General features: G+C 40.6%; 4 protein-coding genes across 4 annotated transcripts; 2 read left to right on the top strand and 2 right to left on the bottom strand.

Annotated features, from left to right (window-relative positions):
• Positions 1-1,464: 1,464 nt before the first annotated feature.
• Positions 1,465-4,300, top strand: LOC125501871. The gene is made up of 5 exons (XM_048658985.1): positions 1,465-2,599; positions 3,388-3,565; positions 3,738-3,860; positions 3,974-4,136; positions 4,255-4,300. Exons 1-5 carry the CDS (start codon positions 1,475-1,477, stop codon positions 4,298-4,300), a joined length of 1,635 nt encoding a protein of 544 aa, XP_048514942.1. The 5' UTR covers positions 1,465-1,474.
• Positions 4,301-6,388: 2,088 nt separating this feature from the next.
• Positions 6,389-8,247, top strand: LOC125501870. The gene is made up of 5 exons (XM_048658984.1): positions 6,389-6,413; positions 6,512-6,735; positions 6,809-6,815; positions 7,010-7,147; positions 7,257-8,247. Exons 1-5 carry the CDS (start codon positions 6,389-6,391, stop codon positions 7,376-7,378), a joined length of 516 nt encoding a protein of 171 aa, XP_048514941.1. The 3' UTR covers positions 7,379-8,247.
• Positions 8,248-30,243: 21,996 nt separating this feature from the next.
• On the bottom strand, positions 30,244-46,054 carry LOC125501695. The gene is made up of 3 exons (XM_048658089.1): positions 45,810-46,054; positions 45,488-45,650; positions 30,244-30,304 (listed from the first exon to the last, which is right to left on the bottom strand). Exons 1-3 carry the CDS (start codon positions 45,908-45,910, stop codon positions 30,266-30,268), a joined length of 303 nt encoding a protein of 100 aa, XP_048514046.1. The 5' UTR covers positions 45,911-46,054; the 3' UTR covers positions 30,244-30,265.
• LOC125501694 lies at positions 34,479-38,382 on the bottom strand. The gene is made up of 2 exons (XM_048658088.1): positions 37,319-38,382; positions 34,479-34,833 (listed from the first exon to the last, which is right to left on the bottom strand). Exons 1-2 carry the CDS (start codon positions 38,199-38,201, stop codon positions 34,484-34,486), a joined length of 1,233 nt encoding a protein of 410 aa, XP_048514045.1. The 5' UTR covers positions 38,202-38,382; the 3' UTR covers positions 34,479-34,483.
• Positions 46,055-60,948: the final 14,894 nt, after the last annotated feature.

Raw genomic sequence — 60,948 nt, 5'->3', positions numbered from 1 at the left:
AGTTATATAACTTTGTGATCTACGTGTTACGAAACGCCTGAATCATCACGGCAATGCGTACTTTACATCGAATTTACGACTCACAAATGTATAACAGCGCGATCCTGGAATCACGCAGCAGTTATATAACTTTGTGATCTACGTGTTACGAAACGCCTGAATCATCACGGCAATGCGTACTTTACATCGAATTTACGACTCACAAATGTATAACAGCGCGATCCTGGAATCACGCAGCAGTTATATAACTTTGTGATCTACGTGTTACGAAACGCCTGAATCATCACGGCAATGCGTACTTTACATCGAATTTACGGCTCACAAATATATAATAGCGCGATCCTGGAATCACGCAGCAGTTCTATAACCTGATGTGCAGCTAGCTCAGAAGTAATAATATCAATACTTTTACAAAATATCAGTACTTTTTGAATATCCGCGCGAGGAACATTTTTAAGGTTAAAACCCTACATATTATTTATTTCTCATGTATCAGTTTTTGATAAACCATGAAGCGAGTTTATTCGTTAAAATCGACATTGATTGAACGAAATACTTTATTACTTTCCGTATATGAGCAATTCCACCAATTATCAACGAATGTTTGGGCCCAAAAAAATCGATTCGCCTCAATTTTTTTTTATTGCATTCTGTGAACCAAGATCAGTAGATTCACTAAGTTTCAGCGCAATAGAACGTACCGTTCACGAGGAATACGATATTCAATTTTTGGGACAAAATTTTTAAGCGCATTTTTAACGTATCTCTATCGTCTTAATAAAAATTCGGAAAAATGCGTTTTCTTTGTGCAAAACTCTCAGCTTTCCGAATAAATTTTTCATTTTTTGTCAACTGTGCTGAAACCCCCTCAAAAACACGTTTTTTGACAAAAGAAACAGCGATTTCTCCTTGTCCTCAATATTTCATCATTCTTCTGCATTTTTATTCTGAAAGCTGAGATTTTTTCAGTAAGAAACCCAAATTTCCAGAGTGGGACGGCAACGGGGTCACGCGTGAACTACGATCGATTATTAACTTCATTTTATTTTATTAATTTTTTATTTTATTTTTATTTTACTTTATTCTCTTGCATTTTTTGATAAAAATTTTGTCCTAAAAATTAAATATCGTATTTCTCGTGAACGGTACGTCCTATCGCGCTAAAACTTGGTGAATCCACTATATAGTCTTGGTTTACAGAATGCGCGAGGAAAAAAATTGAGGCAAATCGATTTTTTGGGGCCCAAACATTCGTTGATAATTGGTGGAATTGCTCATATGTATACAGTTTAAAGTGGTCCTGCGAGAGTATTAATTGACAAGATTTTTGACCTTCTATCCCCTAATTTGACTACGCAAATATATTTAAAATATATATATAAAATCCCCTCGAATTTTTTATTCATTTATCAACAGTCGGGTGTCCGTTATTTCCCAAGTTGGTTACATTTTTGCATCGTCAAGCATAATTCAAATGGCTAACGGTCACTATGCCCATTTTGGCTTACGTGAAGGAATTGAATTTTCATTGAGAAGTTATTTTTATAATTATCCGAACGAAGTAAAATTTGATATCAGCGTTGATGGTCTACCTCTGGCAAAAAGTTCTTCGAGTCAATTTTGGCCTATAATGGGTTCGGTCGTTTCAGATTGCTACACCGATCCATTTGTAATCGGTATATTCCACGGTATGAAAAAACCTGCGGATGTTAACGAATTCCTTAGACCTTTGGTAGATGAACTGAAACATTTGCAGCAAGAAGGTTTCGTTATTGATAATAAAAATATCAAAGTAACTTTAAACGCTATAATTGCTGATGCGCCAGCAAAAGCCTTTGTAACTCAGGTTAAGGGACACACTGGTTATTTTGGTTGTTCAAAGTGTATACAAGAAGGAGACTTTCTGCAAAATAGAGTAATTTTCCCTGAAGTAAATTCTACTGAAAGGACGGATGAATCATTCAGGTTAAAACAACACCCTGAACATCATATAGGAAATACATGTCTTGAAAAACTAAAAATTGGAATGGTATCGCAGGTACCACTCGACTATGCGCACCTTACTTGCTTAGGTTGTTTGAAACGGTTAATTCAACGTTGGGTAAAAGGAAAACGTGACGTTAGATTGCAGGAAAATACACAAAATTCGATTAATGCCAGTCTAATCGTATTGAGACCGTTCATAACCAGCGAATTTGCTCGACTCCCAAGAAGTTTGCATGAAATAGATAGATGGAAAGCCACGGAATTGAGACAATTTCTTCTTTATACTGGACCAGTTGTTCTACGAAATCTACTACCAGTGAAATATTATGAACATTTTGTTGTATTAAGCGTTGCTATAAGGATCTTGGCTGACCCAGAGTATTGTACCGTATTGATTGATTATGCACAATCGCTGCTTACTTGGTTTGTTAGCAACTACGGGAGCTTGTATGGACATCAGTTTCTCTCATATAATGTACACAATTTAGTACATTTATGTAATGATGTCAGAAAGTTTGGGCCGGTAGATAACTTCAGCTCGTTTAAGTATGAGAATAACATGCAGAAGATTAAAAATCAACTCAGGACGAGTGGTAAACCCTTAGAGCAAATCGTGAATAGAATTATTGAACAAAATCAATTCCGCAAAATTTCTTCGGTTCGCAAAAATTACCCTATCATTCATTACGAGAAAAATACTAGTTATGCCAGAGAAACCTATATTTCTACATTGGAATTCAAAACCTTCGTCATCAAAAAAAAAAAAACATGAGAATTGTTGCATGTTGACTGACGGTAACATAATTGTCATCCATGATATATTCAAAGAAAATGATAATCTTTATATAAAGGCAAAACAATTTCTAAATGCCCAACCACTTTATCGCAGCCCTTGTGACTCTCGCCGTTTGGGAATATCAATTGTCACGAATAGAGATATGTCAGAATTTATGAACATCCCAGTAGCCAAGATAACAAAAAAATGCTTGATCTTAAAACAAAATCCTGATATTGACACCAATATAATTATTCCATTGTTGCATTACAATAATTAATGCAGTATTTAATTTAATCCGGCTCGTAATCCGGATAGTGACGATTACGATAATTGTACGTGAGTTATGAAACACACGTGAGTATATGATGGACATTCCAGACATCGATACAAACTTTGGGAATTGAAATATATTTCCTGCTTTTCGTTTAGTATTCAAATTCAATCAGTATTCATTGATAATTATTCGCAATCCACTTGCGACTCACATTAAATTTTTGGTTGCTCATATGCCATTGATGAGGATATTTAATATTATAGGTAAGTGTGCCAAATCTAATAATGCCCTTTGATGTTAAAGGTAATTTCCGTAAGAAAAAAACAACGACATGTATGCCATTGTACAGTTTCCCGATACGGACTGTGTTTCGGAAGTTTCGGCTTGTTGGCTAAGAATAAGTGACAATAAGGCACAATGTTGGTGGCCTGAGAGATCAAAAAATGTAGCATCTTTAATATCCAGTTGTTCTCCACCTGTTGAATCGAAGTGGGTTTTGTACAACGTAGAAATAGAGCGCTACTGCTGTAAGTTTAATTTTTAATTTTTCAATAAATGAATTGCTGATGGTTTCGAATGTAGATATCAGATTCTATAGTAACCAAACCAATCTCGAACTATCACCATAATGTAATTTGATCTCACTATTTTATATCGCAATTAGTCGAGACTTTTATTTTTTCGTTCGCTACCAAACAGCTAATCTTGATAAGGCAAGGAAAGTTGCGGGAAATCCGACGTATACCAGTACTGACGACGAACTTCTTGGGAGAGGAAAGAGAATAACTATGCCGCAGCAAGACCAATCAACAAGCGATGAAGGTAAGGAACTAAATCCCAAATGCAAATTCAATGAATTCACCTGCATTCACTGAACCTAAAATTACCTGTGACTTATAAAAAATATGAAAATTATTTAATAATTTGTTTGATAGAATCAACAGATCCTGGAATAAGTGTAGGCCGGCCACCTTCGATGCCAACCGTAAACGAAAGTGTAATGAATAAATCAGCAACTTTGATTGGTCAGTCTTTATTGGTTCTGAATAATAATCACGAAACCTTGCCACCGAATTCAGTCGGTAAGAAAACATTTTTGTGAGTTGTTTATTTCACTGTGACGTATCGGTCGGGGAGGGTATTTAGTGTGGTACAGTTTCATTAGGAAAATGTAAATTTACGAAAAATAATTTATTTGCTTGTTATATGATGGCAGCTTTGCGTTGTATGTCTACTCGTTAGACTGTCTCAGTACTCAATAACTGCTGTCCTATTATCATAACGTGACACGTCGGGATAAATCGCTCCTTTTATCTGTGGCTAATCGCCAGTTCTGTTTTTTGGCATAAAAATCTCGCCGTTATTAGTCATTGTAAAGTTGATCAACCATTTCCCATTATCATAAATTCGTTTTTATGTATAACTTATAAGATGTTAAAGTAGCTGTAATATATGCATGATTATTTCGTACAAATGTAGTGGGGGCTCTAATCTATTATCGTAATTCTCATAATAATGGGAAATGAAGAGAAAATCGCAAGTCTTTCACATAATATAGTTTGTACATGTACTGTAACGTGGTGCGCCCAATCCTCTAAAGATAGGAAGAAAAAGATATTAGAAGTAAGCGACACGAATACCGATCCACGGAAGTGTGTAGGTCAGTATACGTGAAGCGCGCTGGCAATTGTTTAATTTCGCGATCGCCGGGAGTACCTCAGAAGGCCCCGAGCAAACCAGATGAGTTGAATACGTGACTCCTAGAGGGATACAAACGAATAGTGGCCTCTCGTGGGGACAAAAGGATGAAGGAGATATATAATCCGCCGAATTCCTCAACTCAAACAGGATCACCATATCCCTTGTACCTGATCACCTAGCGAAGTTGCTGGCATCGCGGAGTGGCTTCGGTCCCTCTGCCTGTCCAGATCTTCAATAGGTTTTCTCTTAAAGAAGTCTTCTTTTGCCCGGTAAAGTTGCTGGCATCGCGGAGTGGCTTCGGTTACTCTGCCTGTCCAGATCTTTACTCGTAAAATCTTGCCCGGTGAAGTTGCTGGCATCGCGGAGTTGCTTCGGTTTCTCTGCCTGTCCAGATCTTTACCCGTAAAATCCTGCACAAATCTGAGTTGCTGGCATCGCGGAGTGGCTTCGGTCTCTTTGCCTGTCCAGATCTCTGATTTTCCCCTATTTTTGGTTCGCATGCCGGCATCGCGGAGACGCTTCGGTTTCTTTGCCTGTCCGGAGCTATAACCACCTAAAAAATCTTTTCCCCCTAAATTCAATTGAATACTAAAGTCAACGCATTGAGGTTGCATTAAATTCCCTCCTTGTACCTAGATTCTGGGATATGGTTGTTCTCTACTAAGTATAGGAGTCTCTAATATAGAAAATAGTAGAACCTTTAAAAGTGAGAAAACAGAAAAAGTTATAAAGATAGATAGGATAGTCCCTAAAAAAGGATATCTGTTATTAAACAATTTGTGAAAAAAGGAAAGAAATCCTCTTAGTCTTAAGAAAAAGTGTTTGTAAATTCCTATCATTCCCATATAATTGTGTGTCCTGAATAAAAACCTATGTTCCACTATAAATCCTTCCTTCCTACGACGCAATCATAGTCCAGTCCTATTTATTTTTTGTATCCGGCCCAAGGACGTATGTCCAATCGACCTAGGAGAAGAGTCTAAAAAATTAGTTGAATTTCAACTTGGCGCCCAACATTCACATTAAATCTGCCGATTGTAGCAAACCGGTACAGTACATGTCTCACATGTTTTATAGTGATCAATTGGACCCATTCCTTTGATATATTGACTATGTTATATTCTATACTCAGTTGATATCAACATTTCAGATAGTTCTGCAATGTCAGGCAATCAAGCGGACATAATTGACATAGGTGCAAAAAAACCAAACGTGCCAATGACATCAAATATTCCTACGGAAATAGAAGGTAATATCACAAGGAATGAATTTACTTTCAAAATTTGTTACTGACATGGAAGTTTACTAGCAAATTAAATTCTATATTGAAACGTTTGTCACAATTAAATTTATTTCCGCAGATTATGAAACTGAATCAGCGTTGGTCAACGTCACACCTCGTAGCCATTGTGTCAAACCTTCCAGAAGTAGGTTCGGATCATCAGTTGTCGAAGGTTGTAATAGTTATTCGTGTATTTTTAGTAAATTTTGTCATTTCATTTTGTACATTTAATAATAGTGCAATTGTTATCATATCCTGCAGTGTTTCGTGATACATTCATTTTTATTTTGAAGGTTCCGTATCTGATTCGCCAATAATTTTTGGTGCTACACCACTTTCCACACGTAGTGTCAAACCTATTGAAAATATGTATGACACGTTGTACATTGAAGGTTAGTAATTCTCACATTATTCGGGTACAGTTATGATGGAATCACAGTATACACAATTTGCTACAGTTTTCCACCCAACTGACCGCTTTATTTTTCAGAGTCTCTTAGTAAAATTATTAGAATGCTTGCGGACATGAATATCCAGCTCAAGAGCATCGACAATCGTTTGACCTCTCTAGAAAAAAAAACCAATCGCCAGCCACTTACGGAAGCAGAAACACGATTCAACCTAATAAATACTTCGCTGCCGATCAAAACTTTACAAGAAATAACACTCTTCGAAGATCTTATCACGACTAACGAGAATGCAGTTTTACAATTTGTAAGCCACCATTGATAAGCCCAGCTCCAACATACTGTCATAAAATCATGAATTTTTTTTACATTTTCGTCAGTACGTCAGCAATTGAGTTTACCAGTTCTTAAAAAAACATGAGTGATAGTTCAACAAAAATATCTCTTTTCTCAAATATTTTGCATAATTCATTTAGATGAAATATGATCGAAAATCTCCTCTGAACTAGCATAATAACGTCCACGAAGTGTTAACAAGTTCAATGAAATTGTATTTCATTCTCATACATATATAATTTTAGGTGGTCATCTACCAAAAGATAACATATACAGAGTGTTAACGAAAGTCTTTGACGACAGCTGCGCCAAACAATGTTCATGGAAGGGACGACGCAATAATTTTGCGGTCATGAAATTAAAAACCATCAATATCATAAAAGGTGATTTGGAGATTTTTAAATTGTATGAAATTGTTGCAGCTGAATTCATTTTAGTTGCCAACATTACAATGTTGTAGACACTGTTAAAAACACACTTTGAATTTTGCAGATATCATATGTTCATCGCACGCAGGGGTGACGGACCTCGATTTTGAAAGCCATGGTGCCGAGTGGTTCCGTTTTGCCAAGCAGCGGATTTCAAGGAAAGGAAAAAATGGGCAAAATCCATAGTCTCAAACATGTCCCAACTTATATAATATAAAATATATGAGGCTGATTAAAAAAATCAACTTTTTTTTTTTAAAGCCCGCACTAAAATATCTTTAAAATACTGAGAAAAGACGCCTGTAGAAAGAGCTCTTAATTTTAATATTCAGAGGTCGCGCATCGAAGATTTCTATCTTCCATTTAAATAACACAGGAAAACAATTTTTTTTCAGAATTTTCTAGCTCACAAACTAATCAACGGATTTTTATGCGTGATAAATATTTTAGTAAAAAATTGAACGCTCTACAAAAAATATCTCTTATGATTTTTTGATAAACCGAAGCGTTTGAAAGGTATTCACGTTAAAAGTTAAATTTATGTCATAAACTCATAATTGCATTGTTTACTTTAATTTCGGGCAAATTCATCAAAGGTATCATCAAATTAAAAAAAAATAGTTATTCAAAAAATCAAAATCACTAGGTTCAATAAGCCTTTCGAATAAAATTCTCTGAAACACCTATCATTTCTGGAAAATGTTGATCAAAATCCTTTTTTATGTATTCATCAATATTGACGAAATTTTCAAATCATTTTCTACTAACAATAATGGACTTGTGTGTAATAATAATTCAAAATTTTCCACTCAATATTTTGTGTGAAAAAAAATTACATTTGATGAAACCTTCAATAAAGTTGCCTAAAATTAAAGTAAAAAAATGCAATGATGACATAAATTCAACTTTCAGCTTGAATAACTTTCAAACGCTTTGGTTGATCAAAAAATCATGAGAAACATTTTTTGTACAGCGTTCAATTTGTTACAAAAATATTCATCGCGCATATAAATCCGTTGATTGTATTGTGAGCTAGAAAATTTGGAACTAAAAAAAAATTTTCCGTGTTATTTAAATGGAAGATAGAAATCTTCGATGCGCGACCTCTGAATATTAAAATTAAGAGCGGTTTTCACAGGCTTCTTTTCTCAGTACTCTGAGGATATTTTAGTGCGGGATTTCAGAAAAAAAGTCGATTTTTCTGAATCAGCCTAATATATACAATATAAATAATATATATATATAGATAAAAAAAAAGATAATATATAAGCACCACGTATTGAAATTTTACTTTATTCAAAACAGCCCAAAGATTAAAACTCATCTGAGGACAGCTATTAGACTTATTTTATTTTATTATATTTTTTTTAATTTTATTATATACATTAACTCATCAGGTACATGTCTCAGCAACGTAATATCACAACTATTAGCGATTATTTCATAAAATTATAAATCATGATAACAGTTTTTCTAGTTTCAAGAAAAAATGAGTGATTGAGAGTATAGAGATTGATATTTATCATGTTATATTGATTTTACATGAAAAGATTCAATAATAATATAATATTTTAAAATGTATGTAATGGGACACGTTCAGTAACTGGGACATTCACTCAACTTTATTGTGATACCCCTTTTATTAGTATTTATTTTATATAATTATATAAATAGCTATTATCCTAAGTTCCAAAGAGAAAAACATGGCTGAAAAATTAGGTTTAATTTCATAGTTCAATTAATATGCTCTCATCTATTTTAATGAAGTTATTAAATTGTTCTGAGTTAGTCCTAGCTGTTATATAGTTTTCCTATTATGTCATAGGTGATATTGTTCCTAAACTATAAGCTTCATAATTATGAAATGTCGAACCTTATGATGTTGAATAATAAATTGATAACTCATAATGTTGAGAATAAAAGATGTTAAAAAAAAGTGATGTGCAATAGAATGTGAAGTATTATAACGTGAAAGGATATAATTTTAGAACTGCGATTCAAATTACATATAACCTAGAGTGTCTACATATCAAGCTGTTACATTGATGACGCATCTTTTTTACATTTAATAAATATATTATGCTACCAATTGATTATGTTGTTGTTCCTCGCAAAACCATCTTTATCATTCTATACATGCAATGTTAATATTACCGCCCGTCATTTCAATTCGATCGTCACTGTTACATTCATTTTCACATAACATTAATGTTGCGATTACATCCGATTTTACATAAAATAAATGTACTAATTACCTTATTTTGACATAACTTCAAGTTCCATGTGACATTCGTTAGTGATAACACGAACATAGATGTTATATACCCAGAGTGCAGTTAAACATATAACAGTTACCTAAAATATCTCATAGCATAAACATAACTCCTAAAGTTGACGTTATGTTGGTAAATACATGAAGGTGAGTTACATTAGTTTGAAACATTGAAGTCACTGTCATGTAACATGCTACATAACATGCAATGTGTGAATTACATCATCGAAACTTGCAAAATCAGCGAAATTACTTGATAGTCGCAATGCAACTGTAACTCTCAGGTTATATATGCTGTGATATTAGGTTATATCATTGCAATCTTGCAGATATATAACTGCGTCGGCTGGGGAGCTGGATTGCTCGAGGCGGCTCCACGTTTACAGCCAGAGAAAAAAGGAGCGTCGGTTCAACGAATTCGTTGACACTGAAATAATTCGACGTGGTTATGGCACAGAAAGCTCTGTTTAACAGGGTATTTCTCCGATTTCACTCGGAGCGCCCGAAGTATCGTCTGCCTCTGTTTACTTATATGTATCGACAAAATGATAATAAGATGCTTCGAGCGCTTCACCTTAAATTCGGAGACTGGGATGGCGTCTTCTAAGTGAGGTTATACGACAGATTTCGGAATTTCTAGGTTTCTACGAGTTTTGAATAAATAAAAAACGTAATACATACATGCACCACAATCAATGCCCTCCCTATTATTAATAACGAAATAAGTTCTTACCTTATTATCATGAATTGCATTTATAATACATGTATTGTAAGCACGGTGTGCCGCGTGGTTTCACATTCACAGCGAGGAAGGAAAGAGAGATCCCGGGATTCCGGGATTTCCAGGCCGCACTCGTGTGACTATAGTTACTCGCAAAACCGTCGTCAAACAATAGCATGACAGTAGAGTCGCACGAGGCGCGATCTACCCGGCGTCCCAACGTACTAAAGACTGAACGCTTTCCCGCGTCTTTTACAGCGTCGTCTTTTCCAAGACGTCTTGCGCGCGTCGTGTAAGAAACGTCTTTCTGCAGAGACAACTTTAATGAAGTCGTAACTTCGACGCGCTCGGACGTCTGCGTAAAGACGTCTCAGAGATATCCTTTGGACATGCTTGCTATCTAGGGAGTATACTTCTTATATGTATAGCGTGTTGAACCTCAGACTCGGAAGATTTGGAAGACTCGAATAATTTTCCATTTTTACGTGCGATCGTAGGATCATAATAGAAATCGAACATTGATATAAATTTTCATATACACATGTATATTGTATGCGTTTATCAAATCCTTATTCAATATCAGAGAATAAATTTCGTTGTGAATAAAAGTAATACGTATAGTATCCATCACGCGGATGTAAACGGTGTAAAGCTACGCAATCGGTGGTCTGTTTGGCACAACCTAGAAAATTTATCATAATTAAATGTTATTTGCACTAACGATTCCTCCAAAACCGTGTGACATAATCATTGCAGTGAATTTTAGAGTCTGGGGAAATCTCGAACGAGGTTTTATTTTTTTCAAAAAAGCTTCCTCTACAAGTCCCTCGACGTAGATTTCACCCGCACTCCCCAATAGTCGCAACATGATGTCGCTTGCGAAAACTATCGCCAGAGATCCGTCGGCCCCTTCGACCAGCCCTCGATAGATATCTTGCACGGGTCCATAGTCGGTCAGGATCTGGCCGAGGTCTCGCAGGATCGCGGGTGTAGTCGGGCTCAAATTCGCGCGTGCACGCTTTATTGCATATTCAATTGCGGCAAATGATAAATTAGCCACGATAGCAGGATTCCTGTGATCAACAAATTTTTGAGGGTACTCCACAGAGAACCATCGTGATGATTGGAAAGTCTCGAATGACGACTTGAGCAGCTTAATTGGTGGGAAATTAAGTGTTCGACAAACCGTCGACAAATGTCGAAAATCCGCGCCGCCAATTCGAGCTTTCCTTGTCGTACTAGCGCTTCCTCCAGAAGGGCGATAAGGCCAAAAAACAACACAAGAAAATGATAAATATGGTAAGTGATAAATGGTAATGAATGGTGATGAATGGTGGTGAATGGTACTCGGCAATCGTTGAAGTATGGATCCCGATTGATCCAGCATCTTATTGATGGGTGACTTTTAGCAATTTCCTGCTACCTGTCGAACTAGAACTATTATCCTTTTTTGCCCCTGCCTGATCTTTAGGATCCCTAGATATGCATTTCAAGTTAGAAAAAAATGTGTAACCTCACAAAGAAATCTATTTGGATTCCCGATTCACCATCTACACCCCAAAACCTGTTGTACGTCGTGCTGTTCGTGAGAGCATTTTGGATACAGGTGCCGAGGTAGAGGCCGATCTGAGGCTTGTGGCGATTCTGCCGAAATTCTGTAGTAAATCTATATTAGGCCAAAATGATGCAAGAATTGAAGTCTTCGAATGGAATTTTCAGATTACCCAGTTGGTTCCCCTCTTTCGTTTCGTAAGCCCGCCAGAAAATAAGTAATTCATCGTTGTGCTCTTAATCTTGATGATCCTTAGTTAAAGTGTTTCTGCAGTTTTCGCAATTGAATTAAAGCAAACATTCATGAGCTAAATACCCTGCAACGTATTTCATAGAGCATCTTTCTAGAGTTGTTTCGGTTGCCGGAGAAGCCGGCTGAATACACTGATTTGAAACTACCCCGGACCGATTATCATCGGTGCTCGCGGTACCCTCGATGTCGATCGTTACAGTGGCGTCTGTTCGGTCGATCTCAGTGTCTGCAGTTATGTCGATGCTATTTTGATCACCTTGTTCGTCTGTACAGTCTGTACGGTCTGTAATAGCGTTTCCTTCGATCGCTAGCAAAACTTGGGCGTCGTCAATCTCACAGTTTGTCCCTGACGGTGGCTTTATTAAATTAACCTTCATCGAGTATTGCAGATTTCTGCGGAATTGCATGGCAGAGGGATTATCATTGTGCCCTGAACGAGCTTGCAGAACTGCAAACAAGTTCTCAAGTTTGTCTTGATTGAGATATGCGGTCTTCAAGAACAATGTACCCTTGTACCAATGTACCCCTTCATTTCTTCTCACAGCATAAAAATACCTCTGATGCTCAATATAAATCCACCAAAGTAGGGAGGTGGGGTCTGTTCGGTCGGAAGTTTCCACTTTTGGATCCATAGCAAAGCTGACTCTAAGTGTTCTTGCACCTAGGAGTGTTTGGAAGATAAGGCGCATTTCGGTGGATTTGGATCGTTAGGATGGCGGCTATTGAGGCAGTCTAAGATGTCATTCATTTTACGGACAAAATTGACAGTCGCTATGCAATTCAGGTCCACCAAATCTCCTGTAATCTTGCCGGTGTTCATTGCAGCCGACACCGTCGCGCTAAAGACCTGGGTCGCGAGACTAACCGTCATACGCTGGAAGTTATTAGGTGCGATATAACGATCGGTTTGTTTCGGTGTTGCTTTGCTAGGTTTATCACGTTCGGCCTCCCGTAGTTCCCGAATTGCACTCCAAGAAATCGTCTGTTTGTCAACTACAAAGTCTTGTTTCAGTAGATTATTTCTAATACTTTTTATTGAGTGCAGCACAACATAACAAAAAAAAAAATTTCCGTCCTTCAGCGAATACTACAAAAGATCTGTCCTGGGTCACTCCTAGGGAGGTAACTGCGTCTCTGTTGGCTGCACCTTGATCGCATACCATAGATCTTATATTGAAATCCTGTTTTAGACTTTATTTACTACTGATGAAGTTATCTCTTCAAGGTCAAGGCCGTTTAGGTCTCCATGTGAGACGAAATACGCAATAGGCTGCTTGCAAGTGTACCTCAAGCCAAGTAACATGAAGACAAGTGCATGCCTTGCCAACTTGTCACTGCGACCGAGCTCACCGTGGTCTTCAAAGCCTTCTACAAGGTCATCTTTCGGATTGTACACCAGGAACGTCTTAATGCTCATTTCGTACCACATCAACACAGATTCGCGTTCGTATTCTGTCATTGTCTGTGCTTTTTCTTTTAAGCGATCAGAAAGTCAAATCTGTCATCTAATCCTGAGATTCAGTTCTCTGATCCAATTTCTCATCAAAGTGACGCAAAGTAACGCCATTTTTTTAACGTCTCGTAAAAAAACATAGGCTTTGGGTGACTTATAGTACAGGGATAAACTAAACTGCTTCTCTTCCTCTGTCCACTTACGTAATTTGCTGTGGGCTGATTGAATTTTGGAAAATAATAATTGTTCTTTATTTAAATATTTAGATGCGCTGTCAACAAGATCTGTTATCGTAGTACGTTTGTTCGTCGAGTTCGTCCTTTCCAATCTACGTACACGCTGCGCCTTCAATTTTGACTAAACAGACAGTCGTTGGATTTTTCGGGTCAGTTGCCTCTCCCTGGGAGTGAGATAATATTTTGTAGGCCGCACGTTCATAGATGTCAAGCAATGTTCAGGAAAGGGTTGGATGTGATCAAGGTCATGATGAGAGGAATCTAGTTTTAGCATGTTTAGTAAATTGTCAATTTTTCAAGTGACAGTGGCGTTGTCTGAAGATCCAGGAAGATCGATGGCCGGATACGATGCTGGTACCTGACTCTCTAAAAGTTGATTCGACTTTACATTATCTTCTGTTATTACTACATGATTATTATTATTGCTGAAGGCACCATCAATCGGGATCGATGTTCGTTTTAAAATATTCCTAACTGAGCGAGTTGGGTGAAAACTCTCTTCGCTAAAATGCTCGGAGCAGACCCGCTCATCACCCAGCTCTTTTTCCGATAGTTCGGCGAAATTTGGATTGTCAGATCGCGCGATCCAATCCAGTTGACTGAAATTGAAATGTGCAAACAATCCGATGACCTAAAATGAATTGCAACAAAGTCAAAGTGCATTGGTCCTTTGGTTGTAGTACTATATATACGATAAAACTTGACCCCGTTATTATTTACGGAAAATATTCTTAGTGAACCGACGAGTCTTTTATTGCGAAACGAAACCAATGATACAATAATGCAGGATATAATAATAACCAAGCTGAAAACGCCATAATAGTCGCATAAAAGTTGCGTGCCGATTTAATAACGACGGAATTGTGAATCGGGGATGGCGAAAGGTTCAATGTACTGACTACATGCTGAGAAGTAAGTGAGGACAAACTCACTATACTGTCACCACACCGGAAAATAACTGAAATATTCGGAAGCCATTATAGTCGCTGTACGTGCAATGCAATGGAAAGGTAATGAAGTTGAATAGTATCGAACCGTGAAGGAGTGATTCCGATAAATCCTAGAAAATCTAGATGAATGAGATCATAGCCCACCTAACGATATATCGACACATAGACCTTGTGATATACCATTGTGTATAAATTGCTTACGTCGCCTCGTGTGTGAAAAAACGGTGAAAGGGAAGGTTGGATCGTTTTGGTTTGGTGTTCGTGCAGTGCACGTAGTAGCAAAGATTTCTCGCCGGCATGACGCTAATCCCCAATTCAATTATGATTATCAAAAAGCTGGAAAAATACTACGAGCGAACCGATTAGAAACCTATCGAACTATCAAAACCGCCCAATACCAGAGATAACGACAGCAAAATAAAACCAATTTGAAAAAATCCTCTCAACTTCGTAAATCTACCAACAACAAAAACTACACAATATCTAAAATATCAAACAATAACACTGAACTAAGCTGAATCTCTTTGAACTTCAAAAAGCCACAAAATTTGAATTCACTGCAAGCACGTGTTTGTAGACCGCTTACCAGAGCGCTATTAACAGCTTCGGGTGTGAGAGAGAAAGCCTGTGTACCTCGAGCGTATGCCACGAATGAGTGGAGGAGAACTACCAAATCGAGGGCGGGGCTTCGAGCCTTCGCACACCGATGTTGAGTTTTGAGCCTTTGTGATTGTGCTAAAGTGTGAGTGCACACAGATGTAAACGTTACTGTACTGCTATCTTCTGGTCAGAGTACAGTCCGAATCTCGAGGTACACTCAGCGAGCTTCAAAGCCGCCTATGCTCCTGTCCTTCTATTTAGGTCTGAATTCGTTGAAAAAGACAATTATTACGCTACGTCAGGCAGCGGGCGTAGAGATTCGTTAGGCGGATTAACGTGTGGTTTTACAGCATCAACCGACAATAGATGGATCTTTCAATTACGAGTGCTAATCCCACCGCTACAACTACGGCAAAAGTTTTCAAAAACGGTGGCAAAACAGTGAAGCGGAAGTAACAGAAATATTAATGAAATTGCAGGTAACCAAGTTGAAGCGGGATGATATATTACAGTGCAAGCGGGTGATAGCGATGACTAAAACAGTGACCGTTTAATAATTATTCCCAATTATTGAAAAATCGGCCCTCAGATAATTCAGATCGGCACGATACGATACGGAAATCCGGAAAGAGATCCCTTGATCCAACACTCCGGGCCATAAACCAAATGAATCATTTTGCTTCGCTGAATTATCGTTGGCTTGACATAAAATATATGAGTTTTCTACCTTACTGGCGGTAACGGGATGCGCTTTTACGACTACAAACAAACTAAAAAAAAAGAAAACTTGGAAATAAACTAAAGAATACTCAAAAAGCAAAAGAGAAAAAAACGGAAAAAAAACTGAGAGATGATACACTGATAACACTGCGAAAAACGGACTAAAATCCGGATTCAATTAATACTTCAATAGCGTCAGGTCTCTAGGACTGTCGGCGTAGAAGAAGATCGACATCCTTGCTGGTTCCGGGGATCAGCCGATAATCTCGGTGTTCAATGATGGGGGTTGACCGCGTGATCCGTAATTTCGGCAATTATTGGCCATCGGCTTTCCACCCTCCACAGATCCTTTTCAGCGTGCGTGGAATACGTGTCGCGAGTACGAGATGACTGGTGGGAGCAATTAACGATGCGTGGTGTCACCTGGGGTTAACCGTTGGCGATATGACGCGTCAGCATGGGGGTCAGCATTTGACTGGCGTATCGCTGGCTTCAGTATTCCTGGTCCTGTTGCCATCTCAGAAGACTTCTCCGGGTCCCTCTGCAGGCAAACTATGCACCTGAGGAGCGGGATCGTGATGCGCCACACCGGGACTTGCATTGCAGTCCTCTTGGATGGATCACCGGGAGCTTTTTTGGCCAACCACAGTGATACTTCAACGGCCGAGACAGTAGGTTATGAGGGGTTGGTCCAGCTCCTGGCTAGAGAGTCCGGGTAATGGAAGGCTTACTCGTGCGCTTTTTGGAGGGGGCACAGCCCTGTACGCCGTTGCAGAGGCATCCAACTGCCATTGCATTGGTCCGGTTCAGCTCCAGGCTGATAAGTCGTTCGTTAACACGAGATTCCGGTAGATTGGCGTTGACCCTGTACGCCGTTAGCGTGGCATCCAGATACAGTTTCACACTTCCTTCTCATCAAAGCGTCAGGTTTGGTATTAGTGCGGTACTTCGGCGATTCACCGGTCACTAAGGTTAAGATGCTCGCGATATTCTAGAGGTTCTCGATGATTTCGATGGTCTCGATAAGTACAGGCGAAAGGGGGTTATGAAATAATGACGAGAAAATTGCGATAATTCAAATGACTAAAAATGGCTAAGCATAGACCGTTTCTTGGAGATGGCGGTACAACGGATGTTATCCGGGCGATACGGGACGTAAACGGTATTTTCCGGGCGAAAGTGACGGCGGCAAAAATGCCACGTCACATTACATGAATTGCAAATTTTAGATAAGATGTCTATTTTTGTTATCCGAAGTACCCGTGAAGCTTGAATGAAACAGCCGATACGTTTGAAATATGAGCTTTCATTTCGTATACTGTGGATGATGGACTTTTTTCCGGAAATAATTTCAAAAACCCGTATGCGTCGGATTGCAATGTGTCGGCAATTTTGCAAACTGCGTCATTCCCACGAGCTCAAGCCAAAATTTGCATGATACTATCGTATCTGCATGTCTTTCGTGTGTTTATTTTCATATTTTTTTCGGATATCATGAGAAAAATGTTCTCATTTAATTTCAAGACACCTACAATAATTTGGTTTGAATCAAACCCGACCAAATTCCACTCATGACGGGAATCGAGATACGTAGGTCTCACATTTTCAGGATAATTTTCATTTTTCCAATTTCGTTTCGCATTCAGTTCCGAAGTTCCCGTACCTCAGTCAGATGCATGTTCTTGCCGATCCACGTATTCGGATTTTCGGCTTGAAACAATGTCCGTACATTCATCTATCTTGGCAACAAGGAACCTTAAAGAAGCATCCGTAAGGGCGAATATTGAGTCCAAAATGTTGAAACAGAGTTACATCTACATTGTATATTGTCTTTTCGGAGCTTAAACTTACTGACGTGCGCAGTCTTCGTCAGGAAGCGTCCCAGCGAGCGCCGCGCTTTTACTTGGCTGCACTGATCGCTATCGAATGTAGTTAATAAACTTCTTTTGAATTCTAAATCCTCACAAGTTACTAAACCTGCAACAAACATCCACATTATTCAACACAAATCAACAAAACAATACATCACAAGAGGAACGGAACCGGACTCGGTTACATTTAAAAAAAATATCCGTGTGTGCCCCTAAAATATGCCAGCAGAGCTGCAATATGAAAAGCTCGTTGAGATGTTTGATAGTGCTTATGAAATTCAGGTCCCAGTACTAGCTCAATCTCAAATCATCGCAGTATCAACAATAGCTTTCACTTTTGTAGCACCAGAAGAGGAAACAACTGAGAAGGCAAAAAAACCACCTACTGAACCTAACCTACGCCAAGTGCTCTAGGAAAATCAGAATAGGAAGACGGCCCTGGTACCAGTGGAAGTTGGACGAGGTCAAGAAGTAGGTCGGAAAGTCGAGATAGGAAAAAGACTAGCCTCTGAATGAACCAAAAATGGGATTTTAGAAGTATAAATGAGTGAGCAGTTAATAAGGCTCGCTGTCTTGAATGGCTAACGGCTGTTGACTGTTTGATTTTCGGCTCTTACTTTTTGTGCTCTTTAAGGTAGTTACGTGCGGGCCATCGAGTGCGTTTGTGATCTGTGGTGCAGCGTACGGGCCAACTTGTGGACCTCTGATTTTATTGCGTTGTGGCCGGATAACTGTGATCAGTGGACTGTTTTTTTGGCATTTGTTCCTGGTTCGCATATGCTGTTGTTTAGGCTAGTGCGTGATACCGTTGACGTTTGGCACGTTCGTCTGTGGTGTTGATGCGAGCAGACTTGGCGTGTTGACTTTTGCGATTACGGTCAGCTGCTGGCCTTGAAGTGGAGCTTACAGAACTGTTCGACAGGTCGCTTTCATTCTAATTTGTGCGTGTCGACGGCTATGCCGAAGCCTAGAAGTGTATTGTGCTTCGCGGAGCTACCTAGCTCAAATTTTTATCAGTTTTGATTCATATTTGTAAGAGAAATGTATTCTCGTTATGCTTATCCGTTTATTTTTTTTTTCCTTCTTTATGAGAGCTAGCGTTTTGTAAAACTCCGTAAAAACAACAGTATTCTTTCGGTTGACATTTTAGAAAGCTCCAAATTTTTTATCGTCAATTTGTTTGAGGGGGCATGAACTCTTGATTTGCTGTTATCGGGGCGGTCGGAGAACCGATCCTTCCATCGTTATCAGTATGCTTGAGGTAGAAGAGAGTATGATGTTAGTCATTATGTATTGTAACGTGGCGTTTTCAGCCCCGTTACTACGGCACCCAAATCTCCCGGAATTTCCTCCCGTTTTTCGTCAATAATCTAGAAAACTGCAGCACACCGAAACGAATCACCAAGGCTAAATTGAAATAAGAGATATTCCGTATGTTAAGCTAATTTTCGTTGTCGTTCCGAATATTCTCTTATGTGACCTGGGAAAATACCGACGAGTTGAGCCAGGACGACCTACGAGGACCTCCCGGGCCCTTTCCTCCAAGGGTACAACTCTGACGTCATCCGTGCCAATCAGACTACCGATGTGCACTCTCCCGTGGTGGACCGGACCACCAGCTGATGACAGCATCGCAAACATCTCCCGCCTCCCGATCTACCGAATCGCTACCGGCGTATAGGACCGCAAGACGACCCGTCTACGATCTCCCGCTAGACGATAGGTGCGTAAGACGCTCTGCTATCGACGAATGGATGCTACGGAAGGCGGCGTATAGGGTGGCATGAACTGAGTAGTGTCACCTCCCGTCCCGTAACTTACTGGCCAGGAGCCAGACCAACATAACATCTACCGTTCCGGAACTGATCCCGTCACCGGGTAAAACTTGGTAACCTCCCGAGATGACGTTCTGCCTAGGAAGACATGTAGGGGCCGAGGCACAAGTGAGCCCAGGACTACATTCCGACTCCCGAGACGACATAGAATAGAGATGTTGCTCTTAGGATGAGGACTCCAAGTGCCTGAGTCGACGCAGCCTTGGATGGCCTTCTGAACGCAGACAGCCAGCCGGTCAGTACTCAAAAGCGAGCGCGGCCGATGAGGAAGCATGGATGATGACGTCAGAGGAGAGGAGAGGCGCCGAATAGGCAAATTCAATTGTCACCAGAAGAATTGCGCCCTACACCTGTGGCCTAATTAGGAGAGGGAATCGCCAATCCGGACGATTTCCGAGTAAGAAGATCCTGGACACCGGCGCTCAACTCGTCCTACTCTACTAGATACCGGCAAACAGACAGGACGTTTTGGTTAGATCCTTCCTTACCAATTCAGATCTTCCTTTGCCGTTTCCCAAATCTACCGTCTACCGCTACCGTTTTCACCCAATACTACCGCTACCGTTGTTATTTAGATTCACTCCCATCCGCCCCTTAGCTACAGTATAATTAAAACTAGAATCCGTTAAACAATTGTATTAAAGTTAGAGTCAGTGGGTGCCGAACTCCTTCCGTTAAGGTAAGGTTTTCCACCTTCATAGAGAGGCACGAAGTAGCCACGTGGGGGATTGCAAATTGCCTAGAATATTTCGTATTTTGTTTTATTGTCAGAGTGTAAGTCAGTGGTGAAAGACCCACTGCATCCGTTATTTAGAGTGTAAGTCAGTGGTGAAAGACCCACTGCATCCGTTATTTAGAGTGTAAGTCAGTGGTGAAAGACCCACTGCATCCAGTTTATTTAAGAGTGTAAGTCAGTGGTGAAAGACCCACTGCATCCAGTATTTGATAAGTCGGTGGGAACGCGCCCCACCGCAATTTGTTACGGTCCGGTCCGTTACGTTTTTCGGTTTTTGGGCAATTTTGTAATTCCTCCCGGTTTGCCTCGTGGCTGAATTCCGTTACCGTACGTTTTGTATTTTCGCTCTCGGAGCATTTATTTGGTCTTCTACCGTTTCTCCCGTGCATTTGCTGCACGGGGTATCATTTAGTACGTTGAGTTATTAAGTAAACTCTAAGTAATACGTTAAGGAAAGCCTTGGTGATATTTGGTGATGCTGTATGGTATTTTGTTATAATTTATGTAATATTTTCTCCCGTATTTAATTTGTCATTTTTTGGGTAATCTGTTACCCCTACGGTAAATCTTGCGTTACGTTACGGTCCCGTTCTATTTGGAAAATCTATCGTCTGTTACCGTAGAGTAGCCACGGAAAAGCGCTCCGTGTAAAACCGCGCCTTTTCTCCCGTTCGTAATTATCGCTCATTCGGATAATTTGTAAAAAGATCAGTAAAACTCCCGTAGGCCTTTCGAATGTCGAAATTATAATTCTGTACTCCCGTAAATAATCTCCCGCTACCGTTCAATGAATTATATTTTGTTACTCCCGACCTATTGTAAATCTACCGATTCTGTATTGCCTACCGAATTTGTTAAAATACAGTCTCCCGAAATTACGTTACGTTATCGTTTTTTATTTGTGCCCGAATTGTTGTTGTGGATCCACGCCACTCTACCATTTATTTCGCTGTTGAACAGCCTGTGCCTAGCCAGCCACTCCGCCGGATCTGTATTCGTTTATTCCGTAAGGTTTTGTTATTTCGTTAAGTGACGCGACACGCGTCTGGCGCCCAACAATCTTTCCGTTCCGTTTTCCGTTTTCCGTTCCGTTTTCCGTTTTCAGTTCATACAGATCGCGCCGAAGGCACGTGGGTTTTTCCCGGGTCCAACCCGCCTGGGGGAAAATAGAAAACCTTCTACGTCGCAAGTGGTGCCCAATGTGGGGCCACTAAAAAGGGTGATCTGTTTAAAAAAAAACCCCGTTGCAACTGGCGCCCAACGCGGGGCCCAAAAAGGGTTGATTTCGAACACCAGACAACAACAATTCCGTTAAAAAAAATTTAGTCAGACCCCAATTCATTCCGTTAAAAATTCAGTTAGAATCTCTCGTCTCTAATTCATTTCTTAATTAATATCTTTTTCTGTAAATCTCTCGACTTTCCGAAACCGCGAATTTTCTTTGGTAATTCCACTACCGAAATTGTAGCCGCTGATTTTCCTCCCGTTACCGGCCGTTACATTTCAAATCTCTCGAGCACAACAATCAAGGACAAGGCCGTGACAAACAAGTGCCTGTAAACATCGCGATATCTTTCGATACGACCTCTACCGCTGTTTTCCTTGTCGTTGCTATCCGCGATACTTTTCTGACCCCCGAAGTCTATGTCGTCGCCCCCTGCTAAGGACGCTTGGATCTATTTGCCAACAGCTGACGAATTACGCGCCCAGCGCCAACGGACCTCGCGTTTAACCGTTGGAACTCTTTCTCCCTCCCGCGATCGGTTTCTCCGTAGTTGTCAATCACCACAAGGACCGATGGATGACCCCCCTACTCCCGGCGATCTACCTCCCGCACCTCCCGTACCTCCCGCGCAGATAGCCCTCCGAGTACCGGACGAACATCAGAGCCCTCAATCTACGCACACCGTGCTAGACGGAGGAAATTCAAACCTACCGAACCCTGCCGATACCGACCCTCCCGAGTACCGCGATTCTACCGTACCCCCGCTGATCGCCCCAGAGCGAACTTCGCCGACGTTTGCCGAACCACGACGATCACCTCATGCCCTGTACTCTACCGCGCACAATGCGATGGCTGGATCACCCCCTCTCCCGCCGCTTGTCGAAAATCTACCGCCGATTCGGCCTGATCCGAGAACGCACGACTCTCGCCCGTATGGTTCACAACACTACGCGACCCCCTCCCGCGCTTCGCCTAGTCGCCCGCCAAACTCAATTGCCGCTTATGAGGCAATGCGTAAATGGAATCTAAAATTCACTGGGACACGCAATGAGGACCCAGAAGCATTTTTACTGCGGATAGAGGAAGGCAGGATCCTGTTCAACCTTCAGGACTCCGACATCCTAAATAGTCTCCCGTTTTTCCTTTCGGGGATTGCCTTATATAGGTTCCGGGCCAAACGTCCGTCTTGGCGAGATTTTCAAGATTTTGAGTACGCGTGGCGTGATCGATTTAGCAGCCCCAATTTGCAGTTCGAATTGCGGGCAGAAATCCGTCGCCGTACCCAGGGCGAACACGAATCCGTGGCTGATTATTTGACCGTCATGCGAGCATATTATGATCGTCTGAGACCTGCCTGGTCCGAAGAAGAGGAACTTGATTACTCCTACCGTAATTTACTCCCGCGTTATCAAATTCTAATTCGTCGCGACGAGGTCAGACAGTTGGATGAGTTGGAACACCTCGCCCGAAAGGTAGAATGGCGTTATGGAACAACCTCCCGTTATCAGGTTCCGCCACCTCCCGAACGCTGTCTTGTTCCCGAACTCGCTTACCGTGGGCCTCATGCCTCCTCCCGCCAGCCACGCCCGGCGTTGGCTCACCTAGGCCCTTACGAGGACCCTATCGAGACCGTAAACGCAACTTACGAGTTTCCTCCCGATCGTAACCGGAGTACCGGGACACCGTACCTCTTCCGTACCCGTCACCGCCCCCGAGTCAGGCGATTCCACCGTCATGGAGATAGACGTATTCCTGGCCGAGGACCCAATCCCGCTCCCGCTACCGATTCTACCGCTCCCGCTACCGATTCTACCGCTCCCGCTACCGATTCTACCGCTCCCGCTACCGATTCTACCGCTCCCGCTCCCGCTACCGCTACCGACCCCGCTACCGCTCCCGCTCCCGCTACCGCTACCGACCTCGCCACCAACCCCTCTACCGATCCCGACCACGGCCCCGAATCGCGTACCTCCGCCACCAACGCCTGTCAGCGTAGAAGAAAAATTTTGTCAGCTCGGCGACCGAACCCGCCGACGGTCTATTGTAAGGGCTGTGACTTCTCGGGCTATACGAAAGCCGCGTGCCCTGATTGCTATGACGCCTGGGCAGAAGACTTTTACCGGCGTAATCAGCAACGCCCGCGCACCTCCCGACCACCCTCACGCGTCCCCTAGACGGGAAATCTGAAAAGAAAAAAAAAAGAGAGAATTCAAAAAACAAATTATATCTCCCGCTCCCGTCAAAAAAAAAAAAAAAAAAAAAAAAAAAAAAAGAGAGAAAAACCAGAGAATTCATAACAGAAAAAATTATATCTCCCGCTCCCGTCAACAAAAGGAAAAGAAAAAGAGAATTCATAACAGAAAAAAATATATCTCCCGCTCTCGTCAACAAAAAAAAAATAAAAAGAAAAAGACACCGCACACAATAAATTTATATCACTCCCGGTAACAGCCCGCGACTTTTGGAACATTTCTTTCGTTAAACCTCCCGCTTCCGTATTTCCGACCACCATCAGAATCTTCATGATCCAGTATCACCAACGTCCAGACACTTACGTAACTCAGTTCTAAAGTACGGCCGATTCGTGACCTCTCTTTCGTTAGCGAAGGTTGAAGACCTATTCGGTCTTCCCCCACGGGGAGGGGAGTTGTAACGTGGCGTTTTCAGCCCCGTTACTACGGCACCCAAATCTCCCGGAATTTCCTCCCGTTTTTCGTCAATAATCTAGAAAACTGCAGCACACCGAAACGAATCACCAAGGCTAAATTGAAATAAGAGATATTCCGTATGTTAAGCTAATTTTCGTTGTCGTTCCGAATATTCTCTTATGTGACCTGGGAAAATACCGACGAGTTGAGCCAGGACGACCTACGAGGACCTCCCGGGCCCTTTCCTCCAAGGGTACAACTCTGACGTCATCCGTGCCAATCAGACTACCGATGTGCACTCTCCCGTGGTGGACCGGACCACCAGCTGATGACAGCATCGCAAACATCTCCCGCCTCCCGATCTACCGAATCGCTACCGGCGTATAGGACCGCAAGACGACCCGTCTACGATCTCCCGCTAGACGATAGGTGCGTAAGACGCTCTGCTATCGACGAATGGATGCTACGGAAGGCGGCGTATAGGGTGGCATGAACTGAGTAGTGTCACCTCCCGTCCCGTAACTTACTGGCCAGGAGCCAGACCAACATAACATCTACCGTTCCGGAACTGATCCCGTCACCGGGTAAAACTTGGTAACCTCCCGAGATGACGTTCTGCCTAGGAAGACATGTAGGGGCCGAGGCACAAGTGAGCCCAGGACTACATTCCGACTCCCGAGACGACATAGAATAGAGATGTTGCTCTTAGGATGAGGACTCCAAGTGCCTGAGTCGACGCAGCCTTGGATGGCCTTCTGAACGCAGACAGCCAGCCGGTCAGTACTCAAAAGCGAGCGCGGCCGATGAGGAAGCATGGATGATGACGTCAGAGGAGAGGAGAGGCGCCGAATAGGCAAATTCAATTGTCACCAGAAGAATTGCGCCCTACACCTGTGGCCTAATTAGGAGAGGGAATCGCCAATCCGGACGATTTCCGAGTAAGAAGATCCTGGACACCGGCGCTCAACTCGTCCTACTCTACTAGATACCGGCAAACAGACAGGACGTTTTGGTTAGATCCTTCCTTACCAATTCAGATCTTCCTTTGCCGTTTCCCAAATCTACCGTCTACCGCTACCGTTTTCACCCAATACTACCGCTACCGTTGTTATTTAGATTCACTCCCATCCGCCCCTTAGCTACAGTATAATTAAAACTAGAATCCGTTAAACAATTGTATTAAAGTTAGAGTCAGTGGGTGCCGAACTCCTTCCGTTAAGGTAAGGTTTTCCACCTTCATAGAGAGGCACGAAGTAGCCACGTGGGGGATTGCAAATTGCCTAGAATATTTCGTATTTTGTTTTATTGTCAGAGTGTAAGTCAGTGGTGAAAGACCCACTGCATCCGTTATTTAGAGTGTAAGTCAGTGGTGAAAGACCCACTGCATCCGTTATTTAGAGTGTAAGTCAGTGGTGAAAGACCCACTGCATCCAGTTTATTTAAGAGTGTAAGTCAGTGGTGAAAGACCCACTGCATCCAGTATTTGATAAGTCGGTGGGAACGCGCCCCACCGCAATTTGTTACGGTCCGGTCCGTTACGTTTTTCGGTTTTTGGGCAATTTTGTAATTCCTCCCGGTTTGCCTCGTGGCTGAATTCCGTTACCGTACGTTTTGTATTTTCGCTCTCGGAGCATTTATTTGGTCTTCTACCGTTTCTCCCGTGCATTTGCTGCACGGGGTATCATTTAGTACGTTGAGTTATTAAGTAAACTCTAAGTAATACGTTAAGGAAAGCCTTGGTGATATTTGGTGATGCTGTATGGTATTTTGTTATAATTTATGTAATATTTTCTCCCGTATTTAATTTGTCATTTTTTGGGTAATCTGTTACCCCTACGGTAAATCTTGCGTTACGTTACGGTCCCGTTCTATTTGGAAAATCTATCGTCTGTTACCGTAGAGTAGCCACGGAAAAGCGCTCCGTGTAAAACCGCGCCTTTTCTCCCGTTCGTAATTATCGCTCATTCGGATAATTTGTAAAAAGATCAGTAAAACTCCCGTAGGCCTTTCGAATGTCGAAATTATAATTCTGTACTCCCGTAAATAATCTCCCGCTACCGTTCAATGAATTATATTTTGTTACTCCCGACCTATTGTAAATCTACCGATTCTGTATTGCCTACCGAATTTGTTAAAATACAGTCTCCCGAAATTACGTTACGTTATCGTTTTTTATTTGTGCCCGAATTGTTGTTGTGGATCCACGCCACTCTACCATTTATTTCGCTGTTGAACAGCCTGTGCCTAGCCAGCCACTCCGCCGGATCTGTATTCGTTTATTCCGTAAGGTTTTGTTATTTCGTTAAGTGACGCGACACGCGTCTGGCGCCCAACAATCTTTCCGTTCCGTTTTCCGTTTTCCGTTCCGTTTTCCGTTTTCAGTTCATACAGATCGCGCCGAAGGCACGTGGGTTTTTCCCGGGTCCAACCCGCCTGGGGGAAAATAGAAAACCTTCTACGTCGCAAGTGGTGCCCAATGTGGGGCCACTAAAAAGGGTGATCTGTTTAAAAAAAAACCCCGTTGCAGTATTTGTACAGCAGGTTGAGAGAGTGATGATAATTATCGTGCTTAAGTCACAATAAATTGTTTGTCTGGTGGCCCGCACTCGATTTATTGAGATTCATCGAAAAAAGATTTACGTTTGAAAAGTTCGTTCACCTTCTCATCTGCTACTACGCTCGTCCCTAAATAGATTCGCGTTTGGAAAGGAGTTTGTCGTGAGTGACGTACCGGAAGAAAGACTGGTTCCTCTCAGGTGACGAGGTAAGAAACTTTGGATTGCCCGGCGTCAATTTGTTTGAAAGTGGTCTCTTCGAAGGGGCTCTTGGTCTGTTGCGATGGATCGAGTTGTGATGAATGCTCCGATATCGTAAACCACTAGGAAGAGAATAGGTGTGAAAGCTTACTGGCTAAAGTGCTGCGTTTTCTGTCTTGTGGACTGGTAGGAAAAGTAAGGATAGTAGTTGTGATTGAGCAATACAGTGAGTACTGGAGGGCAAAAGTCATTGTAAGCTTACCGACGACTCCCAAGAGCATGACCTGGATTTGATTAGACTGTAGCTAAGGCCGAGCCTTATTGGTCGTAGACTCTTTTCGTTCAGCAAAGTCATTCGCCGTTCCAGTCTTTCTGATTTTTTGTCAGCGAGTAGGGTCGGATAGGAACTTTTCGTTCGTGACCTTCCGGGAGAAGTGACTTCTTTCGCGAGTTTCAAAGGTAGCTTCTAGGTATTTGTGAATGTCCGTACGCCCATGGGAGTAAAATCCTTTGGTTCGTCGGATTGGACACGGAACTGCTGCGTTTTTTGTTATCGGTATGCTTGGGGTGAAAAGGAAGGTATTAATTGTGGTGACACAGTACAGCAGGTACGTCGGAGAGGCGTATATTATGGCTGACTCATAAAACATTACAGAGGTAATAGGTATGGTCTGCAGACGGCGAGTCTAGAGGCGAGATAGGGAATCCTCCATATTGGCGAGTCTTTCTCTCTCTGATTCTGTTACAGCGATACAGATTGTGGGATAGGAAAGGAACTCTTAAGTTTGAAGCATGCCAGTGTTAATGATTTGTTATCAATTTGACGAGCGGAGTTGGTGAAGTCACAGTCACGTACGCCACGATGGAAGAGAGTTCACTCAGGGAAAAACAAAAATACATTTTGAATATCACCAGTAGTTCCAACTTGTAAATTACTAAGTGAAATTTTCGTTATTACACAACCACGAACATAATTATTTCTCAACAGCCAAGAGGGACAGCGTCCTTTTGGCTAAACTGGGTGGTATAATTAAATCATCTGACGTTGTTCTGCCTGTGGGAATAGGAACCCTCGATTTTCATAATTGTAATGGAAGATGCTGTATTCTTCCATACATCAATGTGCTTCGTAAACTTCAAAAAATGTTGGCTGTTCTGACTCAATATAGAAGGTAAGCTTGACGTGATCATAACTGGAATAGTAGGACACTACGCGATATGATTGGTGCAGAATATCCCTAGTGAAATTTACGTACGATGGATGCGGGTCGAGCGGCGCCAGATCCTCACCTCTTCCGTTGCGCTGCTGTGAATCCGCCTTGGAGGTAGTGGGACTTGGCGGGCTTTTGATCGAAAAACACTCCAAAATATTCGCACGGCAATGTGAAGTTGGCCGCCAAGGACCACGTACTCCAATTTTTTCGTATTTTTTCACAATTTTATATTCTTCCGATTGATAATTTGGTTTGTTATGCGTGTTTATTCCAATCTTCATCGGTATAACTTCTGTGCATGATGCAAAATCATATGTACTGTGACGAGGCGTTTTCAGCCCCGTTATTACGGCACCCAAATCTCCCAAAACTTTCTCCCGTTTTTCGTTAATCTTATAGAAAACTACAGCACACCGAAAAGAATCACCAAGGCGAAATGAAAATAAGAGATATTCCGTATGTTAAGCTAATTTTCGTTGTTCTCTTATATGACCTGGGAAAAATACCGACGAGTTGAGCCAGGACGACCTACGACGACCTCCAGGGCCCTTTCCTCAAAGGATACAACTCTGACGTCATCCATGCCAATCAAAACATCGATGTGGACTCTCCAGCTGTGGACCGGACCATCAGCTGATGATAGCATCGCCAACATCTCCCGCCGCCCGATTTCCCGAACCGCTACCGGCGTGTAGGACCGCAAGACGACCTGTCTACGATCTCCCGCTAGACGATCGGTGCGTAAGACGCTCTGCTACCGACGAATGGATGCTACGGAGACGGCGTATAGGGTGGCAGGGATCGAGTAGTGTCACCTCCCGTCCCGTAACTCACTGGCTAGGAGTCAGACCAAACTAACATCTACCGTTCCGGAACTGATCCCGTCACTGGGTAAGACTTGGTAACCTTCCGAGGTGACGTTCTACCTAGGATGACATGTAGGAGCCAAGGCACAGGTGAGACCAGGCCTACATTTCAACTCCCGAGACGACATAGGATAGAGATGTTGCTCTTGAAGATGAGGACTCCAAGTGCCTGAGTCGATGCGGCCTTGGATGGCCTTTCGAACGCAGACAGCCAGCCGGTCAGTACTCAAAAGCGAGCGCGGCCAACGAGGAAGCATGGATGACGACGTCAGAGAAGAGGAGAGGCGCCGAATAGGCAAATTCAATTGTCACCCAAAGAATTGCGCCCTACACCAATGTGGCCTAATTAGGAGAGGGAATCGCCAATCCGGACGAGTTCCAAGAAAGAAGATCCTGGACATCGGCGCTCAACTCGTCCTACTCTACGACATACCATTGAACAGACAGGACGTTCATAGTTAGATCCTTCCGTACCCGTTAAGATCTTCCTTTTTCCGATTTCCTTCATCTACCGCATCTCTACCGTTTTCACCTCTGTTCTATCGCTACCGTTGTGATTTAGATTCACTCCCGTCCGCCCTTCAGCTTCAACAGTTTTATCAAATCTCGAGCTACTAGTTAAAGTTTCAAGTTAGAATCTGTGAAATCAGTGGGTGCCGAACTCCTTCAATAAGGTAAGGTTTACCACCTTCTGAGAGAGGCACGAAGCAGTCCAGTGAGGGTTGGGAACATGGACGTATAAAATATAGGGACGGAGCACAAAGTCCCATCTTGGGTTAGGGGTGAACTCAGTAAATCGGGAGAGAAAAAGTATCCCCACTCAAAGGGTGGACGGCTCCGGATTGGCGGAGCACTGCGCATGAGCGCAGTACGCCGCGAATTAAATCAAATGTAGTGCATCACTACATCGTTTGTAGTGCGAAAGACTTGTCTCATAAAATAAAACCTGCCACTTCAAGCTTTTTCCGAAATACAATTAACAACTAATATCACGCATCAAAAATAAACTCTCGCATGTAAATATTGAATATAATTATACACATAAACATTAATCATGTGTAATAACAGTACAGTTGCTGTGAAAAAAACATTCAAACACATAATTCAAAGTGAAATTTATTTATTGGGAAGAAAAATTCCATATGTACAATTAATATATAGCACAGTCACACAGTTGGTGTCACAGTCGATATTTGAAAGGTCTCCTGAAATGAAAAATGCACAATTTAAGTTATTGTCGAAAAATCATTAGACGAAAATCACATTTAGCTATGCAGATGACAAAACAAAATCATGCGAAAATTCGTAAACTACTCGTACAAGTGCATAGAAATGATGGTAGCATCTATATGTGTATTATACAAAGTTGAGGGAAAAGGAATAATAGAATGGTAAAGAACAGGTAAGAAGGAACTATAAAATCAGAAAGATGGAATGATCTTTTATCTAACAAGGCATAGATTTATACATATGTGTATACACGTTCAAATCTAAGCTATGATTATTCATTACAGATTTTCGTGACATTTCCACGACATTTAATGTCCCCTGAACTGAATTGAATTCGTGAAATGTTGTCTAGTCGAAACTTCGACCTCCGTATAGTCAGCCTCCCCACCACGGAAAAAAAATAAATTACTACACTAAACATTAAAAACTATTTGCGAACTGTCCAAAACCGGGTTAAAATATTTTTGAACCCGTGCCAACTAGTAGGAATTTCGAATTTTAGGTTGGGGGGCCAGCTTTCCGACGTAGTCGGCCCCCCCACCTTCAAAAGTTGATCGAATTGAAAAAAATCGATATCGGAAATAACCAACGAATTACAAACCATCTAAAACTATTTTCGAAAAATTTATAACCGCTGCCGATCGCCCGCTATTTTCGATTTTTGGTGAGGGGGCTCGACTTACCGCGAATTCAGCCGCCAAATCGCTCAGGCCACGGAAAAAAAATAAATTACTACACTAAACATTAAAAACTATTTGCGAACTGTCCAAAACCGGGTTAAAATATTTTTGAACCCGTGCCAACTAGTAGGAATTTCGAATTTTAGGTTGGGGGGCCAGCCTTCCGACGTAGTCGGCCCCCCCACCACTAAAATGTGATCGAATTGAAAAAAATCGATATCGGAAATAACCAACGAATTACAAACCATCTAAAACTATTTTCGAAAAATTTATAACCGCTGCCGATCGCCCGCTATTTTCGATTTTTGGTGAGGGGGCTCGACTTACCGCGAATTCAGCCGCCAAATCGCTCAGGGTTGATCGGATTGGAAAAATATGATGACAGGAATTACAAACCAATCAAGAACCATCCGAAACTATCTGCGAATAATTTTTAACTATCGCCGATTTTCTTTTATTAAAAATAATAATATGTAATAATAATATTAATAATAATAATAATAACAATAATAAACTCCACGATTGAGTGACAACATGACTTCAAAAATGAAGTCGATTTCAGCTGATTTCGGGCGATTCCAGTCTGTGATTTCAATGATTTTGAATGGCTTCGATTTCAATGATTTTGAGTGTCATACGGCATGATTTCGTGTCTGCAACTGACTTCGAATGATTTCATGAATTTGAAATCAAATTTTTCAGATGGAATGGAATCACTGAATTACGATTGATAAATATTTGAGTGAACGCACGAGAGTGGGGCAGAACAGGCGGTTGTTAATCTTTAAAACCAACTCACTGAACAATACGAGTCAGCTAGATGATCTTGGCTCCATTCTCGAGCTTTATCAAAGAACTCGCGAATAAATAGTATCTTTGGAATTAAATACGGGATTTCAAAAAATGAGAATACGCGAGTGAATGCGAGATTTCATGTTTGTGATTGGTAGACTCGTCGAATTCGAAATTCAAAATTATGCTCGTGACCCGACTCACGCAAGTGATTTTGGATTTTGATCCATCGACTTCAATTGATCTCGTTGATTTCAGACGATTTCTGAGATGATTTCAAAACTGATTTCAGCAAGTTGAAGGCACCTGACTTCACCGATTACGGTGAATTCAGTGATTTCGATGTGATTTCAAATTGATTTCATCACAGAGTGACGCCATGATTTCGGGAGTTAGTCTAGCCCCTCGCAATCATCCCCATTAATTGATTTTGCATTTCAGTTAATTCTAACTCAAAGCAAATGCGATAAATTGAGATAAACAATTGAACGGATTTTTAATATTTTCATGAGATATCGACGGACAAAAAATTCATCACACACACACACATCCTAATACCTTCAATTTTTTCAAAACGGGAGGCGAAGCCGAGTTGAAAATCAATACTAAAAAATGCTAACTTTCCGTGAAGTTCGTTGAAAAATAACCTAGATCTAGTTTATTGGTTTCCACGCTCATTGTACATTTTGGAATTCTCAGAATTAGGCCCACTCACATTTTGAAAAAATGATCTCTGCTCATAGCTTTTTTTACTTTTCCTAAACTTACAATTAATTTCGTCAATCACATAGTACTTTCTATTTTTCTGATGTTGATGAGTGGCCGTGTCAGCTGGGGTTTACACAGGTAATACAAATCATACAATTTTTTTGTGTCGCAGTAAAACAGTTTATTAGGTAGGGAAGACTATGGCAAAATGAGAAAACATATTTGAAAAAATACAATTGGTTCAATTTTTTATATCCTCTAACGAAGAGAAATAATCTTCTCAAAATTGCTCTGCTATGCTCTCTGCGGTTGTTAACCAGATAATAAACGAAAGAAAAAAAAAAGTTTCAAATCCAGAATGGAGTATGACATTAAAGTCTGCATCGTTGGAACGCAACGAAATCCGAAAAAAAAAATATTTCAAATATATTAATTCACCAAAAATGATCCTGCTATGTTTTAAAAGGGAAAATGACTAGAAATAACTTGAAAATGTTAATAAACCTACAAGGAGACGACAGAGCTTCGATGTCGCGATTTGGGTTCTCCTTTCGCGTGGTGAAAGTCGAAGACCTCCGAATCAACGTCGTTTTTGATTTTTGTTCCAATGGGCCTTCGTTCCCGAGATATCGCGATTTGAAAATTTGGGAATTTCGGACGGAGTTCGGCTTGCGCGTAGAGTACGTTGAGCGTTAACGCGTTTACCAACAACGGTCGTAGCTCATACGGTAAGACGACGGACTGGCACTCTGTCAGTTCTTGGTTCGCGTCCCCGTGCTTTTTTTTTTTTTTAATTTTTTCTTTTTTTTAATTTTTTTTCTTTTCAATTTTATAATCTCTCATCAGACTTTGCATGCGTAGGTAAATGAGAAAATTCGAAAATATATATTACTAGTTTTATCTATCTATTATATTAAAATAATTAATCCAACAATGAAGTCACAATTACATAGCAAAATAATATTTCATAACGAATAATTAATTTATCAATCATGTCACAATAAGAAAGCAAAATCAGATGAACGAGCAGCAACCACATTTAATCTTGCGGATTTTTTCATTTTATAAAATATTATTTTGCTATGTAATTGTGACTTTATTATTGGATTAATTATTTTAATATATTAGATAAATAAAACTAGTAATATATATTTTATAAAATGGAAAAATCCGCAAGATTAAATGTGGTTGCTGCTCGTTCATCTGATTTTGCTTTCTTATTGTGACATGATTGATGAATTAATTATTCGTTATGAAATATTATTTTGCTATGTAATTGTGACTTCATTGTTGGATTAATTATTTTAATATAATAGATAGATAAAACTAGTAATATATATTTTCGAATTTTCTCATTTACCTACGCATGCAAAGTCTGATGAGAGATTATAAAATTGAAAAGAAAAAAAATTGAAAAAAAGAAAAAATTAAAAAAAAAAAAAAAGCACGGGGACGCGAACCAAGAACTGACAGAGTGCCAGTCCGTCGTCTTACCGTATGAGCTACGACCGTTGTTGGTAAACGCGTTAACGCTCAACGTACTCTACGCGCAAGCCGAACTCCGTCCGAAATTCCCAAATTTTCAAATCGCGATATCTCGGGAACGAAGGCCCATTGGAACAAAAATCAAAAACGACGTTGATTCGGAGGTCTTCGACTTTCACCACGCGAAAGGAGAACCCAAATCGCGACATCGAAGCTCTGTCGTCTCCTTGCTAGTAGGATCATTTTTATGCTATGTATATTTTTTTTAAATTTACGTTGAATTTCGTTGCGTTTCAACGATGCAAACTTCAATGTCATAATGGAGTTGCTACTGAAAGGATGATAACTGTTCAAAGTATTCCGGTATTTCAATCACACTTCTTATTCTCTACCTTTGTTAAACGGCCTTTGCAATCGTTCTCAGTTCACATGAATAAGGAGGTTTGAAATGAAAATAAACTTTTATTTCATGGTTTTGTTCGGCCATGGTCAGCAAGTGAAAATAACTAATTGTAGGTTGACAATTGTTTCCTCGGATACTTTTTGCCCGGCCTTTTTACAATCGTCGTATTCCCACCATGACCCATCTCGTCTGCGGCAGAATGCGGTGTAATGACCTATAGCGGTCGATTGGGGAGAGCGGGTCATAACAGCACCTTTTGGTGGTGTAAAATGAACAATTCCTCGCAAGTCAAATTCCGATTCCATAAACGATAATCGGATGCTTTTCGGAATCTGACGCAAGTAAGTACGAGTTTCATCCGAAGTTGGATTGAAGGTTTCATCTGAGGTTTCGTCCAAGAGATTTAGGTCATAGGTTTCGAATATCACAACGCCACCTGTAAAAACGAGGTGAAAATTTCATAAAACCCTGGGCTATAATAGTCGCCCAATAACCTTGAAAAAGTGAATCCCAGTACCTATCTACCAAACCACCCAACCTTGGGTTTGAGACTGTGGTGATTATTACTCTATCTCAGCAGAGAGTGGCTAAGTATTTCAAATTTTTTTTAATTTGGATTGTTTTGTTCAATTTCAGATTTGGATTCTAGATTCCAAAAAAGTCAAATACGTAGCCATTTTTTGCTGAAATGAAGCATTAATCTGTATGAAGTCTCATTTCGATCGCTTGGGTGGCTAAAAAGAAACACCTAATAAATACCTATTAGGTTCATATACAAATAAAATTTATTTAGATCAAATAAAATTTATTCAGATTAAATAATTCAAGAAAACCCATTTCTCTGGGTGAACGAATCGCATTTTCGAGGTGATCTAAAGTTCGGTTCAACCGTGATCTATCCGTAAGTCCAGGTTTAACAACTGGCCAAATGCATATTATTTTGGGACTTCTCTTTCTTGTTTATGACGGCCTCAGCTGATATCGAAAAGAATCTTGCCAACCTTCGGTCTTGTGAACTCAAAACTCAAGAACTAGATCGAGATAAAAACTTAGCAGCTCCATGTTTTTGTTTGACTGATTGAACAATTAGGATGGTTTCTCATGAATGTTGGTAAATATTTGTTGGATTTCCAGTATTATTCAATCAAAGTTGTCAGCAATCTGAATTCTTTTCATACCTTCGAGTTTGTAAAGTTTTTATTTTCAATGCTACTTGTAAGTCACATGCCAAACGTGGATTTTTCACACAAAAACACTCGATTTGAATCTTTTTTTACGGAGGTTGGGGACCAAAATGCAAACGATAAGAAATCTTTGAAAGTTCTGTCATCGAAAGATAGATAGATGAAGTGCTTACTGCCAAAATTTCAAGTCGATTCACTACACCGTTTACGATAAACTGATTTTTGAATTTGTTTTTTATACCCGCAGAGGTATGGAGAGCCGATAAGGTTAGTATGAAATCTATTCTACCGCGCGGGTGATACGAAAGATTTCAACTCATCTGATCGGCCCTCCATACCTCTACGTGTATAAGAAGCAAATTCAAAAATTAATTTCCTAGAAACGGCGTAGAGAAACGAGTTGAAATTTTGGCAGTAAGCATTTCGTTTATCCATCTTTCGACGATAAAACTTTCAAAGATTGCTTATCGTTTGCATTTTGGTCCCCAACCTCCCTGAATAAAACTGCCATAGTAATTGAGTAAGTAGACTTAATTAATGACCCTGAAGATATCTGCAATAGGGTAGGCCAAAAAAAAGACTATTTTTTTTTCATACTATATGAGAATTTATCGGACGAGACCAACCAAATTTTTAATTTAAGTCTTCTAACTGAGGAACTTCTTTCCTCAGTTAGAAGACTTTAATAGGTATACGAATGATAGAGTCACTACTACAACTATTTTTTTTTCCTTAGTTACCATGAAAATATTATTCAGGCTGACGAAAAAAAAAATTCTCTGAAAGTTTGAGCTCTCAATATTAATATCAGGAGGTGGCTCATCGTGATTTTTGATTTCCCATTTAAATAACACGGAAAATAGTTTTTTTTTTTTTTGGAATTTTATTCATTATAACAAATCATCGTGTTGTAAAAATCAATACATATTCTTGTAGGAAATTGAACGATCTCCAAAAAAAGGTCTGACACGATTTTTCGCTCAGTCGAAAAAAAAGTCATCATATACCGTTTGTGGTTGAACTTTAACCTTGAATAAATTTCAAACGAGTGGACTTAGCGAAAAATCATCTCAGACCTTTTTTGGAGATCGTTTAATTTCCTACAACAAGAATATGTATCGATTTTTCACAAAACGATGATTCGTTAGATTGGAATAAAATTCCAAATAAAAAAAAAAACATTTTCAGTGTTATTTAAATGGGAAATCAAAAATCACGATAAGCCACCCCTTAATATTAATATTAAGAGCTCAAACTTTAAGAGAATTTTTTTTTTTGTCATCCTGAATAATATTTTCATGGTAACTAAGGAAAAAAAATTAGTCTTTTTTTTTTTGCCCACCCTATGCAATCTGTATACATATAATATCTGCAATGTATGCAAAAATGAAATTTGGTAATCTACAGCTCCTGCACTATAGCTGATAGGTATTATGAGCGATAACTTTATGAGGACTTTTTTTTATCCCTTTTCAGATTGGATATGATCGAATTACATTTTTTTTTTTTCAATCCTATATACGAACGCTACTTCCAATTGTAGGCAATCGAGAAAGGGACGAAGAAATCGTCAAACAGTTATCTCTTAGAGCCATAGTGAGGACTGCAGATTGCCAAATTTCATTTTCGCACGTGTGCAGATATATTAGGGGTCACCTCAAATTAGCTTAAAGCATTACAAGGATGCAGATCTCGCTCAGAAAAAAGTAAAAGCTTGTAGCTAGACAACAAAATTACCTTTCACCGATAGCGTAGTCATTTCCTCTCCGTCACAGTCTTTGCCAGGACATTGCTTCGGATCCGATATAACGAATCCTTCTTCGACGCGAATTCGGTAATCTGATCGTAAAAGGTCTTTCCGGTTGACTTGAATCAAATCATTGACTCGTGGTAGGCAGCCATTAACGCATGTTGAGATTTCTTGGATTCCCACAATACTCTTGAACAGTTTTAAGCACAACGGGCCCGACGTTGTTTCGCAATTTATTAGATAACAGTTGTTCGGACTGTTTTGCTGTGTAAAAACTTCACTCAAGATTTTCGCGCGAAGGTAATAAGTGTTCTTGTTGATTCCAGCATCCGACGTATCCAAAATCATCTTGAAAAATAGATGTCTTGTTGCAAGATCCGACGCTTTTTCTTTAAATGCATCGCTGTCTAAGACAGCGGCTAAAAATATCTGGAATATGCTGTCAAATGCGCAGGTCCTGATCAAACTCAGCTTCCTACCTCCTACATTGACGGACTTGAGTTCGCAAAAACTTCCGCCCTTTAATACAGGCACCTTCGTGATTTTGGAGTTGACGATAAATTCGTTGGCAGTATAATCACGTTGGAGATACCGCGCACCCCTTTTTTGCACCGTCGTAGACAATCCGCGCCAGTTTTCTTTAAACCCGCTGTCTACTACAGTTTCTACAGTATTTCGTGGTAATTTTTGGCAGTCCTTACAAATTCTTTTTTCCCCATAACCTTCATCGTTCCCTATTGTTCCAGAACACATTTCTAAAACGTGAACGGCTTTTCCGCAAAGCGCACAGGTATGGGCTCCACTTGGCAAATCACCGTTTGCGCATGCCGGACAATTATTCGTTTCTCCGCTACCGGTATCTATCTCCATTGGGTGTTCTTGATGATCCGAAAGATTTTCTTCGCTTTCAATTACTTTGGTACATTCTACAGTGGGTTGAGTATGTGTTTCTTTCGCATCTATTATTTTGAGTCGACCGTTGATGTAGTCTACGTGTCTTTTAACGAATAAGTCAGCCCTTATTGGCAATGTTATATTCGAAAAAATTCTATTCTTTATGTTATTGAATTCGGCTTCTACAGCCGCGCTGGAAGCTGGAACTCTACCGTAACCGAATTTATCTCGGCGTATGCTTGACCACAAAGGAAACCACTGCATGTCACGTAAAACACGATCTACAAGTTTTGGGAAGCAGTGAGCGTTTTCGCGATCGCCTTCGTCTACAAGAGCAGATGTAACCTTATCGTTAATTTCAGTTGCCCATTTACCCCACGTACTCGGCTCTTCGTTTTCTGTATCGGTAGTTTCATTATCCGATGTGTCTTCATTAGGCTCAACATCTTCGAGATTTATCTCATTTGTCAGAAACCCTTTCATGGTATTCTTATAAGTTTCGCATGGAGCAAGTTCTCCGCTTGAAAGGCTTCCCTCAGTTTCGGTTCTTGCGATACCAAAAATGCAGAATATGATTTTCTCTGCCACGTGCAAGGATCTTGCCAGTATCAATTGACCAATACAAGCCAAATAGAATTTTCGTACCCGTGGATTCATTTTTGACAGAAAGCTTGAGTATCCTTTAATAAAGTGCGCAACGTCTATACGAATGTAACAATCTTTCGGAGGGGTATTACCCCAACACTCATTTGCGTATTGATTAATAGAACTGCAGTTAGTAAATACTCTAATAGACGCTGTTAGTAACGCTTTAGAAGAGTCACACGTAATTTCTTTTGGGGGTGGTGCACCTGTTCGTACCCATTCCATTAACCAGTAAGAGATAGAATTCGTTGTTTGAGACTCTGAAATCATCTGTGAAACTGGAAATTTTTCGTGTTCCCAATTTACAATACACTGGTATAGAAATATGTGCTTCGACTCTGATTCATTGGAGCGCAGTATTTTCTTCACAACCCCACCAGTGGCATCTATCGCAATCGATGCCCTGTTCAACATACAATACTGTCTGTACACATGGTTTTGGTGGCTCGTCCAATAGTGGGTGTAGAAAGGATTCAGGCCCAAGTTATGAATAATATTCTTGCAGTCACTTTCTTGAGAAATGGCCAGTGATTGCACAGGGTCTTTATGTAAGCAAAGTGACATCTCGTATTCATATTTTGCCATACGCAACGTTCCGGCATTGTACAGATGCGGTGGCTCAGGATCTCCAGGTTCCATTAACTGATTAGCCTCCACTGTTCTAAAAACTTCTGCAGTCTCACATCGTTCGTAAAGTCTCTGGCCTAACTCGAAGCGTTGCGGTTGTCTCAAATAACGTTTTCCACATACTCCTTTCCCCTCTGTCATATCACAAGCCATTACAATATGATCTTCCTTGACATTGAAATTTTGTATGCGTCCGTTGAGGTACGATCCACAATTGCATTTACCCATTACTTTGATTGTGCTACTATAGATTTTATTTCGCTTGAAGTTATAAGCGCACTTGACTTTGGCCTTGGCCCATAATTTCCTTGTAATTAATAGCTGCCAAATTCCAGGACGCAGTACTAGATATTTCCGGAATGGAATTGATGTTTTTCTCTTATCGGTTCTACCGTACTGTTTCTCAACAACCAACGATTTTATTTCACTTCTTGTGAAACTTATATCCACAGTCGTATGTGGAGGCTCAGGGTCTGTTGTATTCGTCGTAGAAAATGTATCATTTCCATCCGGACTGTCTGCAATTGAATAACGCGGAGTGTTCTGGTCGGTAAAATTCTCTTTCGCGCCGTCCTCAGTACCCAGAACTTTTTTTTTTAAATCCTTATCATTCATCACCATGACATATAGAGCATTTGGAGAAATCACGTTGTCTAATTCACTCGCAATTTTCACCCACACATTATTTTTCTTTGAAATAATCTTCTCATCACAAACCAATTCCAGTCTGTTGCGAAGTATCTGCGATTCTATGGCTACCCGATCATGCGTCCGAGGCCTCCCTCTTTTGGGCGCCATTATTAAGGTGATTCGATGCGAATAAATACTCGTATAGTGTAAAATTATTTGGATTCGCGAACTGCAAAGCACCGACTACTACTGAAGACTGACTCCAATCTCCGTACGAGAAGCTTTGCTCGAGACAATAGCTAAACGAATTTCTTTTAATGTAACCGCATCTAGCTCTGCATACACCTTCAAACTCCATCACTTATATTCAGAACAAAGTGCCGCCGAAAGACGAGCGATACCGAGAGTAATACATTGTCGCTCATATATACGAAATACCTTGATCTTTTTAAATTTTATGACGATTTCAGAAAATCAAACGGTAGAGAAATAAATCTGAGATTGAAAATACTTTTGACTCAAACATTTTCATTGTTTGAATTGTTTTTTTGAATTTTTTTTTTGAATTTTTTTTTATTTTTCATTTAGGCTTGCTTAAAAATTTTTATACATATATACTAATTCCTATGGGCTTCATTTAGACATATTCCATCATGAAAAATTAAAAATGTTTAAACGAGTAAATAATATTTTCAATCCCAGATTCATTTGTCTATCTTTTATTTTTTTGAACCGTTATAAAATTCAAAACATCAAGGCTTAAAAACAAATAAAACTCGGGTAAAATCTCATTTTATAAGAGAAAGAATAAAAAATTGCGGGCACCCCTTAGTAGTGAGATAGAGGATTAAAACTTTGAGGATCTTCTTTTTTCAAGGTGAATATGAGATTTTTTAACTTAGAGCATGAACATTTATTTAACATGAGGCTGAATCTAGCGGCCGGAGCTAGCGGCCGCTCGAAGCTCGCGAAGTTATTGCAAGCGAATATCGAGTTGGAATTTCGTATACATACTCACGACTGGCATTCGAACTGAGAGAAAAATTGAAACCCAGGGAGACGATCTTTGGAAAATTATTAAATATTGGTAATCGCTCACTAACGAGTTAGCGGCCGCTAGATTCAGCTTAATTTTTTTCAGCAGCCAGTGTAAAACTATATACATGGTTCACTTGGTTGAACTTATTACTTTCAAACCTTCACTCATTCATTATATTCTTTCGTTCTCAAAAAATCAATAATCGTGAGGAAAAGAGCTTACCATATGCGATAGGTAATTGTTAAAATAATGAATTCATCGATATAATAACCACAACAAATTTCAAGCGATTCGGTCGAGTATTTCTCGAGATAATCTAGGCTGACTACCGCAGTAAACCGAGCCGCAGTAAACCCCCCTGCGCGCCCCTGTAAGATCGAGAATACTTGATGTCGGCCCTGTTTGGAAAATTCTGGGCACATTGTTTCGGATGGTTCTTGATTGGTTTGTAATTCCTGTCATCATATTTTTCCAATCCGATCAACCCTGAGCGATTTGGCGGCTGAATTCGCGGTAAGTCGAGCCCCCTCACCAAAAATCGAAAATAGCGGGCGATCGGCAGCGGTTATAAATTTTTCGAAAATAGTTTTAGATGGTTTGTAATTCGTTGGTTATTTCCGATATCGATTTTTTTCAATTCGATCACATTTTAGTGGTGGGGGGGCCGACTACGTCGGAAGGCTGGCCCCCCAACCTAAAATTCGAAATTCCTACTAGTTGGCACGGGTTCAAAAATATTTTAACCCGGTTTTGGACAGTTCGCAAATAGTTTTTAATGTTTAGTGTAGTAATTTATTTTTTTTCCGTGGTGGGGAGGCTGACTATACGGAGGTGAAACTTCGGTGCTTCTTGCTGACTTTGCAATATAGAAAAGTCTCGTTTTAATATATTTTTGAATAATACATCTTATTCGATGGATGCGGTGGTTGTCAAGAGCATCCTGATCATTGCCATGGTCAATCAAATTTTTGAAGACGGCTTCAGAGCCAATAAATTCTTTCAAAGCCATGGCTGTGAGATACATTTCCGAATACTTTTTTTTCAATAGTGTTTTACCTACATTGCCTGTACTTTCATTAGATGCAAATCTAATAGCTTTTTCAGCCTTTTGGCAGATCAAGAAAACGTTGTTGGAAGGATAGAACAATCCACCCTTATTCTTAAATGTAATTAAATTGTATTTTTCACAACAATTAGAGCCCACTAATGCTTCTAGGTATACTTCGCAGCAAATGCCTGACAACAAAACCTGCCATGTGAGCTATTACACGAGTTGAAAATTCGGTAGTTGTCAAAAAGTTTGGAACGTAACTATGAATATCTATAACATCGCAAGCTGTGGTCCAATTACTATCTACAGTATCACACAGTCGGTAAACTGCCGATGATGAATTAAGAACTGCTAGTGAAGAAACAACTCTAGATGAAACGTGAAGAATTGAAATGTGTTCAAGTGGAATACAATTGCCGGTCTCATTTCCCCTAATTCATTGTGCAGCAATAATTGTTCCAAAGCAGTTGAAAATTGTCGTCCTGTTGGATTATTGTTATGTCCACTGTGTGAACGAATACAACTAAAAAAAGTTTCCAGGTGGTCTTGACTAAATTTATATGTAGGAATATACTTCAAGAGCGAGTTGCTGCCTTCGCAAAGTTTTTCGTACACCCTTTTCAAGCTTTTGATGCAAACTAGAAAGCCAATAATCCCAGTTTTTTTACCGGTACCGATCGAAACGCGACCATCGAATAATTGAAGATTTTTTATGTATATTGACAACTCATCGAGTTTCCTAAAAATTTCAGTTTTATTAACAGGATTCAATGGTTTATTGTAATTTATGGTGTTCATATCCTTGCTGAAGTCATAGCCTCTCATATTTCTTGAGTTGAAAATATCGAAAAGGTCATTCACTTTCTGAATAAATTCAATTGTTGCTCCGCAATTTGAAAAATCTCGAATTTTCAGGTCGTCTTTACAAACTCTTAAAGCATCAACAACAGATCGGCTCAACAATTGGGCAGCTACTCTTACTTTTATTTTTTGTTCCATATAATTAATGTGTGCAGAACGCAACTTGTTGCCCAAATGCATACCTTCGGAGTTTTGGATTTCGTGAAGCAAATCAAGAAATTTCCATTCTATCAATCAGCCGTTTTCATCCCTAAAAACTTTACTACTGCCTAGAGTATTTCGAATTAATTTCAGCATATGGCATGGATCTAAAAAAACTTCAACTTCTTCTTGCCTTACAGGATGCCCGAACCACCACTCATAATCATCTACATTGGCTTTTTGATTTTTTTTCTTCGTTTTTGTCTGTGCTTCACTAATGTTAAGTATCTGATTCTCTTTATCACTATTTACATCATCCTCATTGATCTCGTAATGATCTTCAATGATTTTACCGCAGCTATATTTGCTGCTGCTTCATCGCAATTAAGAGAAACTACCTTTACGTCACAATCATGCAGAGCTACTCAACACTGATTAATTAAACCTGCAATGTGAGTAGTCGACAAACCATCAATTAAAAAATAAGCAACTGGAATTTTCCAAGACTGATTTATACAATTTACTATGAAAACCAGGGTTTCGGTGGCTAGAGTAAGAGCATCATTGTCATCAAGTGGCACAGACTCCCCTAAATTCACAAGACCCTTCCCATCTTTTTCCAAATGTTTCAAAATATGCATTCCATTAAACATAAGAGAAATGAGCAATGGATAATCATAGTCTTCAGCTATTTTTTTTATAATGTCCAATGCTTCCGAATAAATTCCAGGTTCCCTCCTCAACATCCGATACCACTTGGAAATAGTTTTAGGATGAGGAAGAGCAGAATCAAACAGAACATATGCATACGCAGCAGGTGAGTAATAATGCAAAGTTAAAGCAAAGGCACGTAATTCAGGACTATAGGTCTTTGGAACACCTTCGTGATTGAGGTTACCTACTTGTCGCTTTAATAAGTCTTTGTTGACTTTTCCGATGGCTTCTATTTTCTTGAGCTGAGTTTCCGGAAGAAATTTCTCCTTTTTTAATTTCTCTATTATTCGTTCTGTTTGAGAATCAGTCTCCTCAAGAAGAGCGCCATCCACAACTGTCGCTCTGTGCGAACCTGCTACGCTCAACTGCGACCGTTGGGGACTCACCTTATTGCCGTCTTCTCGGGCAACCATGCTTACTTGCTCATAGTTTTGCTAACGAGACACGTGTTGCTCCATGTAATTCTCAATTAAGCGCTATCTTTGAGTGTAAGCCTCTATTTAGTGTGCTCATGTGATTAATACAATCATTTAGTGCTCAATTGAATTAATACAATTCAGAAACTCTCATCTACACAGTTATACTCCTTTCGAATCTCATAATATAACGAACCTTCACAGACTCTCACACACACACTCAACCACTCATCCACACGACTAAAGACTGATTACCTGACTGAATTTATAATAAACGTAAGTTATTGCAAGGTGTTCAGCGTTCTTCTCATATGCTCATTTTCTCAACACGTTCCATAAAAGCAATTTTTAACTCACAATCAGCTCGACGTCACTTGCGAGATACACGGTTTTTTTCTTGCTTCTCTTTTCGCAATTGGTTTTCAAAATTCTCTCGAATCCGCGTTTTTGTCGGGGAATGAAATATTCGTTCTGGAGAAACAGACGTTGCTCGATCCACGAACTTTTTTTCTTGCAAATCTGTACAAAAGATTTGATACAATGATTTCAATCTTACAATAAATTTCCGAAATTTTATCCATCATTAAATTGATCATAAACTCACTTCTGTTTGGAGAAACAGGTGCAAACTGTCCAGGTTCCACAAGAACAAATACCTTTTTTGAAGCTGCAAGATAATCTCTGTTTTAGAACAAGTCACATTCTACTACCTATATACATATGTAATATACACATCAAGGAAATTGTAAATGGTAAACACACCACATTCATTTCCTTTACCAGATTTCATTACTTCCTCATTCTCCTGTGTTTTACAATATTTTGATGTAGATGCATTAGCATTGGGTGATGGAGATCTTTCCGAAGTGCTTGGTTTACTCTTATTGTCAGCGATAAGTTTTTCTAAATTAATTTGTAACTCATTGTTACTTTCTGGCGGTATTTCATGGAAAACCTAAAGAGTTATTGAATTACTTTGAATTGCATTTTTCGATCATTGATTCCAATACTTCATACATTTATGAAAGCAAAGAATATAAACACTACAATCATTTACTTGCATTTACCCTCACGTTTGGAATAAATAAAAAAATTATGTCAGGCCACTCTCAGAGATATTTGTGACAATTTTACTCACAAATGGAACCGCACTTTCTCGCAGCCTCACTACGCATAAACTGTTGTCGAAATCTTTTTCAAAAAAATGATCTGAACAGACTCGATGGTCATCTGTTACTTCGTATTGGTTCAAGTGTAGTGCTGTAGCCCATTGCTGCCTTCTTTGTTTGTCTTTTGGAAAACTGTTACACAATGATGCTATTGATTAGACTAACGATGTAGTAATTTACATCGTTATTAGACTATTGCAAACGCATATTACGAAACGTCGAGTATTTCCTAACCTCAAATTTATGTCACTATATAGATATTTTACGCATCCATAATCACTAAGAACTTACCGATGATAAGTCACTTTTTTTTCTTGTTTTTCGCCACTTTTTTCACTAAATCTCCGTGCATTTTTGCAATTTTTCAGAATACATTTTTCGTGTAAACCCATTTTCTACGTATTTAACAAGTATGCCAGCATGGATACTACACGGAACTGATATTTGATTTAGCACAACAAAACTCGCCAACGAATCATCAAGCGTCCACCGGAGTAGTGGGAGGCTCATGCGCAGTTCACGTCACCCCCCTTACTTACGCGTTGCCAGATGAGAGGGTTTGTGCTCTGTCCCTATATTTTATATGACCATGATTGGAAATTGCCTTAAAGTATTGCGTATTTTGTTATATTTTTCCATAAGTCGGTGGGTACTAGCCCTACCGCATTTTATTATATTCTGTTTAAGTCGGTTGGTACGAGCCCCACTGCATCCCGTTATGTTTTGTAAGTCGGTGGATACAAACCCCACTGCAATTTGGTACGGTCCGGTCCGTTTAACGTATTCGAGTTTTGGGCAATTCTGCGATTCCTCCCGGCACACCTCGTGGCCGAATTGAATTATCGTTCATTCTGGAAAACATAGTATCTGAGTCTTTAATTTGGTCCTCTACCGTTTCTCCCGTGCATTTCCTGCACGTGGCATAATTTAGTACGTTCCGTAAGTAAGTAATTAAGTAATACGTTAAATAAGCCTTGGTGATATCTGGTGATGCTGTATGGTATTTTGATTATAATTTGATGACTTATGTAATATGTTCTACCGTATCGATTTGTCATTACTTTGGGTAACTTGTTACCCCTACGTTAAATATTTTGTTCCGTTACGTTCCCCCTCAGTTTGTAAAACCTATTCGCCTTTCACCGCAGGGTAGCCACGCGAAAGCGCTCCGTGTAAAACCGCGCCTTCCTCCTGTTCGTAATTATCGCACATTTGGACAATTCGTAAAAAGTATCGGTAATCCTCCGTTAGGCTTTCCAAATATTGAGATTATAATTCAGTACTACCGTAAATGATTTCCCGCTACCGTTGAACGAATTATATTTTGTTACTCTCGACCTATTGTTAATCTATCGATTCTGTATTTCCTGCCGAATTTGTTAAAATACAGTATCTCGTAATTACGAATTTGGTTTTGCGTTATCGTTATTTTATTTGTGCCCGAATTGTTGTTGTAAATCCACGCCACTCTACGATTTATTACGCTGTTGAACAGCCTGTGCCTAGCCAGTTACTCCGCCGGATCTGCATTCGTTTATTCCGTAAGTTTTGTTAATTCGTTAAGTGACGCGATAACGCGTCTGGCGCCCAACAATCTTTTCGTTCCGTTTTCCGTTTTCAGTTTCGTACAGATTGCGCCGAAGGCACGTGCGTGTTTTTCGGGTCTAACCCACCCGAAATAAGAACACTCTGCGTCGCAGTACTTAGCAAAATGATTGATTCGGATTCTCCTTTTCTCAAGAGAATTTGATTTGACGGTTATTCTTGAAAGACGATTTTCTGGTGGCGATCGATTCAGAAGAAAAAACGTACTGATAACGGTGATGTTTTTTGCACCCGAGGTTCTTAGGTGTGATTTCACAACTTTTTGAAAAAAAATTTTGTTTCTCCATTTACATAAATGCATAGGAGTAAATATTTCCACCAACTCCGACTTTTGTTTAAATTCAATGAAAAAAAATTTGCACCTAAATTTTTATACACTTGCATTTCGAACACTTGGTACAAATAATTGATTGGGTTTCTTCATTCACCAAAAAATTCAATACATGGTTATTTCTGATAAAAACGATTGTTTGGTGGCAATTGATTTGGATAAATCTTAGCTCTGGTAAGCTTGGCTCAATAATGAGTGGCGTACTTAAACACTACGCGATATGATTTAGGGTGGCGCAAAGTAGCGCTAGGGGAATTTACGTACAATCGATGCAAGTCGAATCGCCACCCTTGCTGCGCACTGCTGTCAATTATTTTGTGCCAACACAAATCATATCGCGTGGTGCCTAACCACGCCACTTCTGACTAAGGTATGTGTACTGGGGTGAAGTTCTTTGCATCTGAGGAGCTTCTTCGAGGTCGCACCACATTTTGAATGTTATCTACTTATCACAGAAATGCGTAAGAGTGAATATCAAGAAATGCACCGAAACACGAAATGACTGAATGTAATCCGTCTTTATTTGATTAAATTGGAATAGTTATTTCTGTTTCTGGATAAAACCAAGAGCGGTGATCGTAAATGAAAATTTAAACATCGGGCCCTTCGTGACGACACGCAAAATGACGACAGGACTCTAGTGGCAAAGTAGAGATAAAGGGTGGAGACGACTCACTAATATATTATTGTGTGACGGCTAGACCTCCTGGAACTCCCGAGAATATAACGAGAAGATGATGGTCGCGCCCACTTGTCTGCAGTTTGCCTAACAAGAATTGTGTTTCCTTTCTATGTTACTTCTGTGTATCCGACGACGACGACGACGACGGTGAAAAATATCTCCGATGATCACAAACTTTACATTTTTAACGTATACAGACCTCATTCATGACTGAAGTAGTTGGACAGAACGCGAGGAAAATTAAGTTGGTACCAATTAAAATTCGCAGCAGGCCTAGTCGACGAGTGCTTTCTTTTTGAGTCAACATATTTTAGCAGTCTCGGAAAAATATGAACGAGGTGTCATTTACTTCGGAACAACACGTAGATGATTTTTTAGAAAAATCGAGGTCCGCTTACGAAAATTGCGAAAGTTATGAACAATTCAGTTCAAAAGAGAACGGGGGTTTGGTTTTTTGCAAGTATTTTAAAAACTAATCGAGATTCTTGAAATTTTAGAAAACATTCAAAAAGAGAAGAAAATCTGTTGAAAAAAGTTCCGACTCCTGGAACTGTAAGACCATTATTTATCATTTTCCTAGAGGGGTGAAATTAGGACTAAAAACGTGCAGTCTGGCTTAACCGCACGTCACTATCACAATGAAAATATTCGGAAGATTTTTGATTTGTGATTAATGCAAAATCGTTGAGTCTTTGGCGTTTTAATCGCATCTCCATTAGTTTATAAGGTAAAATAATTCAAATGATAAAAAATCAGGTGATAAATTTGACAGTAAAGAAGAATGGATTTTTTTAAATTCTTCGAAGTATTTTTTTTCCTAAAGTGTCCAGAGCGGGCCCGATGCTTGCTAAAGCCGGACCACACGTTTTCAGCACTATTTTCAACCCTTTGGTAAAATTGTCACGAAGCGGCACTTCGTCGCTAGACCAGTTAGTATCTCCGAACACTGCTAGGGGGCCAAGGCACCGGCCGGCTCTCACTACCGAAACGTCGCACGTAAGACTTCACCTTGGGCACCACACATCCGTTGGACAGCCCATTGGTTAATTCCCGGCAACTACTAAACTCTTATTTCTGGGGTAACGGTCTCTGACTGTTAACTACAATGAAGCATATCCGTGGGCACATTGGTACCAGCTGGTGATTGTGAATGAATTAGCCGTCAAGTACTGAATCTAAAATGTTGTTGCCAACATTTCGTTGGACAAACGATGTAGTAATAAACCCGGTGGGAGCACTCGCGTGCTCGCGAAAAAGTGATGACTGCTTTGATCTGGTTAGTTTGATCTTCACGCACCATCGGCGCTAGTGCCGCATTAAAACCTGTTTTGAACGTGTTAACGCGTGCGGCACGTGCTAATTTTTGACAGAACGTGATGTAGTTATACCTTTTTTGATAACAGTGTATAAACGTGATTATGGAAAATGATCTAATCTTTTTGTAACATCTTTTCCGAGGAAGCCAAAATAAAGTTAAGTATCGAAACCATTTCAATGATCTGTAAGAGTTGTATTTATTAAAGCCACAGATATGATTTCTATTAGCCAAGTGTGCATGTGTCCTTATTTTTTGATTTCGTATTAATATGATTTAACATAGGTAGATAACTCAGTAGTAATATTAAATGATGAAAGGGAAATAAAAGTTTAGCATGAATATTGAATATTTGAAAATTTTTAATCGTATTGAAAATAATAAACAAATCATTGTTCACTGTCACATGGTTGTTGTGTTTAGAATTTCGCCAGTTTTGCCATGGTTCTTTTCTTATCTTCTTTTTGTTGAGCAGATTTGTTGTGTGCTTCACTAATAAAGTGCATTCTACACATTAAATAAAAACTAACGACATCATAGGTCATTTTTTCTTTGTGTTCTTTGTACCCTAGTAATTTGGCCTGTGCAGAGAATTTCATCTGATATAGAGAATAACGTAGACCTATTTAAACGTTCTCCTACAACAGTTTTTGTAATTGATTCCTCTAGCTAGAAATTGTGGATGAGGGATTAAGGATTGAGAATTAGGTATATGCGGTACGGGGAAATGGTAAGTAATTCGAACTTAATAATAATACCTGAAAAACCAATGAAAACAATTCGTCTGATGGTCTAAATAACCCACCATAACTTTTTATGTTTAATAAATTCTCGCGGTCTTGCAAATCTGCATCTTCAGGAGCACAGATTGCTTTTGAACATTCATCGCATTTCCTACACCTGCGTGATTGCAACATCTTCCTAGCAATGTAACCTGAAAACACTGTAAGAGCATTTGAATCTATGAGCATTGCGAGGTATGTATGATCATCGATACTATTGTTATAATCCCACCTATTCTATTTGCTTATTATTTCTTTATCTTATGTCGCCACAGAGTGATATTGAATATGGCTGATTGCGGCTGGATGTTCAGTCTTCAGGTTTGATTCGCCGAAGTATTTACCGGCTAAAATTCACAGTAAATTCAGTTGCCATATTGGTTTTATCACCTCGGAACAGCCACTTACAACTCACTCTCAATTCTCTCTTCGAACCAGCAACTTGACTTTAAATTCATCGGTTCACAAATAAAGTATAACCATTCTTAGATCTTGAATTTGAATCCTTTACCAGTCAACGGATCCCAACCCAACGGAAGGTAGTGCTCCCTCAAAAAAGGATCACAACACTATGTTCAGGAAAGAAGTTTGGCTCTGTGTTGTCAATGATGGCATCATTTCACATCGAATTCAACGTAGGGAGACGACAATATGGAATAAAAATCTGGGAAAATTGGAGTTTTTGTTTCCGCCATTCGAGGCTGATTGAACTTTTTCGAAATTTCGGATCCATTTAGGGACTACCCTTACTGCCCATAGCAATAAGAAGCATGAGATGAATCGGTAGATTGATACAATAACAGCATAGCTGTTAACAAAAATACAAGAATGCAAAACTTAACTGATCAATTAACGAATAACTGATCAATTAACGAATGAACAGGCAGTTGAAAAGGTTCAAGCGGCTGGTGGAGGCGGGAGTATCAGAAGAAAGCATCGGGCCGGAAAAGATAAGGATGCGAGGAGAAATAAGTAAGTGTTTCAAGTAACATTGGCATGTGGCATTATCGGATAGGACAGAATTATCATGCCGCATACAATTTGCTGTTCGTTGAAAACTTCGTTCATGTGAAAGTATCTCGAATACCTCACTTAAGTACCATTCTCATAATTAAAAAATGTAGTCACAGCCGTTTGTCAAGCGTTTTGGCGTAAGGCAATTGTGTGAATTGGAGTGGATTTGCTCTAATGATCGATATTGTTGAAGGTACAAATGGTCAGTACGTAGAGCTGCTGGTAAAGAAGGGGAAAAAAGCGGCAATGACCAGAAGAGAAATGAAAAAGAGGAGACGAAAAAGTGGAAGAAGAACAGAGGGTATGAAAAGAAGAGCTACCATAAGAACAAAAATTAGCCACTGAAGAATGTCGCGAGTGCGGGTGATGGGCTGAGGCCCATCACCTACACAAATTGTATCTTCGGTGCCCAGGGGCCGCCAGCGCATTAAAGGCGCTTTTTATTAATATTATTATTACTGTCATGATAAAAATACCCATTAAAAATTATTTATGAACAAAGAACGCCTTTTTTTATTTTTCTGGCCAATCAAGATATACTGCGAGAAATCCAAGTATTATTTTGAAGAGCTGAACCAAGCCTAATCCAAAGCTAGTCTACAAAGTACTTTGGTTTACAAATTATCTACCACTATATACAAATGTCTTATACCACATCCATACATACGCACAATCTTTAAATAGTCTATCATTTTACGTTAGATCCGCTCTTCAAATACCCAATAATCATGACAGAAAAAACTTTCAATAGTTTCATCGACGGATTTCATTCTTCACAACTAACAATAAGTCGACACGATAAACTTTGTCAGAGGAATAACCACTTTACTTTGCTAGTAAAAGATGATTCAAAACATGGATAATGAGGGGCACACCCTCCAAAACACTCTCTGTATTTATCAAAATTTAACAGAATCCTGAATTCGCACACAAATATCCATTCTTTAATATTCGTCAGCGTACGCACCCCTGAACAGCGTTGGATCCATTCAATTGTCTCATATTAGTTGATTTAAAAATTATGTTTCTATCGAATATACATTTCAGAATCTCATACTTTTTGTAACAAATGGAAGTTGGGGAAGTCGCAAAATCACCAAGTTTTACAATATAATAACGTTAACATATTTTTTTTTTTTTTCAATGAGGGTTTTAATCTTTACCGTGAAGATTATCTTGCTGGCTCACCGGATCAATTTCTACGTGCGATGCATTCAAAAAAATTGCAAAAACAAATGCGGCGTCTGTGAAATTATCAATAGCGGATAAAAATCCGAGAATCGATTCATCGCCACCCACTTCATTGCTTATATCAGACGAATTTGATTATTCATGTTTGTTATTCTTGACAAATCAACATCGTGTCAGGGCTTCACACGCGAAAATCATACCTTTGTATTGAAGTCCAAAAGTGTAAAGTATGGTGATCCAACGACTTTGGTAGATATTTCATAAACAATACACGACCCTTCCACAAATATAATACAATTTAGGTTCGTCTCAAGGGCCCGCAATTTTCGGTGAGTTGAATCGTGTCTTCTAAAAATCAGCGACTTCTTTGAGTCGAATTTCTATAAGTATTTGTATCTTTTCTGATTCTTCGCTCAAATTGGGCGGAAAGAATTGTACAACCCCAATTCATCGCCCCAAATGGGCGGAAAGAATTGTACAATCCCAATTCATCGCCCCAACTGGGCGGAAAGCATTGAACAACCCCAATTCATCGCCCCAACTGGGCGGAAAGAATTGTACAACCCCAATTCAGCGCCCCAACTGGGCGGAAAGAATTGTACAACCCCAATTCATCACCCCAACTGTGCGGAAAGAATTGTAAAGTAATTTGAGTGATTTCTTGCCTCACCTGTGCGAAAAGAAATTCATAATACATTACACACATTATTTGTGAACATGGACGCTCCGGCTGCCAAAAAAAAATTGTCAAACAGTATCACATGCATTTATTATCGCTGTGGCGCACGAAGTAGAGAAAATGTACCTGGTCTCCGATTTCATGCTCTTCCGATTAGGGATAGAGACCGGCTAAGCACGTGGCTCGTCAATAGTGGACGAAACGACTTAGCTACCGAATCTGATCGAGAATTGCAGAAGCTCGCTTTACGTGGTATGCATTTGTCAGAAAACGACGTTTTTTCTCGGTCAGGGTGGTTGAAGCGTGATGCTGTGCCTCGCCCTTTCGAACCAGATTATGAAAGGAAACCGAGCGAAGTTCCGTCTTTCGAGATGCGGCAAGAACGGCGCAGAACACGGCACGTCTTGCGTACAGGGCTGAAAAGACAGCGCAGCTTGATTGTAAAGCTCACAAAACAGAACTTTCGTCTACGCAAAAGAGCAAATGCGCAAGATGAGAAAATAAGACGTTTGCGAAAATGCATTCATCAAGGATCATTCTCTGACGAGAGTTTGGTTGAAGCATTACGTCGTCGCATTCATGGTTTTCTTTTGACCTTTGTGATGATGCAGCTCTTTCATAAGCCAGGAAACTCTTTTACGGAAGAGGAGCGGCAACTTTCGATGAAGATGCATTATGCGTCTCCCAGTCTCTATTGGAAAATGAGAAACGAACTGGGTTTTGTGTTACCATCGATAAGCATCATTAAGGAATGGTTTAGTTTAATCCGCTTATGGCCAGGTATTTGCTCGACAGTTTTTCAATCCTTGAAAACTCAAGCCTTCGTTATAGAGCCCGAAGAGAGGAACTGCGTACTGATTTTCGACGAGATGAAAATCAAAAAAGATCTCGATTCTCATGAATCGCTTCAAAAAATTGAAGGATACGAGGACCTTGGCAGTTTGGGCTGTTCATCCGCGGTGGCGACCACTGCACTAGTTTTCATGGTGCGAGTATTGTGATGCAACTGGAAACAGCCGTTAGCATATGTCCTAAGCGGTACAGGTGTAGATTCTGCTAACTTGGGCTCACTGTTGGACATAATTTTGCATAAAATCAACGAAACTGGTCTACGAGTCCGGGCTATGGTATGTGATCAAGGTACCAGCAATCAGAGTGCCACGCATGCGAGGACGCGCGACGGTGAACCATACTTCATGTTTAACGGAGCGCAAATTTACACGTTCTTCGATATTCCTCACTTATTCAAAAGTATAGGGAATCAGCTCATACTCCACAACTCCCAACTTGGTGAGAATACGGAAGTATCATGGATGGATCTCAAATCCTTATGGGCTATCGAAGAAAACAAAACTACAAGGGCAGCTTGTAAACTAACTAGAAAGCACGTCTACCCTCACGACTTTGACAAGATGAAGTGTCGTCTGGCGCTTCAGGTATTTAGCCGCAGGGTAGCCGCGGCTCTGGAAACTGTTTCGGTAACAGGTCAAATAATTAGCAAGACCAGCATGAACACGGCTAGGTTTTTGGAGCTGTTGAACGATCTTTTTGACAATTTGAATAGTCACAGTCCAATAGATCCGAATCGAAACAGGTGTGCGATGTCTGACTTCCGTCCTAACGTTCAAGAACACTTAGAACGGGCACTAGAGGTATCTTCCAAGTGGCGAACTATCACTAGGGATGGTTTGAAGATTCCTCTATGCTCCCGAGGCTTGCAATCGACCATCAGAGGTATCTTGCAACTGTGGCAAGATTTGAAAGCAGAGGGTGTCAGATTCTTTCTAGTAGCTCGTGTCAATCAAGATCCCGTTGAGAATTTGTTCTCCAAGATCCGTTCGTACGGAGGGACTTTTAATCCCAATCCCACGGCGAAAGCTTTCCGGCAAATCCTACAGAAAAATATGACTCTGAATTTGCTGAGACCAGCGCAAGCTGCAAATTGCGTTGACGACGAGGACGAGATACTGGTTCAGAGAACAATCTCGGAACTACGAGCACACAGCAGTGAAGCTCGTGCTCGCGAACTAGAGAATACGCTTGACCGTTTCTCCGTCGACATTGAAGACTAGTCGCAGGTGCGGGCAAATGTCAACCATGTTGTCATCGACGTTGACGAGAATCCCGAGGCAACTCTCGATATTTGTGCCATTGAGTACTTCGCTGGCTACATTGCTAGGCGGTGTATCCAGTGTACCGAATGTGCGCGTTGTCACGAGACTCTGCTCGACACAACGCAGCAGCTGGAACGTAGTGAGCAAGTACTCCTATATTTTCGGGCTTACGAGACAGCCGACGGCTTAGAGCTCGGACATCTCTGCGCTCCATTAAAAGAATTCTCTTTCGTCTTTAGGCTGCTAACTGCTGCATTCGATAACATATTTCCGGTTATCAAAGGAGAGTACGGAATCCTGGACAAGGCTTTCAGTCTCATTGTCTCGGTAGTGCACAGCCGTTTTCCCAGCTGGTTCGATGATCAAGTTTGCAAAGAACATCGAAAAGCCATGGCATACGACGTGATGACGATTAAAGTCCGTAAGGTCACCAAGTGGCAGGGAAACGCCGAAAGAGTCCCGAAACCTCGGGGGCAGGCCTCTGAGACACAGCGGAAGCTGGCGATTCTTAAAATCGCTTAGCTTTTTCCTCTCGGCTGAAATGCATCTCGGACGGAATATTCTGCACATATTTAACGCTCTGCTAAGCAGAGGGGCCGATGTTTCTATTGATTCGCGGCCCCTTAATTGAGCCGTGACGAGTAGCATGTGTGGTACAAATGCGTAGATATTTTACGCATTATTTAGCTCAGGGTTCACAAATCGGAAATGGACACTAGTTTTATTTTCATGTTAATGTATGTTATAAATTTTTGGTTTCATTAGCGAAATGCACTTGCTTCTATTGGATTTCATTTGAAATTAGATTTAAATCAAATAAAATTGACATTTCTCATACAAATATAATTTTACGGGTACAATGTCAATTCAAATATCATTCAAACATTCGCGGAGGGTTTTGACACTTTTTATTTGCATCATATTCATTAGACCGCGCTAAAAAAACGACAATTTGTTTTTCGCTTCACGTTCTCTATATCATTTCCAGTTCGGACAAAACATCCCCGATTTGAGTTATGGAGACTTAGAATACCGTGTACCCCTTTTTGGATTACTTTTACTCTGGTTCCCAAAATATCGTGGATATTAACCAACCACATTTCGATATGAGAACTGAATGATCCAATTCCTATGAGGCAAGCTGCCATATGGGAGACAAATCTGTGGTGAAAGCATACGAATGCCTTTTACTCGGGCTATTGGACAAATTTTCACTAGGGAAGCCTGTAATTTCTTTTCGCAAAAAAAACAAAAATTCTAGAAATACTTCAGCGTAGGTTCGACATATACATGTATAATTCAGCGAGTTTTAACCGGAAACGTACGAGCGGTGAAAGTACTCAATAATTGGTCGCCAATTGCCATATGATATACAAATATTCCAGGTAGACAGAAATTACAGGTTGCAAATCAATCGGCCTTCACGTGGCGTCTCCTGGAAATACTTGTAGTCGAGTAGCTAACAGATTGATTGATTGGGCGAAATCCCTTTTTCGGATTAAAAAAAATCTTTTTTTTTCACGGAATCTTGTACTTAAAGGTCTGAAGTAAATGTGTGGTAAATATGTCAAAATTTTTTAAATTGCTTCAGTGTTAGCAGGGAAATAATATACAATATATAAAACCTAATATGTGTTATCATGAACTGTACTTGAAATTTCAAACGAGTTTTTCTCGACATAGCTTTTTGGCAATTGGTTGGCATGATATCTAAAAAAGTATCGACCGATCGACATCAAATGTTTACTGCATAACGAGCATTGTTTTTTTATAAGCTACAAATCCTACCCCCGACCTAAGAAATTGTTTTTTCGACCCACCCTAATGTATATGTAGTGAAACACCGTTCGTTCTTTTGTATCAGACCAACTGGAGGGTAAAAAACATGCCAACCATTGCCGGACGCACTCGCGCGGCGTCATGGTCGAGGACGGATGGCAAGCGTGTTTCTGCAGGAAACTTATTGAAAAAATGGTGCAATTGCCTGAATATATAACAAATACATGTGCAAAACTTGAATCCAATCTACCGAATAGTTTCATCAATAAAAAATGTCAAATGAAGCCGTAATTCCACCTCAATAAAGCAGAATGCCCCCTCAAGTTTCGTTTAATTCCTCTCAATTCTTATATTTCCTACTTATTTTTTTATAATAACTACTTTTTGAAACTCGTCGAAAAAAACGGCGAAGTAGAATTACTTGGTTTGGTACGTAACATCACTACTTATTCGGGAGCAAGCAGAACAAGTGATAACTTGTATAGTTACCTAGCGCGCGCGCGTCAGTACAGTTAGCGGTGCCGCTACGGCAGACGTGTTCTGCCGGACTCCTGCAGACGGCGCCTTTGTACGGTACACTAAACTCTCCACGCGGAGTTCCGTAAGGCTGGCTCTCTTTAGTACGAAGTATAGTTACTCAATGCTACATCGTTGTCGGACACAACGAAATATAGATGTACACTGGTGGCAGTTTGGCGAACTTAGACCTAGCGCGGTCTGTATATCTAGTTTCCACAAAAGGCACCTACGGTGCAAAAAAGTTCACCAAATACATTAAATGTTCAACAGTAATCAACATCAGAATATATGTATATCTAATAAATAATTAGAAGAATTCATGAATAAAAGAAAAAAAAAATCCAAATGTATTACTGTGCCAAGCACATGGAACTTTGCTACACAAATAGAAATTCTCGAGAAGATTGGAATAAAAATAAAACATCCCTGATAATTAATTGAAAGATGACGAAATTGGAAAGCAATTGATGAAAATCAATTCAATGAATCAAAAAACAATAAAAATTGAAAAAATAAATTGAATTAAAAAAAAAATAAAAAACTAAAATTGAAGTACGTAGTTCTTGGCGGGCTGATGTTATATTGCTCATCTCCTTTTTTCCTCTTTCTTCTAGTACTTGTGTTACTCGCATTGCTTACATTGCTTGCTCTGCTGTCGGAGCGGGTCCTGCCTAGCAGTACGTTATGTTGCGCTGCGCAATCCTTAATGTTCCTCAGTTTCAAGGGTTGTATTACAGTGGTTCTATTCGCTAAGTGAGCTTGGCCCCCCCCAGAATCCGTGGGCCCAGCAGCGATCACCCGGGCTCCCACCGGATCGGAATCGCCGAGGGGATTTATACCCCCCTGGGGTAGTGTGTCTTTAGTCTCACTCATTTTTCATAATTTTTTAATTGTTTGTTTTTGTTTCAGGAGCTGCTATGATGCCGGGACACCACTTCATGCACGCGCCGCAGCTACCACCTGCGCTTGCACTGACGTAAGACGGATCCGTCCGAGGTTGTCTCGCATGCCGAATTAGGTAAGTATAATATTTATTCCTGTATGCATTTCATTCATTCATTGGTTCATTCATTCGCTTATTTATTCATCCATTCCTTCATGCATTCATTCGTTGATGTTGTTGTTGCGGGTTTGTTTGTTTGTTTTTTTTTTCTTTTTCCTAGACCGAGTCTATCCTAATCTTACCTAACCTAGATTCGACTTGCGCTACTTTAGTGATCACCACTTCAATTAGATCATCATAACTGACAACCCTCTGTTTTAACAAGCTATTTACCTTTCAGCTCGCCACTAAGCCATTGCCGCCTTCGGCCGCCGAAGCGTTGTCCGACTCTCACCACGAGGAGGTAGACGGTTGGCACATAGGATCCCCAGCTGAAGTCGTTCGCTGGGTCACCCTTGGGGGAGTCAGTAAATAGGGACAGTGGGAATCTCGTTAATCCATTCATGCGCGTCACTAATTAGATGACGAGGCATTTGTCTACTTGCACGTTCCAGCGGCAGAGGGAAACAAATATAGGCTAAATGAAACCCAATCTACCCACTGTACGTTATTGCAGGGCGCGTCTACGTTTTGCTGTTTGGCGTGACCGCCCTGGAAAGACACAACACCACCTTCAAGGTGAGACCTAATTGCGCCTCGATCACTCACTCACTCATGCAAAGTGCCCAGTAGGCAGACCTCACAAGCCAGATAAAGGCATCTCCACCTCTGCTCACCTCGGCCGACGCCGTGCGTATGCTTCATAGCGGGACGTAATGCTATTGAACCGTTTCCAGTTGAGCCACGAACCCCACAAGACACGAGTAGTGAAGGTGCGCAGCTGCTTGCGGGTTAACCCAAGCTCACACAACTCTCGCTCGCTGTCGGGACTCCAAACTCCTCGCCAAGATATTGTAATGGCGGTAAAACGAACATTATTACGTGGTACTCCCGTATGGTCGGCCACAAGATCTACAAGATCATTATTCGTGCCGTACTTCTCCACTTTCCGCCTATGGGCCACAGCCAATGACCCTTCGCTAGACACCACCTGCGCGTCAACGACAACCGCCGTACCATCTCGGCTGATTGTCAAGTCGGGCCGACACCTCCCGGCAGAAGTCGAATAGAAAAGGTCCTCATCGACCTGCCATCCCGTCTGTCTTAAGAAGCTACAAACTCGACGACACAGGTCGTTATGTCGCAGAATCCTGCCTCCGTGCGTTCTGAAGCAACGCTGCACGCAGTGCGCAGGAGTTTCCCTTTCGGGGCAACCACCACGACATTGCACCTCGCGCCCATCACGCCCTCGGGCAGTTCTAGCTCTCGACGGAAGACAGTTAGCCCTCACATGGTGGTAATGCATATAGTCTGCACCGGGGATGCTAGCAGCACCACCCGAGACCCAATGCGAACTCAAAGTGGATGAAGCAACCTCCTTGAGTCCGCCGCCGCCGCATGACGAGTGCAACATAGAAGCAGACTGCTGTCTGAGCTTAACGGTTGAAGCCACTCTTACATTACCCACCCGCATTAGCCGCTCACACCATACAAGCTGTCGAGCTACGTATGTAGAGTCGGCTGCCGCTTTAGCGGCGGGCAGAGAGCTTCGGCACAACCGCTGCAGTCTGTCATGCTTCAAGATCGGGATAATAGATCTTAGTTGGGGGATGCCAAGCCCTCCCGACTGTATCGGCGCATGGAAGTATCCAACAGGAACATCATGGGGAAAACGTAGCCAACGGCGAACTGCATTGCGCACTTGCACGTCGGCAGCTCTTAGGGTTTTGGCAAAGACTGACCCGACAATCCAACGGTGATAATACCGAGGAAGCAGGCAGTCACGGAGCAACCGCAGCCTCTGTTGAGGTCTAAGCGGTGCCCTCGAAAGCTGTTTAATAGCTTCACCTTGGGGTGGTTGTTCGATACGTTCCCAAGCCCCTATATAAGTCATGCCCAAGTACCTCCAGGCCTCGACAGGACTACACTGCCTAAGCAGAGTCGCACCCAAGGTGAAGCAGGGTGTTCTATCTATCTTCACCTTCTTGTCTCTGCCAGAGGCAACCAAAGAGAGTACTGTGGTCTCACGTGGGTTTCCGTCTAGCCCATTCAAGCGAACAGCGGCCTGAAGCCGGTCGAAATTCTCCTGCAGACCGTTACGGGTCGACGCTAGGAGTACAATGTCGTCAGTGTAAGCCAGCGCGCCATTAAGCCTATATCCAACGTCCTCCGAGAGAACCCCTAAAGCTCGGTCTACGACCAGATTGAACAGTAGGGGCGATAGAGGATCGCCTTGCTTCACGCCTCTACCCAGCTGTATCCTCGGCGTCTCACAAAGATCCAGCAGCTGAAGCGCTGTCGTAGCATTGGAGTAGCATGCTCTAATGTACTCTCTGAAGGAGAGCGAGAGACCCGCCTCCTCCAGTGCAAGATGGAT

This window comes from Athalia rosae, chromosome 7, assembly GCF_917208135.1.
Source record: "Athalia rosae chromosome 7, iyAthRosa1.1, whole genome shotgun sequence".
In the NCBI taxonomy this organism is placed as follows: domain Eukaryota; kingdom Metazoa; phylum Arthropoda; class Insecta; order Hymenoptera; family Athaliidae; genus Athalia; species Athalia rosae.
This window is presented reverse-complemented; position numbering and strand designations above follow the sequence as displayed.

Bases quoted from the DNA above. Each gene is read 5' to 3' on its own strand.
- LOC125501871 (XM_048658985.1), top strand. From the start codon at position 1,475: ATGGCTAACGGTCACTATGCCCATTTTGGCTTACGTGAAGGAATTGAA. The intron at 3,566-3,737 runs GTAAGTTTAATT...GCTACCAAACAG, and splicing joins AGAAATAGAGCGCTACTGCT to CTAATCTTGATAAGGCAAGG. The intron at 4,137-4,254 runs GTGAGTTGTTTA...ATATGATGGCAG, and splicing joins GTCGGTAAGAAAACATTTTT to CTTTGCGTTGTATGTCTACT.
- LOC125501870 (XM_048658984.1), top strand. From the start codon at position 6,389: ATGTATGACACGTTGTACATTGAAG. The intron at 6,414-6,511 runs GTTAGTAATTCT...TTTATTTTTCAG, and splicing joins TGACACGTTGTACATTGAAG to AGTCTCTTAGTAAAATTATT. The intron at 7,148-7,256 runs GTGATTTGGAGA...TGAATTTTGCAG, and splicing joins AACCATCAATATCATAAAAG to ATATCATATGTTCATCGCAC.
- LOC125501694 (XM_048658088.1), bottom strand. From the start codon at position 38,201: ATGGAGATAGATACCGGTAGCGGAGAAACGAATAATTGTCCGGCATGC. The intron at 34,834-37,318 runs GTAATTTTGTTG...TCGTTTTTACAG, and splicing joins GACTACGCTATCGGTGAAAG to GTGGCGTTGTGATATTCGAA.
- LOC125501695 (XM_048658089.1), bottom strand. From the start codon at position 45,910: ATGGGTTTACACGAAAAATGTATTCTGAAAAATTGCAAAAATGCACGG. The intron at 45,651-45,809 runs GTAAGTTCTTAG...ATTGTGTAACAG, and splicing joins AAAAAAGTGACTTATCATCG to TTTTCCAAAAGACAAACAAA. The intron at 30,305-45,487 runs GTGAGTAAAATT...TTTTCATTTCAG, and splicing joins GAGAAAGTGCGGTTCCATTT to GAGACCTTTCAAATATCGAC.